This window comes from Lactuca serriola, chromosome 9, assembly GCF_051521515.1.
Source record: "Lactuca serriola cultivar US96UC23 chromosome 9, Lser_US96UC23_V15, whole genome shotgun sequence".
Classification (NCBI taxonomy): Eukaryota; Viridiplantae; Streptophyta; class Magnoliopsida; order Asterales; family Asteraceae; genus Lactuca; species Lactuca serriola.
In genome coordinates this window covers 216,197,556-216,269,210 of record NC_136416.1, presented here as the reverse complement: position 1 = coordinate 216,269,210, position 71,655 = coordinate 216,197,556, and the positions used below count along the sequence as shown (strand labels likewise).

Sequence of the window (71,655 nt, the reverse complement as noted above, 5' to 3'; positions counted from 1 at the left end):
TTTTGACAATTCACATGGATAAGAACACATACACCATTAAATCTAAGTGTCATAAGGTTTCTCTCCGATTCATGAAAATGATGGTGAGGAAACACTTTCACTAAGTAGATTTTAGCTAGATAGCAATTGTGATATTTGCATTCTCAAAGTCGTTAGTGGAGCGTGTGTGGTTTACCGGCACACTAACCTGGACTTGTGAGAAGTGGGAAAAAGGTCTAACCATTATGATTACGACATCCCTCTTCATAATTGTTTAGACACACAAGTGTGCTATCTAAGGGAAGGTGTATGATTTTGATAAAGTTTTATCAAAACAATCTAGTATCAGAAATCTGAACTTTGGTAAGAAAGTCAGCTGATTTCTGAGTACATGTCAAAGCTAGTGGGAGCATAAGTGTTATGTTAATAATCATCATGTTAGTGGGAGCATGATAATTATGATAAGTATTGCAAGTTAGCAATGTTAATTATAGAAAACAAAAGTTTCAATTAGGAAAGAGTTGTTTTGCTATAATTAAGGGAGAGGAAATTATACTTCATCTCAAATCTATAAGCTTAGATCGTGAGGTTTTAATCATTTAGTCAAGGATATATATGAATTTCATGTTGGAATGGCTCAACATAAGGAAATTTTGTATATGAGTCCATTATTTGCGTTCTAAAATTCGATTATGATTACGACATCCCTTTTCATAATCTAAATTATGAGAACTTGGCAAATTGAAATGGAAATGTTATAGCAAAAGACAAGTTTAGTCTTTATGTGAGACATCATGAATCGATTCCCATATGCTTCGGATATAGGATCGATTACATGTGCTATATTCATCCTTTCTAAAATTTTCCAAATGCCTGGGGCATTAAGAAGGGAAAAGGTTTAGAACTGGATATGACTAAAAGGATTAAACAATTGTCGAGGACAATCTAAGGTTTACTAAAGATTGGGTGCTCAAGGACAGTTGGAAGTATAGTGATAATTTTGGAAGGACCATATTGACATAATCTGTAAGGAGGCAACTCCTGTTCAGAAGTGATACTCAAAATGGAATATGAAAATGTTTCAAAGTTAGAAATTATTCAATCTGTGTAAGATTAGGAAACTTAATGCAAGAAGGATGTTTCCAAGGAGCTGATCTCCTTTGGAATACTCTGTAATGATTGTTGTCAAGTGTTTCTGACTTTGTGCATAATCATTACAAGAGGATCAATGCATATAAGTTTAGAATCCAACAGATTTCAGTAAATGACATGAATTTGGAATTCTTGTATTTGCAGTAAGGATTTGGGAGTGTGAAAAGAGAATCATTGAAGTTATGTTCAATGGATCTAGTTCACAAAGTAAAGATCATAGACAAACATAGTATGCATACTTGGTGTATGGCATGACTAGTGTTTAGAAAACATAGTGTACATGCTTGGAGCATGGGACAACTATTGTTTTAAATTCAAGAATAAAGTTGATAGCTGAAATAGTATACAATGAATAATGTGTAATCATATGGTGATAAATAAAAGGTGTTTTATTTATGTTCATAGGTTTTGATACCATATTGGATTCAATTATTATTGTTTTTTACTTTGCATGTTTTGACTTCCCGAATAAACTGGGTTATTCTTCCGGAATGACTAAGTTATTCAAAATATGTTGGAAGTTGATATGAATTAAGACTGTCATGGGTTGGCTTGTAGAGGTCTAAGGTGTTGGACAAAGGGCTACAACACTCATGAGTGCTCATAACTTCTGAGTATTGGATTCAACCCGCGCTCATTGGAATCACTTCATGGATTTTATCACGAGTGATCATGAGACGATAATATATTATATTCTTCAAACCTAGAGATATGAGTTGTTACTATGAGTTGGTTGTACATTGATTGCACGAAAACGCATTTGGTAACTCGGTGCTATAAAACGTGTCTTTGTGTATGATTCAACAAGTAGTAGAACAAGCCATATGAGTCGAAGTTTATCCATTCCTTTTACCTTCGGGATAAAAGCGATATTTGTGGGCCCCTCGATGATTTGATGATGACAAATGGAAGTGCTCGGCCGGGCCAGGACTGATTTGATTTGTTCAATTAGTCAGTCGTCATAAATCAGAAATCAGGAAACAACAAATGGACAGAGAGAATGATTATAATCCATGTCTCAGTCCATATGATATCTAGAATGGAGGAATATATGATCCCTTATCTAATGGACAAGTCACTGACAAAGGTCAGAGTTCATCTACAATGTCAGAGTTCGACAGAAGCTTTTGAGAGCTACGATTGCCAGTTGGTTCCTGAAGTCATACGCAATAATAGTTTTAGACTTATCCAAGTGGGAGACTGTTGGATTAATGTCTAAGTCCATAACTATAATTGGTAAGACTTGACCTGACCCGGCATGGTCCATTTGGGTTGCATGGCATCATGCACTTGGATAGACTATAATGAGAGAAATAAGACACTTATGGTTATTAATATATTATAAGTCCCAGTATATTAATAATAAGAATAATAAGATTATTTAATTAGTATTGATCAAGAATTAATCTAGGATTAATTAAGTGATCAAAAGAAGACTAATTAAATATATGGGTTGATTGTGTAAATCATCCATACTTGTATAGTGGGCTAATGCTCCATGGATAATCAAGTTGGGCTAAAACCTATAGGATGGTCCATGGATGCACCATGGTGTATTTGAACCCATGGATCCAAGGAAATGGAAAGTCATGACAATTAGGGTTTACCCTAATTGTAACACTATATAAAGATCTTGTTCTTGACAAAATCGGCCACTAGTGTGAAAAAATAAGGGCTAGCCGATTTCATGAGTTGTGGATTTCTCTCAAGTTATTCCAAGTGTATTTGGTGTTGTGTGAACCATTTGAGGTGTCACACTTGGGGCACTAGGCACTCAAGCTTCATGAAGACTTTCTACATCAAAGAGGTATGTATTCTATCTTGTTATATTGATAGTTTTATATGCTAGATTAGGATAATACCTTGGATGTTCTTATTTGCATGTATAATAGAGAAAACATAGATCCAAGGTATTTAGGGTTGCATGTACACTTAGGAGTGTTAGAATGATCAAAACCCAACACAAGGAATGTTGGTATGCTTGATGTCTTCGTGATTCTTGCATGTGTCTGTATTGTATATTTCCGAATTACGGTCTGATGTCGGGCGAGGCCCGAGGAATGTTTATATTTATGTTTCCGGACTACGGTTCGATGCTGGGTGGTACCCGATGAATGTATGCATGTTAGTTATACTTGTTGTCTTCGTGATACTTGTATGTGCATGGTAGGGAGGTGAGTGTGGGCGGTGCCTCATATCTCATCACTAGCTGAGTGTGGACGGGGTTCCATATCTCATCATTAGCAGAGTAGGGGTGAGGCCCATGATAGGCGAGGCCTTAGGAATGGAACATATAGTACTATGTATGATGCTTTATGTGCTAGCATGATTATATGATATTGTTTGTACATGTATAGCGGGCGGGGCCCAATGACAGGCGGGGCCTAGGAGAAATAGATTTGTATACCGAGCGGGGCTCGATGCCAGGCGGGGCTTGATGTCGGACACTGTCCGATGTCGGCCGGAGCCCGATGAAGGGGCGGGGGCCCATTATATGTGATTATATGTATGGTATATGGTAGTATGGGGAACTCACTAAGCTTCGTGCTTACGGTTTATAGTTTTGGTTTCAGGTACTTCCAGTTGCAAAGAGAAGAGCTCGGGATGACGGCATTGGACACACCATGATGTTTAGCCTGGGATGTTTACTTTGATGTTTTGATATGATACTCTGATTTGATGTTTGGAATACTATGACTTATGTTTTTGATGGAATGATTTTAATAATTATGGTTTATTTAATGGTTTAAAAATGAAAATTTTGGTCATGATTTATGGGATGTTACATTATATTCCAAAAAAGTTCTTCGAATTTTGTAAGCAAATCATAGCATTCCATATATTTCTTGGCCAATTTGTTATATTCCATAAATGTTATTCGCATTTTGTAAGCAAATCATAACATTCTATATATTTCTTGATATGTAGAGTGTATTTCTATGGGTATTTACGCTAAAAACATGTTAACAATAAGATTGAACATACGGACATAAAATCTAAGTAGATTAATATATAAAATTAACTGGTTTCATGGAATTCATTATTGAAAATAAAGAAAAGCTTCAAATGTTAGGTCACATTTTTTTTGGATTTTACAAAAGGGGAAATGACACAAATGCCCTACAAAGTTTCTAGGGTTGGTCGATTCAGTCTCTAAAGTTTTTTTCGGGCTTTATGGGTCCCTAAACTAGGATACAACCTGCTCTTTTAGTCACTGCCAACCTGTAATAGCCGGTTCAACATGCGACAATAACCATTAGACCAAAAAAAACTCACATTCTGCCCCTATAAAGCCAAAAAAATAAATTTGGGGATCAAATGCTTGTGCCACAAGATCGAAGTGATTTAGGAGAAGAAGAAACCTGAAAATGAGAAAATGAGGAGAAAACCTCGGTTTCAGAAATAAAATGAGCTGTTGGAGTAGGAATTTTGAAAGATCCTGACATAAACAGACATCTTTCTTCATCTAATTAAGTGAAATTTAGTAGTTTGTTTCTTTGATCTTGTGGTATAAGCATTTGATCCCTGAACGTATTTTTTTTTGGCTTTATAGGGGCACAATGTGAGTTTTTTTTGGTATAAATGGTCATTGTTGCATGGTGAACCGGCTATTACAGGTTGACAAGGACTACAAGAGCAGGTCGTATCCTAGTTTAGGGACCCATAAAGCCAGACAAAAACTTTAGGGACTGAATCGACCAATCCTAGAAACTTTATAGGACATTTGTCTCATTTCCCTTTTACAAAATCACGATATAGAATGTGGGTCCCATATATATAAGACCGGACTAGGGATGTTAACAGGACCAAACGGGATCAGAAATAACCTCCCCCGCCCCACCCCCGAATTCAACTGTTGCCCCCGCCCCCGAATACCTCCATCGCCCTCGGTCCCGCCCCCGTTTCCCTGTTTCATGGCTTAAAATTGACATTTATGCTAAAAATGCTATATTTTAGACTAAAAAAACTATTTTTCATAACTTTAAAAAACTTAAAATCTAGTTTTTTAGCAATTAAAAAACTTCAAATCCAACATTACAAAAACAACAAATCTAACAATACAAAATCGACAAATCCAACAAAATTACAAATATAAAATACAACAAATCCAACATTACAAATATCCACTTCACTACATAATCTATATCTATCAATTGTCTTGTGTTCTTCATTGTTTGACATCTGAAGATATGAATCTGAAAAATTGTTCACATAAAAAAAAATTAACCTTACTAAAGATTCTAATAAATCAAAAGCAAAATATAAACAAAATTGCATTTGCATCTGTCATCTGCTGCCATAAGGCCAAGGTACTTTCACATTTTTTCCTGCAATCTCGTTGTAACATTATTGATAACACTAAATGTAAATACATCAAATTTATTAAATTTGATTTCAGATTGATACACCAATGTTAGCTTCGGTCTTCAGAATGGACAAGACCTAGAATGTTAAGTCATTCTACAGTACATAAGCTTGAAGATGGTTTATTTCCTATGAGATTTAACAAAGAAGCAACATATAAAAACTTAAAAGTTGGATCAAACATTATTAGAATGGAGAGCAGTGAAAGAGATTTATTAAACCGGTTAACAATTGAATTACACAAATTAGATAGTGATATTCTTGTTGGCTACAACATATCTGGATCTGAACTCAATGTGCTTTTCAACAGAGTCAAAGTTTTTTCATTATTAACAAACGACTTAATAAATTTAATGTGAAAATTTGTATTACCATTGGCATTTAAGATGAAATCTATACTACAGGATAATCAAAAATAAGAGATGACCAATCTAATATTTCTTTAAAAAGCATAACCAATCTGATTTCAAACAAAAACTGAGTGCTTATCGTCGGAGGTTGGAAGAATGGTTGACAAGCGCTGGTGGAAGAAGGTTGGTCGGCGGCGACTGACGGAAGGGGGGAGATGGTGTAGACGGACGACGGCAGACGAAATTGAGTTGTACTCTTTGGTCGTCATTCCGTTCGTGGTCTTGTATCTTAGACTATTCTCAATTTGTCATAGTTCGATTGCTAGAGGCTAGAGAGGAGGTGTGATTTGTGAAGTTATTGAAGTGTGAATCTGTGACCGTGAAGACGAAGTCAAATAACCAATGTTTTAAAAACCGGTTTGAATCGGTCGGTCGAACCGGTTGGACCAGGAATCGGGGAAGAGAATGGTTCAACTATCACCGGTTTTATGTCTATTTCTGAACTGGACCGACCGGTTTTTACAAAAATCCAGTTGAACCAGTTCAATTAAACCGGTTGAACCGATTAAAATGAATAAAAACACATGGATTGAAACCTTTTGCATAATAAATTTTTGTAGTTTTTTTTTCACATTTATTAAAATTCTTTTGAATAAAAACACATCATAAATGTTATGAATTTTTTTGATATGTTTATATTCATCTAGGATTTTTTTAATGCATGTGGATTGATGTAAAACTAATGGTTATGAGTTATTTTAATGTACTCAGATTGATCTACAACTTGTTTTTATGTGTATTTTAATGTTTGAACTTGTGTACATCAAATTCTTGATTTGTGTATGTATGTATGTGTATGAAAATACAAAAAAGATGAAAATTATAGAAACCGGTTTACTCAGCGGTCGAACTGGTTAAACCGGTTGAACCAGAAACCGGTAACCATACCGGTTCAACTAAAAACCGGGTTTTAAAACATTGCAAATAATGACGGGATGAAATTGGGAGTTGGCAGCCATTTCGGATTACGGGAAGTGGAGTGAAGTTGCAAAACCCTAAAAGTTATATATATATATATATATATATATATATATATATATATATATATGGTTATTTTGTTTTTAATAAATATTGTGTGCCAAAATGCAAAGATCTGGACCATTGGATGAAATATAATCAAAGGTCATGATCTGAGGGTCTATGATAGTAGAATATGATAACATGTACCATATAATCATACAAATTTGAGCATAAGGACATTTTAGTCAATTAACCTATATTAAAAAAAAGATATTTTCGTATTTTTAGGATAATTAATTCCTTTATTTTTAAAAATCTTAATATTTTAAATTAATTTAAAATTAAAAATCCGATTTTATTTTGTCAGAATGATAGAATTTTAACCATAAACTAATAAATATATTTTTCAATTTTATTCGGTCAAAATGACAGAATGTCAACTATAAACTAGTAAATACATTCTGAAAGAATACACAAAATCGATTCTTAAACTAATAATATACCAAATAATTACATTGTATGATTGTGATTCATTGAATAATAACAAACATTCTAAAAAAATAACAAGTATAATTCTTAAAAAATAACAACATTATTAAACAATAAGTGTGGTCATTCTTCAAGCCTTTCCCATCAGGTCTTCAAGCCATTTCTATTTCCAAGTAATTTGTAGTGATACACTTGTGTTTGCATTCTGATATGAAAAAAATATAAAGAATAAAATTCGAGTTCATTCTTAGAGAACAATCATTGTAAAAGAATAAAATTAAAGCTTCGCTGCCTTTTTTGGTTGTCTAGGTCTGATCAATTTGTAGGATTACATGTAAAGAATATTTTCCTTCTTCATTCTGGAAGAATAGTAGCCTTCTTCAAACTAAAGCCCTCTTTATTCTAAAAGAATACTGCCCTCATTCTGAAAGAATTTTCAAGTTAACACTCATTTGGTAAAGAAAACAAGTTATATTACTGTAGGTGAAAATAAAAAATTTTAAAGTTTGAAACCATTTAAAGCTAAAGTTTGTAAACCTTTAAGTATTACTCAATTAATTAAAATATTAAAAAAAAGAGCATGGAAGGGATTTGCTGCCATATCAGCCAAGTCGATGATGATATTCACATGCAAACAAACAATAAATCATCACAAATGAAGGAATGTGAATGGAATGGAATGGAGTCAGTCATTACCTTGAGAGGGTGCAGTAACATTCTTAAAGAATTTATATTATCAAGAATATACCCAACGAACAAAACATTGATGGAATGAAAATCAAACGTGGATGGAAAACAATACCCATTCAAAACATACTTACATTCTAGACCATTTTCTCCAAAATCATGGAACCGGTATATGATCCTATATGCTCATCCTTAATAAGAAAATTAGCCAAATGCAATCTAACATATAGAATCTTTGCGAGCTCCCAGAATTTTCACTAATTTACTACCAAATTTATCAATCAAATCAAGACTGAAGAGACCCTACCTTGTGTTTCGATGCAACATTTCTGATTTGTGAGGGAATCAAGACTGAAGAGACGTGTATACTATACTTGCACGCATTCACAAATTGGTTTGGTGTCAGGCGCCATGGATATGCAACAAACTTTGTGGCGATCACAATGTTATCACGAACTTGTGTCTGTCCTGAACATCCAGTCAACCAACAACTTAGCAAATATATATGCATCACCAATGTTACACTGAAATAACAAGAAATCGTAGACTCCCAAAAATAATTAATTACATGTCAATTTTGACCAAATTAAGGCACACTATACAGAGTTTTACCTTCAAATTCACCTATGAACCTTCCAATAAGCTTCTCGCTCTGCCCATTTAGTTTACCAGTACCATAAGAATCAGCGGTTTCAAAGAGGTTAATACTATTATCGACAGCTAGGTTAAAAATTTGTTGAAGCTCAGTGTCCATGGATTCTTGGTACCCCTAAAGTAACTGATTGCCCCATGCCCAGGTTCCAAACCCCATGGGGGATACACTCATTGGCCCCAATTTCACCTATTAAAACCGAATCAAATACAACCATCGGAGTTAAGGTTATGAACGGAAATTGAGTTACCTTTTGCCATGGCCAGAGAAAGCAAGGTATTTTGAGAATCTTGATAGGCGAAGCAATCGGAGAAGTAAATAACATAGAGGGTGTTCTCGTTGACATTGATATGGCCATTAGAGTTAAGGTCCGCAAACGACTAAAAGAAACAAAGTTATTTCTAATAAAATAAAAAAATAGAGAAGGACAAAAAAAATTACAGCTGTGGATAAAAGAAACATGCTTACATTCGTGACCATTTTCTTCCTTATTGCCGATGTTCCCTGTAGAACTCGGGAGGGTTCCATCGATTGAAATCAGAGAAAGATGCATATGAGAGAAGATTGAAGATGGAATGTGAAATATGGGAAGGTGCGAGTCTAGAGATTTGAGGCGGTCGACGCCTAAATAGTCAAAGAAAAAGAAATCAAAACTTAATTTTCTTAATTGCAATATTTCAATTAAATGATTTCCTTAATTAAAAGTACAAAAAGTCCAAAATACCCTTTAATGATTTATTTGATTATTTATTATTTCTTGAATTCTCATTGGTGCATTTAAGCACACAATAGTTGCTAGAAACATTTGAACCTAGCTCTCTCTCTCTCTCTCTCTCTCTCTCTCTCTCTATATATATATATATATATATATATATATATATATATATATATATATATATATAAGTCTTTTTTATAAAACATTTGGGATTGCTTTTTAAACATAAAAGTCTTTTTTATAAAAGAATTTTTTTTAAAAATGATGTTTAAAATGTGTTTGACTTGCTTTTTATGACTTTTAAGTGATAAAAACTAAAAGTTACAAAAAAATAGGAATTTCTATCTTTTTTCTTCAGCCAACTTTTCCTTTTTGACTAAAAGTTATTTTAAAAGATCTTTTCAATTTATCAAACAACTTTTAGCAATTTTTAACTTTTTGAAAAAATTAAAAGTAAAAAAGATGATTAAAAATGAATCCCAAACATCCTTTTATATTAAATATATATTTATATACAAACAGGCTCCCGCAAGATTACGGGACGAAAATAACTACTCCCGACTCTGATCTCGAAAATGAAACGGGAATTAAGCTTGCCTCCGCTCCCGCCCCGATTTTTCTTAAATCGGACCTTACTAATGAGTTTGACCAGATTTCAGCTACTCCGAAATGGCCAGAGTTGGTTAGTTTCAGGAAAAAAAAAAAAAAGATAATTTTCTTTAAATAAATGAAAATGTGATTAATTTAGTTAATATCCCCAAATTAAAATGTCGGCCGTTCCTACTCATTTTATTTCCCAAACCTCTCTCTCCTCTCAAAGAAGAACAGGACAATAGTTTATCGTTATCAGAAGACTTTGTTCTATTCGCACAGGTCAACGGCTAACGAATGAAGTATGTGGCTGTGAATCTAATCGAAGCTCTTTTGTGCTAAATATTTGAACTGAAGAAATCCAGCAATCGAGTGCTTGTAACTCCAAAGTTACTCAGGACTTCAAGGTAATCTAAGTAAACTCAAACTTCAACTTCACCGATATACGAGCAGTAACTACACATCTTAAACTCTTCATCTACTTCGTTGATTGTAGTAGTTGTAATTGCAATTTTTAAAGGAATTTTTCTGTTTGGTGCCGATGACAGTGTGAATACTTGAATATTTGATCGAATTTTCTCGATTGCAATCCATCGTAAGTATATGCTATGCGAAAAGTGATGGTAAATTACATAAAAATTCAACCGCAATCATCAATTTGGGCTGTAAAACATGGCTTGAACTATTTCCTGTGGATTTAATTGATAGTAGGTGACACGTACAAGTACAAATTGTGTGCATTTCAATCAAAACTGAAAGCATTCAGCAGAACATTAATGATATGTTGAACATTGGCTATACCTATTTTTTTGTATTACCTTGTGTATGTTTTTACCCAGTTGGCTTTCTGACACATTAACAGGACAATGCCAAATAATTGGGTGATTCTAACGTAACCATGTTGTTTGATCATAATGTCAGATTGACATAATTTTGTGAGTTTAAGCATTAAAGTTAACACAGCTGTGTGACCTCTTTTGTATTCACTGTTGACTTGATACAGCCAAGTCAAATATGACATGGATCAGTTATTTGACTAGCATTTTGGCAGTTAATTTGGAGGGAAACTTGAACATAGGCGTAAAAAAAGAAAATCTGGTCATTTTTACACACATACATCTTTGACATGGCCAAGTCAAAGATGTACATGCTAAACGGAAAAATATAGCAGGCACAAATTTTCAGCTGCCAGTATCAAATTTGACCTAGTTGGTAAAAATTTGTGTAATGATTCCCGACTATTTGCTATTTACATATTGCTTTTTATATGAAAAAATGCATGTTGGTCATGTACATATTATAATGCCTCATTATTAAGAATTTGACGATACTATATAAGTAGTTTTTCTTACCATTGTACAAGTATCTCATGCATGATTTGAGCAAGAACTTGTAAAAACTTGTGCAATGACAATTGTTCGTTTACTCTTTCTCCTATACAATTGTGTGATATAAACTAAATGACATATAGTGTCTTTGCATATATAAATTTGTTCTTTAAATCAAAATATGATTAGTTGATGCTTGATAGACACCTGAGAAGAAACCTGTGTGGTAATTACCCCCAAAATATGGGATTCATGTGATGAGACAAATCAAAGATATACCATACCATCTACTTGTTATACTCTTACTGATAGATGTTATGTGTTTAAAGCTCCATATTTCCTACTATAATATACTTTCACACTCACTAGCTTTTTTCTTTTTTGTTTTCTAGGGTTTACTTCTACTTATGGCTGAAGCAATAGCAGCTGGTGCTGGTGTGGCAGCAGCAATTATCCAAGGTAAGACAGCATTATGGGAGCCACTTAAGCAAACAATTGCATTATCAAAAGATATGGACGAAATATATGGAGCTTTGGATGATGCAATGCAAACCCTCATTGCGAAAAGGGATGATCATGAGGACATGGTTCAAAGGCACAAGACAACAATGACACCATCCAATGCTTACACCAACTGGATTCACAGAGTAAATTTGGTTGCAAAAGAAGTGAACGATTTAAAAGCCAAATATACAAAAGAAAGGAAAAGGTCATCATGGTTTTCTATTGGTTCACGTTCTAGCTTCACTAAGAAGATGAGGAAGACTGCCTCACGGGTCTTTGCTCTTATGGAAGAAGATACACATTTGGTAGATGTTTTGGTTGACAAAAAACCTGCATGTGTTGTGGAGATGATAACTTCAAAAATTACAAATATTCCAACTCTCCAACAGCCATTAGAACAAACATTGGGTTGGTTATGTGACAAAAGGGTTAGAGGCATTAGAATCCATGGACTTATTGGGAGTGGGAAAACAACGATAATGGAGAATTTGAATAACCATGTCAAGGTTGCTGAAATGTTTGATATAGTAATCTGGGTAACAGTATCAAGAGAAGGAAGCATCGAGAACAGAGGCATCGACCAAATTCAGCAAGTTATTATCCAAAGATTGAAACTAAATATCGGGGTTATCACTACCATTGACCTAATTGCTTCTAGAATAAGAGAAGAGTTGACAAACATCAAGTACTTGCTACTTCTTGATGATGTTAAGGAAGATCTGAGCCTAGATAAGATTGGAGTTCCTATAAGCGAGAATGGTAGCAAAATAGTATTTACAACTAGGTTACGACATGTTTGCTCCTCAATTGCAACGAGACAAACCAATGTTGCAACATTAAACAGAAAGGAAGCATTGGATATGTTCAAAAGTGTATTGGATCGACCACATCTTGCAGAAAACTCCAACATTAAACGTCTAATGCCTCTTATAGTCAATTGGTGTGGTTATCATCCACTCATGATAAAGGTAGCAGCAGGTGTGTTTAGAGTGAAGGAGACCGAAGAGAGTTGGCATGATGGTTTAATAAACTTGAGAAAATGGCCAGAAAAAGGAGATGATACCATGCAAGAAATATACAAGTTATTGGCATGTTTTTTTGATTCCTTGAAAGTTGTCCAAAAGAAATGCTTCTTTTATAGTGCATTGTATCCGGAAGATAGTGACATTCAAAAGGATTGCCTACTAGACAATTGGGCAGCAGACGAACTTCTCGGCACAGTTGATGATGTGGAAGGAACACGTGTTAGTGGACGTGACATACTGGATTATCTTAAGACGCTCTCATTGGTTGAAGAAAATACTCAACAGTGTATTAGGATGCACAAATTGATTCGCCTAGCCGCATTATATAATTTGTCAACTAACGAAGACCAAGAAAATCTAGTAAAATTTGGTGAAGCATTGAAGAAGCCCTTGGATGTGGAATGTTGGAAAAACAAGAGATGGATCTCACTCGTTGACAGTAAAATGAATGCATTACCCGACGAACCAGATTGTCCAAAGCTTTCGACGCTATTTTTGCAGAAAAATCCTAATTTGGAAGTCATTCCACGAGCATTCTTTAATCATATGCAAGGTCTTCGTGTCCTTGACTTATATGATACAAGAATTTCATCATTACCAAGCTCTGTTTTGAACCTAGTCACCTTGAAAGTTCTCTATCTGCAAAAATGTGTGGCCTTAGTTGAGCTTCCTCATGATATTGGAAATCTTCAAAAACTCGAAGTGCTCGATACCCGTGGCAGCGGATTAGCAAACATACCACCTCAAGTTGAGAGATTGATCTGTCTAAGGCGTTTGTTGGTATCTTTCACTAGCTCATCAAGTAGCTCTCCTATTCAAGAAGCAACTGAAGACATCAAAGTAATCTCCAAGATTCCTAAGCTTAAAGAATTGGTAATTGATGTTGAGGAAGGGCTAGAGAAACTTTTATATGGTTTGATTGTCAATGTTGTTACGTTAACAAATCTTTCACTTCTTCAATTTTGTTCTCCTAACAAGGTGGTAGATCTCATCAAAGCTATAGGCGGTTGTTGGAAGATCAACTTTCCTAATGAAAAACTTCTTCAAAAGTACATCGACAAGGTAGAAAGCTCTAAACTCGAAAACTGCCAAATTTTTATAGGTTGTGATATCTCATCGCCTCCTCACATTATGAAGTTCATGCCATATTTCAAGTTCAATGGAGAAGTTAGCAATAACACAATCTCACAAGTACTTGGTAATGATGTTGCAATTGAATTGGTGAATCATAATGAACTTGAGCACTTATCCAACTTCACTCCTGCAAACATGAACAAAATCCGTAGTTGTGTTATCAAAGGTTGCAACAAGATGAGGACCATAGTGGATGGTAACACGGGAGGTAGCTTGATATTAAACAATTTGGAACAATTACACATGATCAATTTGCCATTTTTGAAGAACATCTCAGAAGGTCCAATGCAAGGTCTAAATAACTTGAAAACTTTGATTTTATGTAACTGTCCCATGTTGACATGGGTATGTACATATGGTGTAATTCTACAACTTCCCGAGATTCGTCATCTAGAAGTCAAAGGGTGCTCCGAGATGAAAGAAATATTCAGTGGGCCTGTAAATGTTGTTTCTCCAGTGCTTCCAAATCTAAAGAAACTAATACTTGTTGATATGCCTCAACTTACAAGCATACTGGTAAGTAACTCATTTGAGTGGCCTTCTTTAGAGAGACTTAAGATCCTTGGGTGTCCCGAATTGAAAAGATTACCTTTTCGGAAAGATGGTGCTGCAAAGCTGAAATCCATCGAAACAGAGAAAAGTTGGTGGGAAGCTTTAGAAAATGACAAGGATGTTAAAGAACAATTTCAACGCTATTGCACCTTGAGGTAAGAGGCGATTTATCCTTAATAAAATCTTTAGAGTACTAGTTGTATTTTACTGAAAAGTTAGATGATTATATAATCTATCATAGCAAAAAGAGATGCATTTGTGAACTTGAGCAACAAACATATATAGCAAACATGGGCTGTCAATTGTATTTATTTTAAGGGGTTTTGACAATAAAAAAGAATTTTCTTTCAAGATATATCTCAGATCATATAGTTTATTTCAACTCATGTTAATTAATTATCTTTGTAAAAACAGGGAAAAGTAATATTCCTTTTGGCATTGTAATATTGTTGGCCATTCTAATTATTTAGCAACTATACACCTTGTAAATGTTAATTGCCTCTCTACTTATTGAGCTACTATGTGTGATGTTCCGATCCTACATGCCCATTTTCCTAAACATTTATCCCTAATGAGCCCCAAAAGCAACATTATTTTAACAAGGAAAATTGGGTAATTTATGGCAGTTTATTTTTTGGTCAGAAGTATCAGGCAAAACATAATGTGCCAATACAACAACTGAAACTTGTTTTAAGTCAATAGTATAAGCACCAAACAAAAAATTGGGTAAAAATAAGAAAAATCTGTTAGAATATGTAGACAGAATGGTCTGAGTTGGCGTAACTATTGCTTTATGTTTTAACAGCTGAAGAGATCAAGAAAATGCAAATGACAATTTATGTCTGATGATGTGGCAACAACTCTAGTGACTGCAGCGCATTGGAATAATTGTATCACATGTTACCTTTACCATTACAATGGGATTCTAGGTTATGTTGTTGTAACACATATTAATATGTATTTGCTTTCATAAAATCCGTTACCACACGCCTACATATGTTGTTACTTGTTACATGTTTGTTCGATTTTATTTCTACATTGGTGGAAGGTTTTTGCTTAGTTATCATGTAAACCATGTATAGATTTTATCTGAGAAGTTTCTTGTTTTTATCTGAGAAATATGATACATCTATGTGTCCATTGTGTAAACTATAAGGAGGTTTTCCTTCAGTCTCAGCTTTATCGAATTTGTTTTACATGAAGTTTTATTGATTGTTACATGATTCTTGAGTTAGTAGTTCGTAAGTTTTGGCGATTGTGGTAGATATTTCTGTAGCTAAGAAGCTGGTTTTGTTAAAGTCCGAGTCTGGATAATAATTCTGCTCAGGGGAACATCTTTTGTATCACATATGTTCATGTATAGCAGTCAACTGTGGCATTACCCTATCAATATATAGTAGCCAGATAGTGTATCATGCTATAAGGAAGAAATATGATAAAAGTGCATATGGTCAACGTATAAAACACTACTACGCAGTCTTTATTTTCCATTACACATCCCAAAGTATTAAATGTTCCACTCTCTTATCTGAACAATGTAAACAAGGGACATCACATATTCCATACAAAAGGCATAATACAAACACTACATTATCCATACAAAAGACATACTTATTAGAAGCAATACAACAATACATAAAACCTTTCCTGAAAACACTGGATCCACCAAGAAGACCATCAAAACCAGAACTACTAAACATCTAAAATTCACTAGCTTTGTCTTTCATTTGGTCCAACTCCAATTTCGTAGTGTCTAATTTTTGTAAATATGATGGAATTCTCATTGTAAATGTTTGAAAGTTATAAACATCACCTGTAATATATATATATTTTATAGTTTCACTTACCTAACATGCATTCACACTGTCTATATATCACACAATGCTTTCAAAGACTACAAACAAACTATAATCAAGTAACCAACAATATACAAATTCTTCACACAATGCTTTCAAAGACTACAAACAAACTATAGTCAAGTAACCAAAAATATAGAAATTCTTCTTGAAAAATACATCATATACTACGAAACAAAAGTCTGTACAACTTATAAAAAAGCTATCACATTTTCTAAGAATTGGGTGTAAAATATATAAATAGTTTCACTACTAAAAAAAGATATACAAAAGTGTGGATTTGCTTCGCCTTCAACGCTTTCCAAGTGTCTACTATGAAGTTATAAACTTTGCCCTCTCCCTTAACACTAGATCACCAGGAATAAAATACTTTCATTCTAGCAAGTTTCGGCATATGTAAATCACACCCAAACATACACCTTTTAACACACACTTTGTTTTTAGATTCACATGGGGGTGTGTCCACTTGCACTGTTTCTGCTTCCTTAGTAAGCCCCCCAATACCTAACACACATTAAAAGAAATCATACTATTATTTCAACATATTAGAATCCCTTATACCCCGTTGGGTAGTGGTGAATTGATATGCTTTCAGGTTTCAGATGATAAAAAATGATAATGTTTATGAGATCAACTGATTTTAAGATATCAAGATAGGAAACTTCACCTGTGGTAAAAAAGAAAAACGCTAATGATCACTTAAATGAGGGAGAATGTTGACAGCATCAGCTAGTTCATCCATAATGTCACCATTTGTTCCAAGCGGGATGAAAACTCTAGCCAGATAATCAGGCCGACCACCGGTCCAGTCCGGTTGGCACCATTTCAATGCATCCCACCATTCATTCTCTCCTTTAATTTCCTTGATATCATTATCAAATGCTTTCATGTAGGATAGTTTCTCAAGGTTTGGGCAATCATAAACGACCAGACTTTCTAATCTTGGGGCAATACTTATACCACCAGAGATGCTCAACAATTCTGGGAGGTGGATAAGTGATATCTTTTTCAAGCTTGGAAGATAACGAGTTGATGTAGAGTTGTAGGACCCCAAACTAATAAGGCTATTGATCATACTACAGTCTTCAACGATAAGACACTCTAAGCAAGTGAGACCTTCAAGCAACCCCTGCGTAAAAATGGTCCTCAACTCAGGGCATGAATGCATCGCCAAGGTTTTTAGATTGAACAGACACCGACTATGAATTGGACCATCCAAGATGCAACCAAGACTCTTCATGTAATGAACTGACAGATGTTGTAATGATCCAAGAAATGATCTATAGAAAAAATCTTCTACATGGCGTCCATTGACAATCTGCAGCATCTCATTGCATTCCGATAACATGCAAAATTTCAGCTTCTCCATCTCTGCGAGTCCAAAGGCAGACAAGGACTGGACAGTCCAGTGGCGATCTAAGAAAAGAGCATTAGCATGTTTTAGCACACTGGAAATCACTTTTGTGTCCCCCTCACCATTTGTATATGTCAGGCACTTTGGCAGTTTTGCAAAGGTCTTATGAAGGTCATGTGGGACACGCGATATGAGACGTTGTTTAAGGTGACCAACAACGAAACCAAAATTTGACAAATGTTGGTAAAGAGGGACCCCTCTCCAGTTCAGTGTCCCCATAAACATCTCCAGCAGTTCTATTGTAGGTAAATACAATCTCAAAGATTCCAAGTTCCAAAATTTAGGCAAAATTTTGATGATAAGTTTGACCGCATCTTCCCACCATTCACCATAAAAATCCATACAAATGCTTAGTTCTTTTAACCGTATGAGTTTTGAGAACACTGTTACAGGAACTATTTGCATAATTTCGTTGCTTGCTTTGGGCTTATCTGGAAAGTTGTACAGAGAAAACTTCAAGCACTCCAACTTGGTTAGCGATCCAAATTGCTCTGGTAAGCATACAAGCTGTGTTCCTTCTGAATCAAATACCTTGAGATTCTTAAGGGCTCCAATTTCAGGTGGTAGTTCCATCAAAAGGTCACAGTCTCTTATGAATAACTTTCCAAGAGTTGTTAACTTGGAAATGGAAGATGGCAAACATTTTATGCTCGTGCTTGACAAATCTAGAACTTGGATGCTAGGCATGTTATCAAAGAATGTAATGGGAATATCAATGAGATCTTGATTGAAGTGTAAAAACAAATTTACAAGAATTGGGCAGTTGGGGTTATCTGGAAGCTCGGATATTATGTTATTACTTAAGTGGATTTCCCTTGCATCCCACTCTTCAACGTTTGGCATTCTGATTGATTCTGAACCATCTTGCTTAAGATAAAGTCGATATGCACGAGGTACAAATTCAGCAACTAAAACAACTCGAGTCTCATCTCTCATTCTAACACAATTATTCCCGACTTGTTCTAGAAGGAAGGAACGTATGAGGTCTTCAAAGACATTTTCTCCTTCCTGTTCAGTTTTTACCAACCCATCTCTAATCCAACTCCTTATCAATAAAAATTTATCAAACTCTGTTCCTATGTAGCGTGTTGCAAATTGTATAATGCACCTTTGAGACAAGCTTTCCATGCGAGACCAAATGAATCTTAACACCCTCACCATGACATCACTTGTGATACCCAACTGTGATGATGATGAAGGCTCTTTTTGTGAGGCTAATTCCTGTAATGCAAATTCCCAAACACCAACTTGAACCACACCTCTCAAAGCCCTTGCAAGTAAAATGATGGAGAGTAAATGGCCATGACACTTTTCGATTAAGCGTGTTGCCATTTCTTGAATCCTAGTGTACTTGCTCACTGTTTCTAGGTCAACATTTGCAGAGAATAATATCCAAGGTAGAAGATGATCCTCAACTCTGATCTCTATATCCACCGGGCAATAAGCATTTTCTGATCCACTTGTCATCACTATCTGCACAGTTTCAAACCATTTGGACAGATTGAACTCAGGGTCATGCAAATCGATATAAGTGTCACTGCAATCTATGAACAACAAACAGTTCAGGTACTTTTCCACAACAATTGTTTCATTGTCAGTTTCTGAGCTTCTTTTCCTCCACAGATATATTTCTTCTTCTATATCGTTCACAAGCTCTTTGATGTTATGACGTTTTACATGTACACACAAGACCATATCAAACGCGCTTCTTAACTCTGGCATATCCTTCAATGTTTCTGCTACTTCCTGAGAACCACTTCCCGAAATACCAAGCTTCTTGACTTTCAAATCCTTGATACAACTTACAGCTCTGTGGGCAGCCGAAGCAACTACACTAGCATGGACTTCTGGTATACCTGACCAAAAACTTGCAATAGAAACTTGCCCAGAGTTGACTCCTGTTGCTAGATTTTCAATTCCTACAGACCCGAAACTGTTGTCTTCTGGTAAATAGGCCACCATATCAAAATGAGCATCATCTAAATGTTCTTCAATGTCTTGAAGAAGTGTTTGAATCTCTATCAGGTAGCTTCCATCCGTGGGAGAGTCCAGTAACTTTCTTATGTACTCATTTAATGAGGAAAACTTGTCTAAAAGAGACCTAAAGTTGACCTCTGCTTCTTTTTTCATATGGTAAAACCAGATGAGGTGTAAAAAGTCCTTCATCCTCATCAAAGCATCAGCTCGTTGTATATACTCCAATTGCATCAATTCATACAAGGATTTTGTTTGGTCTTCATCAATGACTTCATGGTTTGGCTCACTAGTTGGATCAAACTCGTCACTAGAGTACCTGATGCTTTGCTGTGAACTTATTTCAAGGCGCTCATATGAATTTTTAGATATAACATCCACATCCTTTTCTGGCATGTCACCATAATCACCCTCATGCTGGTCGGATTTGGGAGACAAAACCTCAATGTCCTTTTTAAAGTAGCTTCTCCCTGAAAATTAAAGCAATATTATCATCTTTTTGCAAAAAGAACTATACCAAAAAACAGTTACATGGCCAACATACTAAACATCAACATGGAATCACCCAGAGAAAAAAGAATAGGGTGATATACGTTTTTGTGTATGTATGTATGTATGTATGTACACACAAACACACACACACACACAAGCACTTGAGGTAAGTCAAATGATACATAGTGCTTAAGCAAGCCCATAGAATGTACATGTAATTATCATCATTCTTTTACTTTTCTTCTTTTTACTTGAATAAACCAAAATATGACAAATTTTTAATAGAATCGTCTCTTTTTGGCCAAATATAGAAAGAAATAATTTAATATCTCAGTATCACTAACTTCTCTTGTATGTATTTATCTCACAAAGTCACCTTCATATTAGTTAATTTGATTCCTTAGAAAGCAATGCACCAACTTAAGAGGAAGGACGCTGTTGAATACAATTTCTATGCAGTTTTTATAACAAGAATTCTGGTGACAATAACAGAAGTGGTAATAAAGAATTACTTTATTCCAAATGGAGAACAACAGGGGACTGAACAGGTGGAGAAGAAGAAATTGGAGAATTAAAAGGGCCAAAGAATGATGTATGAGGAATACAAGTATGTATGAAGAAGAGGACAAATGATGATTAAAGAGTACTCTCTGAATGAGAGCTAATTAAGAGAGGACAGGACTAAAAGGATTTCAGTCCATTTAGTGATTATCTTATGAAAATACTTGTGTTAATGTTGTATCCTCTGTCTCCTAGAAATCCTCCGAGCAGACACTTGGTCAAGATTTATACACTTATACATGAAAGTATGTATAGAAATATGATGCGACAGTACAGTAGCAGTATGTATTCATATACAAGGAGACAATATAGAAAAAGTATGGCCTTACCAGATTTCTCTCTGTAGGAAAAGAAATGCTTCTGGAAGCCCGAATCAGTTCTCTCATGTATTGCCATTATAGACTCAAGACCAAAGAGAACCTCAGCCATTGTAATACGTGGCTCTTGATGTTCACGCAAACAGCATTTCACTATTCTTGCATAATCATTTAAGCATTTAAGCGAAATCTGCCCCTTCAAATCTGGATCAATGATCTGCTCTACTTTCCCTGTTCTTATACAGTGTTGAGCCCATCTCACCAATCCCCGTTGTTCCTCATCAAGATTCCAATCGATTGCACGCCTCCTGCATAGTACTTCCAATAAAACCACTCCAAAGGAATACACATCAGACTTCTTGCTTAGTCTGCCTGTTGTATAAAATTCTGGATCGATATACCCAAATGTGCCTGCAACTTGTGTACTAACATGGTTAGACCAGTTATCAGTGGGGATTATTTTAGACAATCCAAAGTCTGTGAGTTTGGCTGCCCATTGGTTATCTAACAATATGTCAGCGCTCTTCACATTGTTGTATATGACCTCTTTCCCACTACTCCCATTGTGGAGGTAGTGTAATGCACGTGCAGCATCAATACATATGTTGAGCCTTTGTGACCAAGATAACGGAGTACGATGCTTGTGTAGGTGCTCTCCAAGGCTTCCATTGGACATATACTCGTAAACAAGAATCATCTCTTTACGATCAGTACAAGATCCAATTAAAGACACGATGTTAGGGTGTCGCAACATAGGAAGCAAATCAACTTCAGCCTGAAACTCAGTGGCACCTTGATGAGAAACAGGGTTCCACCGCTTGAGAGCCACGATGATTCCTGTTCCACTCTTGATTGTGCCTTTGTACACATTCCCGAATCCACCTTTCCCTATCACCAAGCTTTTGTTGAAGTCTTGAGTGGCGGATCGAATTTGAGAAATTGTAAATTGATGGAAACGTTTTCCCTTTGGGGACGATGATCCGGTCTCCTTACTAGATGTAGGTACAGGTGGCAAATTGGATGGTTTGGATATGTTACCAACATCTCCCTTATGCCGGAGGGATTTTGCAGACAAAAGCCTTGTGACCTTGCTAAAGTAGCTTTCCCCTGAAAAGGTGTTTACAAAGAAAAGTATACTAAAGATCAACAAGGAATTACCGAGGAATGTCAAGAATAGAGTGATACATGGATAAAGAACATACATAATTTTATATATACACATATGGAGGCACTAGTTAGTGTGGTAAGTCGGAAGAAAAATACCCACCCCAACTAAGACTAGAAGCGAAAGTACTTTAAGTAGATAAATGCTGGTAGGCAATAACACAGAAAGTTGAACTCAAGGACCATGATGCCTATTCAAGGTTTGATATGGGTGATTGAGTGATTCCCTAACATACAAGTAGTAATGGATGCATTATTATATATATAACCAATGTTTTTTCATCCATTACTCCTGGTGTTTTTCTTTTGTCTTATGAAAAAAATTGTATTAATGTTATATCTATCCATCCTCTTCATACTAAACATCGTCCCATTGGACACTTAATTGGTTAACATTATATACATATGAAAGTCAGCTTCACTTGCTTTTTTTAACAATCATATATTACAAGGATTTTAAGGACATAGCGTTACTAAGGTACTTATAATTTGACTTATTTTTCATCTTGTGTGCATTTCATAATAACATACTAGATTTATGAAAAAAAAATACATATATTTGCACAAATAGATGTTGGATTATAAATTTATTCACAAGCAGAAAAATATAATTGAGTTTTGGCTTTACCAGAGTTCCGTCCGTAGGATAAGAATTGCTTATCCAACCTCCAACCAGATACATTTATACCCTTTTGGGGAATAGAATTATGATCAGTTCTCTCTTGTAATGCCAATATAGACTCAAGACCAGAAACAACCTCATCCATTGTAACACGTTGCTCTTGACTATTACGCAAACACCCTTCCACTATTTTCACATAATCATTCAAGCATGTACTTGAAATCTGCCCCTTCAACTCTGGATCAATGATCTGCTTTAGTTTCCCTCTTCTCACACAGTCTTGAGCCCATCTCACCAGTAGTCGCTGTTTCTTATCAAGATTATCGATTGCATGCCTCCCACATAGCACTTCCAATAAAACCACTCCAAATGAATACACATCAGACTTCTTACTTAGTCTGCCAGTTGCCATATATTCTGGATCTATATACGCAAATGTGCCTAAAATTTCAGTACTAATATGGGTAGAGGAGTTATCAATAGGGATTATTTTAGACAATCCAAAGTCTGCGATTTTTGCTACCCACTGGTTATCTAACAAAATATCAGCGCTCTTCACATTGTTGTATATGATCTCTTGCCCACTACTCCCATTGTGGAGGTAGTGTAATGCACGTGCAACATCAATACATATCTGAAGCCTTTGCGACCAAGATAATTGAGTATTGTGCTTGTGTAGGTGCTCTTCAAGGCTTCCATTGGACATATATTCGTAAACAAGGATCATCTCTTTGTCATAAGTACAATATCCAAGCAAACACACTATGTTAGGGTGTCGCACCATAGTAAGTAAATCAACTTCAGCCCGAAATTCTCGGACACCTTGAGAAGAATCGACGTTCCACCGTTTAATAGCCACTATGATTTTTGTTCCATTATCGATTATGCCTTTGTACACGTTCCCGAATCCACCTTTCCCTGTTAGCAAGCTTTCGTTGAAGTCTTGGGTGGCAGATCGAATCTGAGCAATTGTAAATCGATGGCAAATTAGTTGTCCCTTTGGGGACGAGGATCTAGTCTCCTTACTAGATGTAGATGTAGGTGGAGGTGGCAAATTGGACGCTCTGGATGACCAGTCGATACTAGATGTAGATACAGGTTTTAAATTGGACGGTCTGGATGTGTAAAGGGAACCATCCTCAAGGTGTAGCTGTGACGACATTTGTGTTCTCTCTTATTAGCAATTGACGCGAACCCAAATGACTTCAAACCTTAATATAGTAGAAAAGAACCACCTGCTCAAGAAGAAGTCGTTGTATCAAATCTTGTTGGAGTTTCAATAGCAAGGACTGCTGAACTGTCGCCGGAATTCCCTCGGCCAACGGAGTTGGTGCGGTTAGGTTTCAGAAAATTCTTCGGTTGTCGATACTTGATTATACTTCTGTCCCTACCATCACCTTTTAGCAAAAATTTTCCTCCTTCAATTACTCTGTGTTTCTTTGAGGATAACAACTTTATCTTCAGTGCGAGAGAGGCGTTGACCAACGGCGCACAAATATTCCACCTTCTTGTACATTCCACGAATGGAATAAGTTTTCTAACCGTGCTATTTTATACTTTTTTATACCCATATTTGGTGGATTATTATTATTATTATTATTATTATTATTATTATTATTATTATCTTAAATATTACTATAAGAGAAACCTTATGACATCATCTTAAATAATCTAGACCATTGATTGTATTTTAATCTTATTTTTTCATCATTAGATCAAATTGCTGACATCATCTTCCCCATATGGAATGTATTTAATTCCAATAAATGTTTTCCAATCATGAATCAATAACTTACATTCGTTGAAATGGAATGTATTTAATTCCAATAAAAGCTTTCCATATTTTACATCTTGAATTTTCAGTTATGAAGATTTTAATATGGTCAATTTTAAAAACATATTACTAACAAATCATTTCAATTAAGGCCTTAATATCAACCATTAATATAAATCCGTTTACATTAATAAACCATTAATATAAAATCTTTTTTTATTAAGAAATCATTAATACCGAAAAATTATATTCAAATTATCACTTACATATACGATTCATCATTGAATCCGCGACTCACATTTATTTTCAGTTGTTTCTTTTCTTCAAACTTTCTCCTACAACATCGTTAATGTTGCTTATAACTTCTATCATCATTCTCTACTATAAACATTCACTCTTGTGCGCTAGAAGGTCAGTACCTTCTTTCGCTTTTTATATTTTTTTCGATTATTTTTTGTTCCTATATCAAATGTATGTATTCATATATTTCGATTTTCTTTATCACAAATTACATGAAATCAGTTAACTATTTTTCTGAAACTTTTCAAATAAACATGAAAAGATATTAGGTACCTTTAACAAAACAAAAATTAACTATCTTTGGAACTGACATTAATTACGAAAATATTACTTTTATATATTAGAGATGATTATGAATTTTTTTTTTAAAATTTTTATGTCATAAGAATTCGGTTAATTTTGGCATGATTTTAAAATATCATTGAAATTATTATGTTTTTGTATATCATATCAACCTACTTTTTTTATCTTTGTATAGTAACAATAAAATTTATTAATTTACACAACAAATATAGATATTTCAAATTTTGTAATATTATTATACCTTACAAAATACAACTCCCTCCAAAATAAATTTTCGCCAGTAATTTCATCCATAATTTCAACAAATTTAAATTTGTATTTTCTTTATATAATTTTTTTTAATGATCCTGGTTTTTTTTTCTCCAAAAGTATATCAAACACTTACGTCTTAGATAATGTTGCCCTATTATAATTATTATTTTCCAAAAGTATATCCGTTTAATGAGGAATTTGATATAATAAAGGAAGTGAATGTTAATTAAAATGAGATATATATTTCATAATTATTACATGAGTTTATTAAAAAAATTAATATCAAGGTGTAAACATTAAACATTTTTAAAGTGAAATTTCAGAATACATACAAACGATGATGTTGTACAATGAAATATAAAATTGAATATACCGAAAAAAAAACACTATTAAAGCAGTCAATCTTGAAAATAACATAGTTATGAAAAATTATAAAGTAAGTTAAAAATTATAAGATATTAGGAGATTTGTAAAAAGTACATTTAGTAAAAGCGTTACGGTTATTAGAAAAAATAAGACCGTTAAGATTAGTGAAAATACAATATATAAATTAAATTATCACAATAGTAATGAAATATCATTATTTGATATTTCATATAATTGATAGATATATCAAATTACATTGATGATATACTAAAATTATTCAAAGTTGCGCCAAAACTAATGCAAAGTTCTTACGAACACTAAATAAATAAGAACAAACATAAAAGCTAACATTTATATTTATAATCAATTTAAAATAAACCAATCATGATTTAGAAAAGAATCTTCATTGATGATATACTAAAATTAAATCTATATAACATTTAACATTTTATAAATTATATTACATAACTTTATTTGAATAAATGAAATAGTTGTCAATATTTAATGCAATAGAAAAAACGGTATATTGGTTGTCAATATATGTTTAAATTAGGTAACATTATTATGCAAGGAACGTCTAATTAAAATGCTTATAAATATATAAATATAATAACTATATGAAACGAGGAAAGTCGTTCAACTAATAAAATAAAAAAATGATGTCTACAAAGAGATCATTCAATGATTATATATATTTATCGTTTTTAATGTATTTTCTACACATTTCAATAATACCAATAACCATATATTTTTTTATACTCATTATACAATATCTATAAACGATTATATGTTTTTTTATACGTTTCTCGCGTTTAACGCGGGCTATAATCTAGTTATTATTATTAGACAAAATTGCAAAAATGGTCTATATGTTATGATTTTTTTCGAGGTTTAGGGAAAGGGAGCTGATAATTCCACAACATCTTTTTATATATCCACGGATTTTTAAAGTAAATTGACAGTTGTGCCCTTCGTCATCTATCTTTAGAAAGCAATTAATTTATTAAAGGCATACGCTCATTTTTGATAAACCATTACACCAAATGAACTCATTCCTCATCTCACTGTGTTGGAGATCCCCTTGAACCACAGTCTCCAATAGAATCCTATCACCTGCGACCATCATTTTCACCTAAATTAATGCATTTCTAGTAATAAGCTATACTGTTCCAATTCCCCATTTTAGATCGTTTGTACAAAAAAGGAAGATAGCTATTAAGAGGGGAAGAGAGACTTGCACCAGCGGACTGGAGTCGATAAGGACAAACCGATTGTTGTCAACATCTGGAATTGTGATCATAAGCAAGCATAGAGCCATACCTACGAGGTTAATACAGGTGCAAAATGTGAACAACGCCGCTTTCTCTCTTCTTGGAACCATCGTGCCTTCGAACCTGTTGCAAATTGCATCAAATCAAAAATACAATAAAGAGTCATTGAAGTATCAGGTCCCAATGTATGGCAGATAAACGTAACGATCGTTCTCAGCTGAAACCACTGTCCTTAGCCCATCTTCCTCACTCACTTAGGTCTCACTTCTAACTTCAGTTTCAATCTCAAAATCCACAAAAAATATAAAACCAAAATCAAACTTAATGTTCATAAATATAAACAATCAAAGCATCAGAAGTCCGTACCTCATTCTAGTAAATTACGAAGGGGGACTGATTTCTAAACAGTAAACTTCAAATATCCACAAAATTCGCCATTTAAAACTCGATTTCTACTACTCTACATTTACTATTACATATACATACAATTCCACAGAAAACTTAGTTTAATTGCAGATAGATATACAATAGCCTAAGATGAGCTGACGAATAAACCCAAGGAGGTGTAACAGGTAGCCCTAGAACAGCCGACGACGGCATCTACAAACACAAACAGAGGGTCGTAAGCGGTGATTGTTGCAGCCTTATGAAGCGATTTACTATTTGAAGATCCTATACTCTGGTGATTTTTAATTTAGGTGGAACATTGAGAGAAGGGAAAGGCCATATAAATGAGGGGAAAAATAGTCAATATGGTTTAAAATGCGTGGATGAATAAAAAAGAGTCGTGGCAATATCACCTCCCTTAGTGAAAACCTCGTTTCTTTTGGTTTTATGGTCCTTTTGAGGTAGTTTGCAGGGCCGGACCAAGCCCAGGGCAGCAACTCTTTATGGGGCATCAATTTTTCGTGGTTTATTATTGGTATTGTAATATTTGGGCCAAAATTCATCTAGGTTTAGTTCATCAGGGAAGCGTTAGTGCGGATACCTAATTATGCGCTAACTGGAAAATCGATTTATCAAGCATCTCAAGCGTTTGGCTTCTTAATTAATGAAGATGATGAAGACGAGGCATCTGCTTCTGTTGAAAGATGATCCGTGATTAAATTTAAAAATCTTGATCTAGCATAAAGTAAACTCAGGGTTTTTTTCTCTCATCCTGAGTAAGTCGCTTCCCCTAATTTCTTTCTTTCTGAAGTTTTGAACGAGCCTCAAATGTACTAAATTTCTTATCGTTCTTCAAGTGGTGATTGAGTTAATCGGCCCTCCTAAAGTCCTAATCCAGTAAGCCTTTTCTATTGTTTGAAATTTCTTGCATAACCAACGTGAAGTTGTAAAAATTAGATAGTGATTGTTGATTAAAATTTTTGTAATTTTTGTTTTATGATATAGCTTACTGTTGAAGTGAAGTTGTTGATCAAAGTTGTAGTTTTATCGATCCAGACTTAAACTGAAGTTGATCAAGTTGTAGTTTTATCGATCTAGACCTACTATAAGATTCATTAGTTTTCGAGGTAACTTTTTTCCTTCAATTTCTTGTGACTTTTATAAGGTTTTCTGTAATAAGATTTTCTTAAGTTCATGATGTAATTATTTTTTTAATCTTTTATTACTCTAATGTATGCTAAATTCTGGTATGTAAATTCCAAATTTGAAATGTTGATATGTAAATCCGATTTTCAAATTCTGATATGTGAGTTCTAATTTTAAATAACTGGTGTGTTTTTGATTTCTGATTTATCTGAGGTATATGAAAACCTGATGTATGTCAAAATCTGATATGTTATTTTAATTTCTAAAATTCTGATGTATCTGATTTCTGAAAAGCTGATATGGAAATTTTGATATCTGAATTCTGATATTGAAAAGCGGATGTGTTTTTTGTATAATATGATGTAGTTTTTCTAAATAATCTAATTAGTTATTTTAACTTATGAAAACGTGACGTATCAGATTTATGAGATTTTGATGTTAATTTAATTAATGAAAATATGAAATGTTAATTATGAAATTTTGATATTATTTTTTGTTTTTGTATAGGGTGTGGTTATGGATAGCCAACTTCAGGTTGTATCCTTTTTGCTTTTATTGTATCTTTTTGACTTTCAATCTTTTTTTTTCTTTAGTATAAATATGATTCTTAGTAAACTAGTATTGGGTGCTGAAAGTAGAAATCAAAAAAAGAGAGAACAACATCTTACTAATAAGTTACAAGGCTCTTTAAATAGGAATTTTGTTAGAGGTGATGAACTTGATAACTATTTATTGAGTTACAAACTATTGCGGGAAATATTGTTGGATGAAGCCTAAAAAGGTGAACTTCTTTAGACAACTATTCAAATTATGGAGTTTGCAAAGGAAATGAACATGTTTCTCACAAAGTTGCATATAATATTTTGTTGTTGGTACACAGTTTGCTTCCACAAAAAGAAGTTTTTGTGAAATTGAAGTTATTAAAATTATATCTTCGAAGGATCATCACTCATGAATGATTATACAGATTCATATTTTTTAGTATAAAAAGTCAATTTTTACTAAGTCTTGATTATCATAAAATAAGATATTGTATAAAGGCATTGTTTTAGATCAATTTTTGTATGTTTTTGTTTGTATAACCTTGATATAGTTTGACTATGAGATTTATTTCGGTTTTGTTGTATAACTTTTTTTATATATAAGGGCATTAATTTAGTATCACGCCCCGGGCATTGAAAATCAATGGACCGGCCCTGGTAGTTTGTTTGTGGTTTTGGTTCATCGGTAAACTGAAATGAATTTAATGCCCTTTTGATATAGTTTTTATGTTTTTTCTATTTAATTTAAATGAAAATAAATAAATAAGTTGGGCCTCTCTCTCTCTCTCTCTCTCTCGGATTTGAAGAGAAAACCCAGATTGATTTCTTCAACTTCACCTCTCCTTCATTTGTTCAATTGTTCTAAAACTTGCAACTCCTTCATCTGTTCTAAAACCTGTAACTCTACAACATTACAATGGGTGATACAAGGATGCACATCATTATCAGAGCTTGATCTTTTATATAAAACAAAAAAATTAAGCCCTCGATCGAGCCTAATTTAAAAAAAATGACTTTAATTCCTACCAATTAGGGGAATCGGATCCATCTTGCTGGATGAGTTCAAAGTTCAAACTTATATGTTAATCATATCCTCTTTCTACATGAACATCTGATCCAGGACGACAACAAGTGCCATGGCAACAGTTGAATCGATCTCAGGTTGCAGTACAAACAAACGGAATACATCTCCGCCAAAAACGACTCCTCACACGGCTTCCTTCGGCATAATCTCATCCACGCGCCGTCGTTTCTCATCATAAACACCGCAAAACCTCTGCGAGTACAATCCTTCAATCTCTTACATCACCTTCTTTGTCATGGATCCTAGAGCAAGAGCACTCACGTGTGTAAGGGTTTCATGTCGAGGAAGTTAACTTGTTTCGTCACCGCTTTAATTCAACCATCACCGATTCATCTCCATCCCATCGACATCAAGGTTAGTGTTGGATTTTTGTGTCTAATTTGTGTACTTGATCTAGATTGCTATTGGTTTTGATTTTTTGATTTTGAATTCTGAGTGGGATGCCAATCAGGGAAGTGAGATGGTAGGTTCGAAGGTCTACTATGGCTAACCTGGATCGCTTGAGTTTCAATTTTGGGTCGTTTTCGTATCATTTCGTGTTCATCTTCTTTAGTGTGTGTCTCACACAATCGGTAAAGGAAATAAAGAAAATAGGGTGAAGGGTATACAATCCAAATGCAAGAATCGATTATTTAAGAAGTGTAAATCGGATCTTTGATGGTGGAATCAATGTTTTCAAGAAAGAAATTGCATCTCTAATGCTGGAATCGATTATGAAGAAGGGTTGGATCGCAAGTGGGTATGCATAGGAGAGAGAGGTCCAACTTTATTATTATTTCCTTTTTTTTATTTAAATTAAATAGAAAAAACATAATATATATATATATATATATATATATATATATATATATATATATATATATATATATATATATATATATATATATATATATATATATATATATCAGAAAGGCATTAAAGTTATTTCAGTTTACCGAGGGACCAAAACCACAAACAAACTACCTCAAAAGGACCATGAAGCCAATAGAAACGAGGTTTGGACTAAACCTCGAAAAAAATGCGTATTACAGATACCATTTTTGCAGTTTTGTCTTATTATTATTATTATTATTATTAGACAAAATTGCAAAAAAATGCGTATTACAGATACCATTTTTGCAGTTTTGTCTTATTATTATTATTATTATTATTAGACAAAATTGAAAAAAATGCGTATTACAGATACCATTTTTGCAGTTTTGTCTTATTATTATTATTATTAGACAAAATTGCAAAAAAATGCGTATTACAGATACCATTTTTGCAGTTTTGTCTTATTATTATTATTATTATTATTATTAGACAAAATTGAAAAAAATGCGTATTACAGATACCATTTTTGCAGTTTTGTCTTATTATTATTATTATTATTATTAGACAAAATTGCAAAAAAATGCGTATTACAGATACCATTTTTGCACTTTTTTTTGGATTGGTGATTCTTTTGACTTATAAAACCATTACTCCTATTGTAGCGACTGATAAGATTTTTTTGTTGACAAAAAATACCTTTAAATAATGTAAACTTAAGGGAAGATTTGATTAAGCATAATTAGTTGTACATGATATAATCACAAGGACTTAACACATGCGTGCATCACTTCCAACCATTCCAAGGAACTATATGTAATTAATTAACCATGGCACGACACATGTCTCGTTAAATTCAAATGTAATCTAATCATCCAACCTTTCATATAAATGTTGTTTTGGATTACTGTAATTTAGTTACAACTTACAATATATGTAAAGATATGTATCTGAGTAGATTAAATTCAATCACTAGTCATTTTATATATGAGAAATTGACTGGAATATTTGATAAAATGAAAAAAAAAAAAAAAAAAAAAAAAAAAAAACATTTGAGGGCAAATTTGGAAAATGACGTTGGTAAGAAAAGACCTTATTTGTAATTTCTCAGTTTTCCCTTGTTTTGACTTTTTAGTTATGTCCATAGGTGACAGCTTTTGTAAATGAAAATTTTAAAAATAAGCAAGTAACATACAACCCATATTAGGTTAAATCAAACATGAGCAGAGTTTAATTTCCAAGTAATAAATAATAATCAAATACAAGATCTTCAACTAACAGTTCTGAACTACTCCATATAATTTACCTCCACATATACAAACAACAAACTCAGATAATCAAGACATAAAACTAAAAGTAAATTTGAAAAATTACGAGTTAAAAAAATAATGAACTCCACATTACGGAAGATTAAGCAAAGTTATGAACTTATATATCAATTAATCAACTTCAGTTGAAATTGAAAAGGTATTCTAAATCTCTAGCAATGAAATGATCTTGAATCACTAATGTGATAAGATAAAAATAATGTGCATCAAAATCATATCGATAGTATAACTATAAGTCTTGAAGGTGTGTTGCATGAATCAACCAAATTGATGCATTATGTTTACGATGTCAAAATACATGCATACCTTAATCGGTAAGAAATAACAACTATTTGATGGCTTTGGGTAGAACTTGGGATGAAATCGATGGATATAGCTCTTGTTGGTCTCCTTGTGCGGACTTGCTGCTGCTGATGCATCGTGTAAGTATTATCATCCTGGGAAGTACAATGGAAGAAAAAGGAAATGGGGCTCTTAGTATGATCATCATAATAACCAAAACATCAAATTCCAAAAAGAGTAAATAATTGAGAGATTATATGAATCACTAACCCTTGGGGAAAATATATCATTCCAATCTTATTTGTGAAACTTGATCTTTAAAGCTATCGTCTATTTTGACCCTTATTATAAAAAGGGTGAAAAACGAGTATGTGGGGCGTACCTGAGGTGTACGCTCAGCGTACTCGTCAACGTGTAAGTGACGCGGAGACCACCGAGTACGTTGGGTGTACTGGGCCCAGAGTGAAAACCCTAATTTAGGGTGAGTCCCCTATATAAAGGATATGATGGCCTCATTTCTGGCCACCATTCTCAGTCAACAAACCCTAAGTGTGCCCTAACCCTCGTTTAGAGCTTGTGTGTGTGTTTATGAGCCTTTAAGAGTTCTTGTGTGTTCTTGAAGAGAAGAGGAAGCCTTGAATAAGAAGAAGGAGTTGGAGTCCAAGCTTCTAGATCCGAGCGTATCTGAGTTGGGAGCCCCTTATTGGGGTATAAAGCTTCAAACTTTACCTCTCTTTTGTTATGAGCATCTTAATGGAGTATATTAGGGTTTTGTCCCAAAAAGGTGGAGACTTGATGAGATCTTGAACTCCAGAGACTAGGACCAACCCCTTTTGGGCATTTGAGTGGTGTAATGTCATAAAAATCTATTATTGGTTGTTGGAATCACTCCATGCATGATTTGTGAGTTCCTTGAGACAAAAGAGTGTATATTTTGAGTGTTGGTGACCATTTCAGCCATGCAAGGGCTTCAAGTCATTGACTTTATGGGTTAGGAACTATTAGAGAGTCTGGATCTATGGGATGAACCAAGGTCTTAACTGTTTAAGACCAAATGAGTGAGAAAGAGGAAACTGGATGGTACGATGGGCGTAAATCCAGTACGTGCGGCGTAAGGGTCGTGCATCCTTGATGCCTGCATGACAGCCGAGTACGCGCAGCGTACTCCCTGCTATTGACTTTTGTTGACTTTTAGGGTTTGGTTAAATTGTGGACTATTAAGCCTATGGAGGGGTAAAATAGTCTTTTACCCTTCAGTGAGTTTGTAGAAGGGTTAGTCTAGCTTCTTGAGGACCATTATTAATTAGGGATGATTATTATATGTGTTAGGCGGAGGCTAGACCGGTGGTTAGAGTTCGAGATTCCCGAGCACGAGATTTTCACTTGCTAGTTACGAGGTGGGTCTTCTCACTATACTTACCTTGAGTGGTATCTTATGCATGACCAGTGGGTCCTATGTGTTTGTGCTATGTATTGAGTTATCCTGCTATTTGTTTTATGCATATTGTGTATTATATTGAGTTGCTGAGTTGTGGGACCGGAGGGTCCCACTGAGACACATTGCTCGGGGGGTCTTATTGAGTTATAGCCTCGAGTGGCTGACGAGCAGTGTGTGGTATTTTGGGGAACTCACTAAGCTTTATGTTTATCGTGTTATGCGTTTCAGGTAGTTCCGAGGATCGCGGGAAGGCACCGACATGATTGTACACACTGGCGAGAGATTGTTTTTATGATTCTGGGATTGTGATTTACATTGTGAACAATTGAGACATATGTGATTTGAGAATTATAAAATGGGTTTTATTGTGTTTTGAAAATGAAAATTTTGTTTGGAAATTTACGTCGTTACATCATCTGTGTGAAACATATATTAAAGTGAATAATAAGACCAAAAGAGTTTATTAGAAATCAATATGATTGCAAAGGGCTTTTAGGAGCAAAAACTGGCATTTTTTGGACATTAATAGAGAATGCATGAATGACATGTTTTTGTTAAAGGCAATAGTACCTCAAAAAAATTGGCCCTGGGAAAATGCATTATCTTTAATTCCTTAAGAAGAGGCTTAACTAGGTAGCGCTTATCGGATACCATTATCTTCAAAAGAAATTGATCAAAATTAGTCAAAATTTGTTTATTAAAATTAGTTAACCTGAGGCTGTAGCTCGAAGTTCGGTCATTATAAGGATTACGACATTTGATAAGGTGGGATCTAGGCCCATTTGGTGTGGGTGATGTATTAGAAGTGATCCGGGCGTTCGGTTCGTGTTTTGGAGCCTAGGGTATTTTGGTAAAGTGGCAGTTCGGGATTTTGCGGAAAATGAATTTTTGTTCGGAAAGTTTTAAGAAAGGTATGAGTTAATAGAAGTGTAGGGCTTCTCGTTACCTTTTCGTGGATATAAGAATCGTCGAAATCGGGCTTAGAACGAAGAAGTTATGGTCTTCGGAAGTTTAGTGGTTTTCAGGCTTAGCCGAGTACACGGGGTGTACTAGTGAAAAAGTTAGTACGCGGGGCGTACCTTGGAGTAAGCTGGGCGTACTGACCAAGATGGTCGCGAATGTTCTTTGGAGTACGCTGGGCGTACCAGAATTACGATGGGCGTACTCAAGTCAGATCAGAACCCTATTTTAGGGTCTTGGACCCTATTTAAGCTCCTTATCTCATAACCTAACCCTAATATCTTCAGCCTCCACCCTCTAAAACCCTAGAAATCGTCATATATCATTCATGGTGACATTTTGAGCTTATGGAGTCCATTTTGGGGATGTTTGGCCCATTTTCAAGAAGATTGAGCTTGTTGCAAAGATGGGAATCAAGGATGAGCTTATAGATCTGGCTTTTGGGACTCATTCTCAACTTGATGAAGGCATAAAGCTTTTAACTTGATCATTCATCTCTTAGATCTACCATTTGTGAGTTTTTGGTTCATTTTGGTCCCAAGTATGAGATCTAGTGGTCTTGATTTCATTCCAGGAGCTTTGAGTTACCCCTCTTAGTGTTTCTGAGGTTCAAGGTCCATAAAGTTGGCACATTTAGAGTTTAAGACCATCTATGTTGGAGTTTGAGCCATTTCCATGAAAGAAGAATGTTATTTGGTCTTATTGGGGGCATGCAAAGTCACCAAGTCTGTGACTTTATGGGTTTGGGCATTATGTGGGACTCAGATCTGTGGTTTGGACTTATGACTTAAAGCATTAAGTGATTAAGGGCAAAAGTGAGGCTAAAGGGCAGTACGCACAGCATACAATCCATTAAGCGAGTACATGCAGCGTACTGCTGAGTACGCCCTGCGTACTCAGCCAGGTTAGGTTTCGGACTTTGGGCTTCGGGTTTGGGCCATCTGTTTAGGTCCTAGATTCTTGGGCCCTAATGGACCATCAGAGTGTTTGTGTTCTTAACTGAATGAAGGATTGAATCTTAGGTTAAGGCCCAATAAGGAGCATGGGCCCAATTTGGAAAATTGGGCCATTCATGGGCCTTTATGGATCTTATGATTTTGGACTGCGTGTTTTGGGTCCTATTGGGCCATCAGGTTTTGGAGTTGATATTTATTTGTGGAGGCCCATTATGGTTTTGAGCCCAAATTGGAAAATTAGGCCATAGATTGGGTCTTAGGGAATTTTTGATAAATGGGCCTTGTAGACTATTGGGTTTGGGCCCAATTTGGAAATTGGGCCATTAAAGGACTTATGGACATTATAGTGTCAGACTTTTGTTTTGGGATTGGGCCTTAGTTTTGGATCATACTGGGCCAGGGGTAGAATGGTTATTTTACCCCATGCATGGATTAAGGATTATGGTGTGGGACCCAGTTGCTAAGTGGGTATATTTGTTAGTATTGATAGCTCGGGAAGTCGGCAGGGCAGCAGATAAGGATGACATTCGGGAAGCTTCTGCTTTCGAGGTGAGTCTTCTCATCATACCTATGGGTCTAAGGCACCAAGGCCAGCCCATTATGTGATTGTGGTATATGTGTTAGTCATTCTATGATTGATATGCTATGTGATTGTGTGTTATTGGATGTAAGACCATGTGGGGTAGCCCATGGCATTCCTAGGTAAAGACCATGTGGGGTGCCCCATGGCATTGGATGTAAGACCATGTGGGGTAGCCCATGACATTCCTAGGTAAAGATCATGTGGGGTAGCCCATGGCATCCTTACAGGTTTTATGTATGCATGGCTTGTGTGATATACGTAGCTTTTATAGCTAATATGATATGTGTTACATGGATTGTGTGTGGGGTATGCTATGGGGGACTCACTAAGCTTTGTGCTTACAGTTTACAGTTTTGGTTTCAAGTATCAACGGTTTGGAAAAGAAGGGCTCAGATTGATCGCAATGCACACACCTATGATTTCCATAATGAATGATTTTGTGATGAACTCTAATAAATGTTTTACTTAATGATGATTTGAAATGTTTGAAATAAATGGTATCAATCTTTTAGCTATATTAAAAATGAAATTTTTACCCTCGATTTTTGGGTCGTTACATAACTATTTCATTATCTTGAAAAGAAATTGCTCAAAATTAAGGTAAAATGATGGAAAAAAACACAACATGAAGAACATGAGGAGAATCAAATAAAATGAACGGATAAAATCCAATTTTAAAATACCTCTCGTCCATCGCAAGTTGTCGAGTGTAACGCCCGTAGCTCAGGGCTAGTCAATTTAGAGACGATAAATGTCAAAAATGACTTTTTGATAAAAGATTATTTAGGATGAATAATCTTAACTAAGTTGTAGTATATGTTACAAGGATTCCGTACATATATAGAACGCCGAAATCCGAGTTATGACGAAGAAGTTATGACATGTCGAAGTTTCGCGAAAGAACCGGCATGACACTGAATGACATAAAAAGTGAATTTGCGTTGGAGCGATTTTTAGCCTTATTGATCTAAACTAAAGTCTTAGTGTTCGTTAAACCGAGAGCGTGCATAAAAAGAACGCTCAAATCTGACTTCGCATGAAGAAGTTATGATTTTCCAAAGTTTCAGCATAGCGGTATGCAGCCCGAATACTCGATTTGAGATCGAGTGATTTCTAGCCGAAACAATCTAAACGAGAGTCGAAGATCTTGTTAATAGTAGTGCAACGGTAAAAAGACAAACGAAAACGACGTTCAGATGAAGGAGTTATGAATTTCGAACAGAGTTTTCCTGTCCCGACCTACTAAAAATGATATATTAACAATATATTAAAACCAAATTCAAAATTAGCCGACAAAGTCTAAACGAGAGTTGTAGAGCATAATCTCACCTACGCGCCGATATAAAGAACGTCGAAAACGGAGTTCGTATGCGAAAGTTATGAATTTCTGAAGTTCGGGAAGCGAAACCCCAAGACTATCAGAGACCACGATGTGAAATCAGTGGTAACGACGTGGCATGTCTTCTGACTAGGGTGGCAAAATTGTACCATGGAAAACCAACCAACATGTTACCAACCGAACCAAGAAACTTGGTAGCCAAGATATTTGGTAGCCAACATGTTTGGTTGGTAGTACCGTACCAACTGATCAATGTTGGTACGGTAATGGTACAAAAATTGGAATACCATGGTAATACTGTACCAACCAATTCATTTGATATATATATATATATATATATATATATATATATATATATATATATTTCAACTGTTATTTGTATTTAGTGTTTACTGTTTTAATAACATTATATTAGTCATTTGGCCGTGTTGGTCAATAGTTATTACCACGTTAAAGCGCAATATTAAAACGTTACTTTAGCGTTACTTCAGTAGAATTCTTTTGTAAACTAAAAGAACTATATAACTAATTTCTATATTACACATCAAAATTCCGATGTCTTTGCTTATTTTTAAATATTATAATAGAAAATTAAAAGAAGTTGGTATATACCATTACCAATTTGTACCAACCAAACTTGTTGGTAGCCAAATAAATTGGTACCAAATATACTTGGTACGGTACCAGTAGGAATTTTTTATACCAATTATAGTTGGTACGGTACACGGTTTACAGAAAAATGAATTGGTACCGTACCAATTCCACCCCTACTTCTGACGCCTCCTAGAGTCTACCAGACCGAACTTGCGATGACGCATGCAGTGACGATCAAGCCCATGACGTGAAAGTACTGTTCACGACATGGAAAATGAGAAATTTGCCCTATAAATAGAAATCAAGGGCCAGCCGATTATGGTTGCTGCATCTCTTCTATCCCACTCCCGATATACTCACTAAGCCTTATTTTAACCTCCTGAAGCCCCGGTATCAACCCCGAGACCTGTAGCAAGTCTCGAAGCCCGAAGATCCGGAGAAGAAAAGAGTTTCTGTAACGACCCAATTTTCCTAACCAAAAATTTTTGTTTAAAAACGTTACTTTAGAAATATTAATAACCAAAAACATCGTTTGATCAACCATAACATAAAGTGAACCATGTCTGAAAATCAAAACATACAACTAATCAGAATATCAGAGTATCAGTCCCAATGAAGCTTGTAAATGCGGAAACCGGAGAGTGTATGTGTGTGTGACATGCTGCTACCGCGCCGACTCCTTTCCCCTCGCTGAGGAGGTACCTGAAACCAAAACTGAAAACTGTAAGCACGAAGCTTAGTGAGTTCCCCCATAATACCCCATACCATGCATACATATAACAACCAATGTTCCGCTAGGAGTTACGGGCCCTGCCCACACTCGGGAAGATACGGGCTCTGCCCACACTTCGCTAGCCGGGAGATACGGGCCTCGCCCATACTTGTGAAGATACGGGCCTTGCCCACACTTCGCTACCTGGGAGATACGGGCCTGGCCCACACTCCAACCTCGGAGAGATACGGGCCCTGCCCACACTCAACCGCTAACACATATCACACAAGTATCATGCAGACAACAAGTATAAGCAACTCTATCATATTAACACATATACCATACTTGACTGAACCCAGAGATACGGGCTCGGCCCACACTCTAGTACTAGCATTTAGTCTACGCGGGTCGGCCTTGGTGCCTTAGACCCGTTCCTACTGGAAAGGAAACTCACCTCGAAATAGCTGCTGGTCTGTGTGGGAATTGATCACCTACTACTGCTGCTGCTGCTTCGGAAACCCTCCGGCTGCAATTCCCACAATATACTCAATCAAACACTGCTCGCTGACCTTTGGGTAAAATGACCATTTTACCCCTGACCTTGCCCTAAGCCAAAGCCAGATTCAACTTTCAGTTGACCCGACTCGCCGAGTTGGCTTTCCAACTCGCCGAGTCCCTACCCAAACGACTGCCCTGAATCCCGATCCTACCCGTCGAGTTAGGCGACGACTCGACGGGTTCACCTTCTTAACCAATATTCAAGTCCTTCATCCTACTCGCCGAGTTGTATGAACAACTCGCCGAGTTCATCTTCATCCGATGAACACTTACGCTAAGACTCGCCGAGTTGTATGAACAACTCGTCGAGTCCATCTTCATCCGAAGAACACTCATGCAGCGACCCGCCGAGTTGTATGAACAACTCGTCGAGTCTGTTCTTGATCTAAGGAGATTGCCTAGAACTCGCCGAGTCAGGGCATTGACTCGCCGAGTACCTCCATAGATGAGTTAGGCTTCCGACTCACTGAGTCACACCCCGTGACTCACTGCTCACTCGACACTACGAAAAGGGGACAAACTCGGAGACTCGCGAATAGACTCGCCGAGTCATATGAACGACTCGCCAAGTCGTTGCCATGCACCTACTGAATACACGGATTTGCTCGATTCCAATCCATGCCATTCATAGATCCGGACTTCTAGGACACTAATCACACGTAAAGTTTCCAACTTTACGTGTGGATATTCACCAATATGGATTTTAGGGCTCAAAATGTCTCAAAAGGGGTAGATCTAGGGCTAACAAGCAACATGGGCTATAAAGCTAACAGATCTGAGCTCCTGGAGTTCGATCTTGCCTAGATCCAGAGGCCAAACATCTTATTACGACATATAATGCACATACAAGCTTGGGGAAATGACCAAGAAGGACCCAAATGAAGTATTAAGCATAAAATCATGGGGAAAACGGGTCATACCTCAAAGGAACTGCTGGAAGAACACAAATAATGCCTGGATGGCTTCCCTTCTTCTGGATCTACTTCCTTCCTCCTTCCAAACCTTCAAAAACACACACACTAACTTCAAACTCTCAAAGAATAGCTTAGAACGAGAGATATAGGGCTTTAAGGGTCAATGGGGGCTGGCTTGGGGCTGATAAGTCCTTTAAATAGGGTGCAAACCCCTAAAACTTAGGGTTTCATCCAACAGCTATGACTCGCCGAGTCCAAGATATGGACTCGCCGAGTCACCAACTTAAACGTGTCCCAGGTCCCGCATCCACTCGGTGAGTCGGACCTATGACTTGCCGAGTCCAAGGCTAAAAGAAAGGAAATACTCAAATAACATTTACATACCAGGAACCGGGTGCTACAGTTTCCGAGCCGAAGCTCTGCCCGCGAGAAGTCCGGTGTGTGAAGATATCCCGGTTTCATCGAAGAATACTACCATTGCAAGCCGTAGTGTTGTCCGATCATCTTCTGATCAAGTGAGTGTATAGTTACGTTCTTCTAACACATAAGTATAAAGTATTTGCTATGAAATACGTGTTATGTGTTTATATATTGTTGTTTATTTGAGATGTTGGTGGAATGGATGAACTATATAGGTTTTAATGAGTTAAACTGTATATGTATTTTGTAACTACAAATATGTTGGGTAGGACATGGATAGCTGAGATCCGTGAGTATGGATTAGACCAAGAGGTTAGTTTTACATCCGGGATTATGGATCAGGTAAAGAGATAAAACTTGTTATTAGTCCAGGAGTATGGATTCAGACTAAGTTAATTGTCCCTAGTCTGGGAGTATGGATTGGGCACAGTTATTGATCCGGGAGTATGAATCAGATCATGATTAAGGTATAGTTAATTGTCCCTATTCCGGGAGTATGGATTGGGTATAATTATTGATCTGGGAGTATGAATCAGATCAGGAGGTTAGTTTTAGATCCGTGAGTATGGATCAGGAGAAAAGGTTAGTTTTAGATCCGTGAGTATGGATCAGGTGAAGAGGATAGCTTTAGATCCGTGAGTAGGGATCAGGTAAAGAGGAAAACTTTAGATACGAGAGTTTAGATCGTGTCGTTTTGAGGATCGATGGGGGTGGAATAACAGTTGCCTTTATATGGTGAAATTGTACAAGTTTGAATGTTCTATATATATAAATATATGATATAACATTGTGGGATGAACACTCTATATGCTCACCAAGCTCCCAAGTCTGACCCACTCAATTTTCTTTGTATCACAGGTATCAATACGAAGACATATTTCACTGAGAGATTAAAGGAGATGTAAATCACTAGTGTAAATAAATGTATGTTTTGTTAATGCTTATGTGTCTGTATCGGAACATGACATCCCGAGATTTTGTTATATAATGAAAATACATTTCTTTAAGAAATGCTTTGATAAATTCTTATCATATTTTGTTTTGGGAATAAATTCCGCAACCGTTTTCTTTGAAAGATTACTCTGGTTTTTAAAAACAAAGAATAAACAAATCGGTCTTTTCTGGCCGTGAAATTAGGGATGTCACATCGAGAACATGGGATGACCTTCGTCGGTGATGATGGTGGCAACCAATTTGATCGGCAAGGATGAAGTTGGTGAGTATGATAAAGATCGATTGTGGTTTATCATCTATTCCCTGGTGAGAATCAAATCTAGAAAAAATAGAAGAAGATGAACTGGAACAGATGATAATGGAGCGTGGAAACTTTAGATCGAAGAAGGAATGTGTCATCTCGGCTAGGGTTTTCCAAATATGAGAGTTCAAGGTTGAGTGATATATTCATAATGGGATGCGACACACGAGTTTAGTGATTTACCGAGATTTAAGGGATACGAAGTTATCAAACTGAAATACTGATTTTAATGAACGCATTGATATGAGAAGGAATTTGGAGAGGGATTTACTGACTGATGTTGTAACATAAGGAGGAGAAGGGTATATTGGGTATTTCATTTTGAAAGTCTAAGATGTTGAGGAGATGCCACGTCATATTAAAGGTACTCTTTTATAAGAGGAGAGATCATATATCTCATAAAGATTACCCGAAATACGTTGTGTACAATTCGATAATTTTCTTTTATGGTTGTAAGAAAAGTAAGTTGGGGGTAAATAAGGTAATGTGCTTTAAGTTTTTAATAGGTAAACGGTGTTTTTACTTTTTTTTTTATTTCTTGTAGTGGGAATTTTAAACATAAAACTCTAACTTTTTTTTTGTGGTTTTTGTTTCAAATCTTGTGTTGTAACATATCTGTCATTACTTTTTATTATTTCTTGCGGTGGAAATTTTAAACATAAAACTCTAACTTTTTGTGTGGTTTTTGTTTCAAATCTTGTGCTGTAAACTTATCTGTCAAGAAGACGCGACCAGGGGCGGATGTAGCATATTGGAAGGGTATGTAAATGCATACCCTTAAATAATTATCAGGATTACTCTTTCTTCATTAAAAAAAATTATATATTTATACATTTATTATAAATGCATGCCCTTGTCAAATTAAATGCATACCAAAACTATAATTTCAACCTAAGATTCTTTTTCCTTATATTTGACCGCAATGATTTTTTTTTATTTTTTTATTTAGTAAATACATGTCATTATTAAAAACAAATCCAAACGAAAAAAATAAAATAAAATCGTTAGAAATTCTAATAAAGTTGGGTTTATCAACAAATCATAAAAGCTACAAAATATTTGAACCAAGAAAAATACAAACTCTATATCTATCACAAATCACAATTTTTATAAAACCAACTAAAAGATAAGAAAATAAATCCGAAAAATCAAAGCCAAATAAACCCTAACCGTTGGACACACTTTCGCCTCTCTTGTCACCGTAGAGTTTGACAAAAGAAAGTGAGAAACTTCGAATTTGTTCGTCTTGATATCTTGCTAACATCGTCTTCAGGTAAGTTTTTGTTTTACTCTTGTAATCGCCTTCGGTGGTTCATAGTTTCATGTTGGATTTTGTGAGCTTTAAATCAATTTCTCTTCTTCACTTTTGTGTGTTTCTTTATCAATATTTGCTAACTGTTAAAGATATAGTGAATTTACTTTCTTGATTGTCGCATCATATAGCTGTCATTATTATTATATTGATAAATAAAGACTAAAAAGTACATATGTATTCGTAATTGATGGTGGAGTCAATGGCAATTTATATTTTCTATTTAAAAAGGCATGTGGCATGTCACTAGGTGATTATGTCAAACCAATTTCCTTATAGGCATATTGTAGCACAGGAAACACTATACATATATTTAACAATGTTATATAAAATTAAATTAAGATGATAAAGTAAACTATGGTTTATCAGTTTATGTGTTTAGCTTTTTTATTTATACTTTTATTTTATCTTTAAGATTTTTTATTTATAGTTTTATTTTATCTTTTAATTAGGTTTAATTACTACTAGAAATGTATATGTAAATCCTACTAACTAATGCCTTTGTTGTTTCACTTTTAGATAATTAATTTTGTTAACCTTTTAGGTTAAATATATTCTTACGATAACAATGAATGATGATGAAAACGAGTCATCAAAACGCAAGAAGAAACATGGGACGTTAGATTGGTTTGTTAATGCTCAAAAGAAAACAAAGACTCAAGATGATTCTTCGTCGACGCCCGATAATATCACACATGGTAGCACCAAATTTCCATCTAGGGAAAGAGAAAGTCAATTTGATGTAAATACATTTCCACATGATCCAGGCTTGAGAAAGAATATCCTTGATTATCATCCCAACGACCAAGATGCAGTGAGGAAAGAATATATACAAAGAGGTCCTTGCCAACCACGTGGTCATCAATTTCTTCAAACAGATTTTGGAGGCTATATGCGTCGCTTTATTCCCACTTGGTTTGATAAACATAAATGGCTTGAATATATTATTGAAAAAGAGGCGGATTTTTGTTTTCTATGCTACTTATTTAGTGACAATGATGAATTTAATGGAAAAGGTGGAGATGCTTTTGTTACGGATGGCTTTAAAAGTTGGAATATGCCAAATAGGTTTGATAGACATGTGGGAGCTGTTAATAGTATCCATAATCGAGCTAGAGAAAAATTTGAGATGCTTACCAAACCCAAAAAGTCGATACAAAGTGCTTTTGAGCAACAATCTACAAAAGCCTAAAAAGAATACCACACTCGTTTGCTTGCTTCGCTACATTGTATAAGGTATCTTCTACATCAAGGATTGCCAACCCGGGGTCATGATGAAAGTCAAGAATCAAGTAATAAAGGAAACTTTCTCGAACTTCTTGAATGGTTAGCAAAACATAATGAGGAAGTTGATAAAGTTGTATTGAAAAATGCTCCAAAGAACTTACAAGTAACCTCCCCTTCCATTCAAAAAGATATCATACATGCTTGTGCAAAGAAACAACTAAACACATTATTAGAGAAGTTGGTGAAGATTACTTTGCAATATTAGTGGATGAATCTGCTGATGTAACTCATAATGAGCAAATGTCTTTGTGCTTGCGGTATGTAGATAAGAAAGGAGACATAGTTGAAAGGTTTCTCGATGTTGTACATGTCGTTGATACCACAACTTTATCTCTTAAAAAGGCAATTTATTCTTTGCTTAAGGAGTATTCATTAAGTCCATCTAAAATTCGAGGTCAAGGATATGACGGAGCTAGCAATATGAAGGGTGAAAGTAATGGCCTTAAAACCCTAATCTTAAAAGAAACCACATCTGCATACTATGTCTATTGTTTTGCTCACCAACTTCAACTAACACTAGTTGCAGTTTCAAAAAAGAGCATAAATTGTGGTTTGCTCTTTGAGATACTTACAAACTTACTGAATGTCATTGGAGTTTCTTGTAAGAGAAAAGAAATGTTGCGAGAAGCTCAAGCTCAAAAGGTTTCACAAGCACTTGATGACAGTAAACTTGAAAGTGGCAAAGGATTGAATCAAGAGTTAAGTTTGGGAAGGCCGGGTGATACTCGTTGGGGATCCCACTATAAACTGATTGTGAATGTTATTTCCTTATATCCTATGATATGCAAGGTTCTTGATAAGATTGGAGATGTATCTTCAAGTTCGGATGACCGGCTAAAAGCGGATGTTGTTGGTTATTCACTTGAGTCTTTTGATTTTATATTCATGATACATTTGATGAAGACTATTTTTGGTGTGGCAAATGATTTGAACAACGCTTTACAAAGAAAAGATCAAGACATAGTTAATGCTATGGTGTTGGTGACATTGACCAAACAACGACTACAACAAGTAAGAGATAATGGGTGGGAACCTCTCTTAAGTTCAGTCATATCCTTTTATGAAAAAAATTGCATCAAAGCTCCTAATATGGAAGATGTATATGTCCCGACAGGTAGAAAAAAACGTGGCAAACTACACACCACAAATCTTCATCATTTTCGAGTTGAAGTATTTGTTGCGATCATTGATTTGCAACTTCAAGAGTTGAAGAACCGATTTGACGAGGTTAGTATGGATTTACTTGTTAATATGGCTAGTTTAAGCCCTGTTGATGATTTTAAATCTTTTGATAAAGAAAAAGTTATTGCACTTGCAAAACTTTATCCTAGTGAGTTTTCAAGTGTTGAATTAGTTCGTCTTGGTGATTAGTTTGATAACTACATCTACGATATGAAAAAAGGCGACAGATTTCAAGGATTGAAGGATCTTAAAGAACTCTCTAAGGAGATGGTGAGATCTAATAAAGATAAAGTTTTTGATCATGTCTATTTACTTATTAAGTTGGTGTTGATCCTCCCGGTGGCGACAGCTAGTGTAGAAAGAGCATTTTCGGCAATGACTTTTGTGAAGAATAAGTTACGCAAAAGTATGGGTGATCAATTATTAAATGATTGTTTAGTAACTTATATAGAGAAAGATGTGTTTTCAAAAGTTAGTGATGAAGTTATTGTTACTCACTACCAAAATATAAGCAATCGACGACAACATTTGTAAATTTTAGTTTTGATATTAAATGTTTTTTTTTTAATTATTAATCAAATTTTATTATGTGCGTACCCTTTTTTTTCTAGATCCGCCACTGTACGCGACTTACAAAATTTTGAAGAAGTATAGAAATGTTTTAGAGATCATTCAACATCTTGTTTAGATAGGCATTGTTGGTAAATAGAAAGACCCAATAATGGCAATTTCTACCGAGTGATACACCTTGCACATTCTCATTATGAATGATATGAATAACTTTTTAATTACAACATTGTACTTTAAAAAAATATACATCAAATTTAGTAAAGCTCAAAAAAGAAACAGATTAATCTGAATTGATATTGACCAAAATTTACCAATTGTCTATTACGCCCTTGATACATAACTTAGCCCCAAGAAGTAAGTTTTATAAATTGTATGCTATATTCCTTTTCAAGGGGAAACTTCACGGTAACCAAGTAAAAAGTCAAGCATGATGGTTCTAGCAAGTATAGGCATATGCAACTCACACCAAAACTTACACCTTTTAATATACACTTTGTTTTTAAAATTCACATGGGCGTGAGTCCACTTGCACTTTTCCCGCTTCCTTAATACCTAACACACATTAAATCAGGATTCAGGTGATAAAGAATGATACAGTTTATGAGATCAACTGATTTAAGATATCAAGATAGAAAACTTCACCTGTGTTAAAAAAAAGGCTAATCACTTAAATGCGGGAGAATGTTGACAGCATCAGCTAGTTCATCCATAATGTCACCATTTGTTCCAAGTGGGATGAAAACATTAGCCAGATAGTTAGGTGGACCACCAGTCCACTCCGGTTCACACCATTTCAATGCATCCCACCATTCATTCTCTCCTTTAATTTCCTTGATATCATTATCAAATGCTTTCATGTAGGATAGTTTCTCAAGTTTTGGGCAATCATAAACGACCAGACTTACCAATTGTGGGGCAACACTTATACCACGAGAGATGCTAACCAATTCAGGGAGGTGTAGAAGTGATATCTTTTTCAAGCTTGGAAGATAACGAGTTGATGTAGAGTTGTAGGATCCCAAACTAACAAGGCTATTGATCATAGTACAGTCTTCAATGATAAGACACTCTAAGCAAGTGAGACTTTCAAGCAACCCCTGTGTAAAAATGGTCCTCAACTCAGGGCATGAATGCATCGCCAAGGTTTTTAGATTGGACAGACACTGACTATGAATTGGACCATTCCAGATGCAAAGGAGACTCTTCATGTAATGAATTGAGAGATGTTGTAATGATCCAAGAACTGGTCTTACAAAAAAATCTTCTAAATGGCGTCCATTGACAATCTGCAGCATCTCATTGCATTCCGACAACAGGCAGAATTTCAGCTTCTCCATCTCCACCAGTCCTAAGGCAGACAAGGACTGGAGAGTCCAGTGGCGGTCCAAGAAAAGAGCAGCAGCATCTGTAAGCGCCATGGAAATAGCTTCTAGGTCCTCCTCGCCATTTGTATATGTGAAGCACTTGGGAAGTTTTACAAAGGTCTTATGAAGGTCAAGTGGGACACGGGATATCAAACGTTGTTGAATGTGACCAACAATGAAACCAAAATTCGACAAATGTTGGTAAATTGGGACCTTTCGCCAGCTCTTTGTCTCCATAAATATGCTCAGAAGTTCTGTGGTTGGGAAATACAATGTCAGAGATTTCAATTTCCGAAATTTAGGCAAAATGTTGATGATAAGTTTGACCTCATCTTCCCACCGTTCACCATACAAATCCACACAAATGCTTAGTTCCTTTAGCCGTAGGAGCTTTGATAAAACTGCTGCAAGAATTATTTGCATACTTTGGTTGCTTTGTTTGTACAAAGAAAACTTCAAGCATTCTAACTTGGTTAGCGACCCAAATTGCTCTGGTAAGCATACAAGTTGTGTTCCTTCTGAATCAAATACCTTGAGATTCTTAAGGGCTCCAATTTCAGGTGGTAGTTCCATCAGAAGGTCACAGTCTCTTATGAATAATTTTCCAAGAGTTGTCAACTTAGAAATGGAAGATGGCAAACAGTTTATGCTCGTGCTGGACAAATCTAGAACTTGGAGGCTCGGCATGTTATCGAAGAATGTGACAGGAATATCAGTCAGATCTTGATTGAAGTGCAAGAACAAATTCACAAGAAGGGGGCAGTTGGGGTTATTTGGAAGCTCGGATATTATGTTATTACTTAAATGGATTTCCCAGGCATCCGACTCTTCAATGTTTGGCATTTTGTTTGGTTCTGAACCATCTTGTTTAGGATAATGTCCATATCCACGAGGTAGAGACTCTACAAAGTAAGTAACTAAAATAACTCGAATCTCATTTCTCATTCTAACACAATTTCCCCCAACTTGCTCTATAAGGAAAGACCGTATAACATCTTCAAAGACATCTTCTGCTTCTTGTTCACCTTTTACCAGGCCATCTTTAGTCCAACTGTTTATCAAAGAAGACTTTTTTAATATGGATCCTATGTAGTGTGATGCGAATTGTACGATGCACCTCTGAGACAAGGATTCCATGCGAGACCAAATGAATCTCAATACCCTCACCATGACATCATTTGTGACACCCATCTGTGATGCTGAAGATGAAGGCGGCTTCTCTAGTGAGGATGATGATGAAGAAGGCTTCTCGAGTGAGGATAATTCGCTTAATGCAAGTACCCATACACCAACATCAACCACGCCTCTCAAAGCCCTTGCAAGTAAAATGATGGCAAGTAAATGGCCATTGCACTTTTCGATTAATTGTGCTGCCATTTGTTGAATTTCAGAGTACTTGCCCACTGTTTCTAGGTCAACATTTGTAGAGAATAATATCCAGGGTAGAAGATGATCCTCAACTCTGATCTCTATATCCACTGGGCAATAAGCATTTTCTGATCCACTTGTAATCACTATCTGCACTGTTCCAAACCATTTGGAAAGATTGAACTCAGGGTCATGCAAATCGATATAAGTGTCACTGCAATCTACGAATAACAAGCAGTTTGGGAACTTATTGATCAGAACGTTTATTTTACTGCCAGTTTCCAAACTTCTTTTCCTCCACAAATGCATCTCTTCTTCTATGTCATTCATAAGCTCTTCGATGCTATCATGTTTTACATGTACACACAACACCATATCAAAGGCTCTTCTTAACTCTGGCATATCCTTTAATATTTCGGCTATTTCAAGAGCACCACTTCCTGCAGTTCCAAGCTTCTTGACTTTCAAATCAGTTATACAACTTATAGCTCGTTGAGTGGCTGAAGCAATTGCACTTGCATGGACTTCTGGTATACCTGACCAAAAACTTGCTAAAGGAACTTGCAAGCCTTCTGGTAAATAGGCCACCATATCAAAAGCAGCATCATCTAAATCTTCTTCGATGTCTTGAAGAAGTTTTTGAATCTCCATCAGGTAGCGTTCATCCCTTGAAGAATCTTGTAACTTTCTAATGTACTTATTAAATGAGGAAAACTTGTCTAAAAGAGACCCAAAGTTGACCTCCGCTTCTTTTTTCATAGGGTAAAACCAGATGAGGTGTAAAAAGTCAATCATCCTCATCAATCCACCAGCTCGTTGTATATACTCCAACTGCATCAATTCATACAAGGACTTCATGGTTTCTTCTTCAGATGGCAACTCTTGAACAATGACTTCATCGTCTGGCTCACTAGCTTGATCAGAATCCTCATCAGAGAACCGGATACTTCTCATTGGAGTCATTTCATATGGTTTCCATATAACATTAAAATCCTTTTCCGGCTCTCTGCCGTCTCTAAAGTAGCTTCCCCCTGAAAAGCAAAATTAGTGTCTTTTAACAAAGGAAGGTGTAAGTCAGTGTCTTATGAAAAAACTTTTACTAATTAATGTGTTCTTCATATTCTGTGAATTTCATTCATAGTAACAAACTAAATTTACCAAGAAATGAACGTATAAACACAAATTGATGCACCAACAGTAAATTATAAATTCAAGAACAAGCAGACAATACAGAAGAAGTATGGCTTTACCTGAGTTCTCTCCGGATGAAAAAAAATATTTCTGCAACCTCCAATCAGATGTAGTTATACCCATTTGGGGAATTGAATTATGATCAGTTCTCTCATGTAATGCCATTATAGACTCAAGACCAAAAAGAACCTGAGCCATTGTAATACGTGGCTCTTGACGATCACGCAAACAGCATTCCACTATTCTTACATAATCATTTAAGCATTTAAGTGAAATCCGACCCCTCAACTCTGGATCAATGATCTGCTCTAGTTTCCCTAGTCTCAAACAGTCTTGAGCCCATCTCACCAATTCTACTTGTTCCTGAACAAGACTTAAATCGATTGCACGCCTCCTGCATAGCACTTCCAATAGAAGCACTCCAAAGGAATACACATCAGTCTTCTTACTTAGTCTGCCAGTTGCCACATATTCTGGATCTAAATACCCAACTGTGCCTACAACGGCAGTACTAATTACATCGGTAGGGTAGTCATCAAAAGGGATTGTTTTAGACAATCCAAAGTCTGCAATTTTTGCTACCCACTGGTTATCTAACAAAATATCTGCGCTCTTCACATTGTTGTATATGACCTCTTGCCCACTACTCCCATTGTGGAGGTATACTAATGCACGTGCAACCTCAAGACATATTTTGAGCCTTTGTGACCAAGATAAAGGAGTGATCCGCTTGTTTAGATGGTCTCCAAGGCTTCCATTGGACATATATTCGTAAACAAGGATCATCTCTTTGGCATCGGTACAATATCCAATCAAACACACTATGTTAGGGTGTTGCAACAAAGGAAGTAAATACACTTCAGTCTTAAACTCTTGGACGCCTTGGGATGAAGTGGACTTCCACCTCTTAACAGCCACAGTAGTTGTTGTTGTTATTCCATTCTTGATTGTGCCTTTGTACACGTTCCCGAATCCACCTTTCCCTATGACCAAGCTTTCATTGAAGTCTTGAGTGGCGGATTGAATTTGAGCAATTGTAAATTGATGGAAACGTTCTCCCTTTGGGGACGATGATGTAGATACAGGTGGCAAATTGGACAGTTTGGATATGTTACCTTCATCTCCCTTATGCAGGAGGGATTTGGCAGACAAAAGCCTTGTGACCTTGCTAAAGTAGCTTCCCCCTGAAATGAAAAGCAATATCAGCATCTTTTTGCAAAGAAAAATATACTCATTAAAGATCATACATAGATAAATACATACATACATACATATGTTTATATATACACACATAGAGGCATTAGTTAGTGAGGTAACTCAGATGATATATACTGCTTAAACAAGCCCCTAGCTAAAGTTCCCATGTTACTATTATTCTTTATTTTTCTTCTTTTTACGATAAAATGATCAAATTCTAATAGTCATCTCTTGTATGTATATTTAGTCTTCACACTTGTATAGGATTGATTACATTAGTTTATCTCTATCTCTATATTATAGTTATCACTTTAGGTGTATATATAAATATATGTTTAGTCTTCATTTGTATTGGGAAACCTAAATTCAACCCAATATAAATTACATTTTCTCTCCTTTATAAGAGGGAAATAATTCTAAAACCATTAGTTTATCTCTATCTCTTGTATTCATTTATCTCATAAGGTCAACTTCAAATTGTGTATTTTGATTTCTGATAGAACAATGCAACAGTTTTTATTATCTACACCTCCTCGGCTCGATCAAAACAACCCTGCTCAATGAACAAAATCTCCAAAGAGAATTAAGCATACACAGTTCTGACAAAATCGAACCCTCTATGCATAATTCAACCAAAGCAGTGTCTCAGTCGAAGAATCAAGATGTAATTCAGAAGTAGGGTTATATAATAGACTAAATGCAGTAGCATATAGTGGTTTAAGGTTGGGAGAGAGAGTGCATACGAAGAGCTAAGCAGTGTGGCCACAATACCATGAAAGTCAGCTTCACTTGTTTTTTAGGCGAAGTATACATCATGTAACTAAATACTTATAATTTTGACTTGTTTTTCATCTTCTGTACATTTCATAGTAACATACTAGATTTACCAAAAAAAAAAAAAAATACATATATTTGCACAAATAGATGGTGGATTATAAATTTATTCACAAGCAGAAAAATATAATTGAGTTTTGGCTTTACCAGAGTTTCTTCGTCCATGGGAGAATTGCTTATCCAACCTCCAATCAGATGTGGTTATACCCATTTGGGGAATAGATTTATGATCACTTCTCTCTTGTAATGCCAATACAGACTCAAGACCAGAAACAACCTCATCCATTGTAACACGTTGATTTTGACTTTCACGCAAACACTCTTCCACTATTTTCACATAATCATTCAAGCACGTATGTAAAATGTGCCCCTTCAACTCTGGATCTATGATCTGCTTTAGTTTCCCTCTTCTCACACAGTCTTGAGCCCATCTCACCAGTCCTTGCTGTTCCTTTTTAAGACCTGTATCAACTACACGCCTCCTGCATAACACTTCCAATAAAACCACTCCAAAGGAATACACATCAGACTTCTTGCTTAGTCTGCCTGTTGCCATATATTCTGGATCAATATCCCCAAGCGTGCCTGAAAAGGCAGAAACAGCAGTACTAACATGGGTAGAGCAGTCATCGAAAGAGATTATTTTAGACAATCCAAAGTCTGTGATTTTGGCTCCCCACTGGCTATCTAACAAAATATCTGAGCTTGTAAGATTGCCGTGTATGACCTCTTGCCCACTACCACTGTGGAGGTAGTGTAATGCACGTGCAACATCAATACATATCTGAAGCCTTTGCGACCAAGATAATTGAGTATTGTGCTTGTGTAGGTGCTCTTCAAGGCTTCCATTGGACATATATTCGTAAACAAGGATCATCTCTTTGTCATCAGTACAATATCCAATCAAACACACTATGTTAGGGTGTCGCAACATAGAAACTAATTGAACTTCAGCCTGAAACTCTTGGGCGCCTTGATTAAAAGCGTGGTTCCACTGCTTAACAGCCACAATACTGGTTGTTGTTCCATTCTTGATTGTGCCTTTGTACAACTTCCCGAATCCACCTGTCCCTATGAGCAAGCTTTCTTTGAAATTTTGGGTGGCGGATCGAATCTCATCAATCGTAAATTGACGGCAAAGTTGTCCCTTTGGGGACGATGATCCGGTCTCCTTACTCGATGCAGGTGGAGGTGGCAAATTGGACGGTTTGGATGACCATGAGGAACTGTAAAGGGAATCATCGCTTCTCCACATTTGTGTTCTTCGCTCTTAGCGCACCAATGACTTCAAAAAGTATTCTAGATCAGAAAACCCACCTGCTCAAGCAAAACTCCCTGTATCAAATCTTGTTGCAGTTTCAATAGCCGGAACTGCTGAACTGCCTCCGGAATTCCCTTGGCCCAACGGAGTCGGTGTGCTTGTATCAACCGTATTATACTTCTCTCCCTACCATCACTTTTCTGCAAAAAAATTCCTCCTTCAATTACTCTGTGTTTCTTGCGACTTATCTTCAGGGCGAGAATGGCGTTGACCAACGGCGCACAAATAATCCACCTACTTGTACCGTCCACGAATGCAATATAGTTTTTAACCGTGCTAATTTATACCTTTTTATACCAATACGGGTGGAATATCACGAACTAATTAAATTCGGGAAAATGATTGTATAATGTAGTAGACTATTATTGTTATATATAATTTGTTTTTTTTTAATTTTAATTATGGTTTATCAATAAATTTGTATTTGTTGTTTAATAAATACTATTTTGATCACCAAATTATCGGTGGTTATGTATTCAAAAAAATATCATTAAATTCATATTTGTTGTTAAATAAACACGGTTTATCATTAAACCAACTTTTATACACATTTAGTCATTTTTTCGGTCCTTTTCTCTTGACCAACATAATTCGAAGAATAAGGAAAACACAAATTTACATTTAGCAACTTCATCTTTTTCGGTCATCATCAATTTTCTAAAATGTCCAAAATATACTATTGTTACCAACTATTGTAGGTTTAATCGATCATGGTGAATTTGTCGACCAAACATAACTTTTCTAGTGAATATTATGAATTTTCCAGTCAAGATTTGTGTGTGTTTTGAAAACCATTTCACCTTCTAAATCTAACACATCAAAACCCATCAAATTTATAAAAATCTACAAAGAATATGAACAACTTAGAAAATTGTGTAAATTTCATAACATGCAAAAAGATTCTCAGACATTTGTTCGATTTTGAAATATCTCAACAACTCAAAAAACCGGGAAAATGTGTTTGTGTTTGTGTTCGTGGGCTAAAGAACTCAATAACTAAACAACTCAGAATGTGCTCATGTTCAAAAAAATATAACAACTCAAAAAAAAAGTTAAAAATTTGAACACAATGGATTTTCAGATATGTGTACAGGATCTTGGTGTAACATTCCAAAATTCAAAGAAATTTAAAATTTTCAAAATCAACCATTAATCAACATTGTTTACAAAAAGAGTCATCGTTTCAAAAGCATTATTTCAAATCAGAGTTTTCTCAAGACCCAGTGACATAAATCAAGAAGTTGTGTACGATCACGCTTTTGCTTTCCCACGATCATCAGTAGTACCAGAAACGATAAACTAAAAATTGTAAGTCAAAGCTTAGTGAGTTTCCCCAAAGTACCTGTAACGCCCCGATTTTCAGGTATTAATTTTATGGCTTTTATTTTCTTAATTTCAAGGTCTACTCGACGAGTTGGATGCTCTAACTCGTCTAGTAGAAGCGGGTTGGGCCACGTGTTTCAGTGACCTACTCGCCGAGTCCAAGATAGGACTCGACGAGTAGGAGCTGGAGGATGAAACCCTAATTTCTGGGGTTTTGCACCCTATTTAAAGGATCATTAGCCTCTTTTAGCCCCTTACAATCCCTTGAGAGTCCAGAAAACCCTAATATGTGTCTGTGCTCCATTGTTGTGTGTTTTAAGCTTTGGAAGGTGGATCTTAGTGAGAAGAGCTTGAAGATCAAGTAGCTAGCAGCAAGGAACTTGGGTGGATCTGAAATCTACCTCAGTTAGCATCCTTTAAAGGTATCAAGTCGTTACCTTGACCTCATTTCCTTCTAGATCTCATTTGGTTAAAGATTAGGGCTTTTCTAGCATATTAGGAAGCTATTCTTGGGTATGAACCAAAATCTAAAGTTGCAACTTCAGATCTGAACTCTCTTTGGTCTCGAAGTCCATAAAGCTTCCAGCTTTAGCAAGTATGAATCTCTCCTTAGGTGTAAAACACCGTTTCAAGCTTGGATTTGAGATTATGGGTCTCTAGAGCCTTGCATGCACGTAAAGTTTGCAGCTTTACGTGATAAACATGCCTTAGGAAACTAGATCTGTAATATGGAACCTTAAAATGGCTTAAAAAGCACCTGTATGGATAAAGGGTTGAAGGGACTCGGCGAGTTGTATGGTCAACTCGGCAACTCCGATGAAGATTGTCGTGCAAGGACTTCTGTATGGACTCGGCGGGTTAACTAGGGTTTTTTCGATATTGGACACGCATGAACTCAGCGAGTTATAGGGAAACTCGATGAGTCAGTGGGGGGATTTCACGACTACTCGATTTCTGGAAGGACTCGACGAGTCGGTGACTGCACTCGACAAGTCGGGTCAACATGGACTATTGACCTTGACCATTGACTTTGACTTTAACCAAGGGTTGACTAATTGACTTCTGGGGTATTTTGGGAATTTATGAACATGGTTCTATGGTGAATATAGGTGGTGGGGGGGAACTGTAATGTTCGTAATTTGGTATTTGTCATTTTAGCCCTCTTAATGCTTAATTTATTTCATGTTGGTCCATATCTAGTATGCTTAGCATATTAGCTCTCTGAATGATTGCGAGTTCACCCACATACACTGGGCGTATGTGGGAGTACGTTGGGCGTACGAAAGGATTGGGCAAACCCTAAATTTTAGGGTTTGCACCCTATTTAAACAAATTAAACCACCTTTGTATATTTTATTGATCAGCCTCCATCACCCTATATCCTAAAAACAAAACCCTAAGTGCCTCTTGTGAGTTTTGAGCTTGAAAGTGAGATTTGGTGGTGTTTTAGTGAAAGAAGAAGAAGAACTCTTGGTGGTTGCTTGAAAGTAGCTTGGGCTTGTAGATCCATGTTCATCATCATCTTTGCAAGCCGTTTGAGGTATAAAGTTCTCTACTTGATGGTTCATTATGCTAGATCTAGTTTTGGGACCTTATTTATGCATTTTTGGGTCTTTTGAGCTAAAGTTGAGCTTTTGATCTACTCCAGAAGCCATGAATGTTAGATCTTAGCTCCATGGAGGTCCCTTGTTCATAAAAATGAGAACTTTATGAAAGATATTGGTCCATGCAAGTGCTAAGAGCCTTATTAAGCTTATTTTTTAGTGTTAGGTCCCATTAAGTCATGCATGGGTATAAAGTTGCCAACTTTACGTATTAAGTCACCTTTTAGGATCAGATCTGAGAGTTTGGCTAAAGGTCTCAACTGATTAAGTGCTTAATGGAGTGGATTGGTGATCTGGGGAGTATGTTAGACGTATCCAGCTGGTACGCTGCGTGTATTGTCCCTGAAAGTAGTACGCTAAGCGTATGAGCTTAGTACGCCCCGCGTACTCAGCAGATTGACTTTCAGTTTGACTTCCTCAGGTTTGGGCTTTTAGCTTTTGGGCCTTGTTGGACCATTGGACTTTTAACTTTGGGTCATGGATAGACTATATACTTTCTCGGGATTAGGTCCATAATGATTTTTGGGCCCAATTTGGAAGTTGGGCCTTATTGGGCCTTGTGATGCCATTTAAGGAATTTGGGCCTTTTGAGTAGTTGGGTTAGGCCTTAGTTTTGGGCCAAGTAAGGACAAGGGTAAAATGGTCTTTTACCCTAGAAATTGGTCAAGTAGCTTAGATTCAGCAGCTAGAGGTGAGTTTCCTCACTGTGTTTAGCGGGTTAAAGGCACCATTGTTGGCTCATGATTTGTTATGTTTAGGATGCTAGTTGTTTGCGCGACTCTTGCATGTGATATGTGTTATATGTTTACCAAGTGCGGCCCGATAACTATCATGTATGCTATTTATCTTTGTAATTATTGCATGTGTTATATGATTATATGTTTATATGTTTATATGTATACCGGGCGGGGCCTGATGACTGACATATTTGTTTACTGAGCGGGGCTCGATGCTGGGCGGGGGGCCTATTATATGTTTGATATGTATGGTATGTGGTATGTTGGAAAACTCACTAAGCTTTGTGCTTACGGTTTTCAATTTATGTTCCATGTACTTGTGGTTCGAAGGGGAAAAGTCCAGAATGATTGCAGCACACATACCACATCGTTCCACATGTTTATATTATGCTGATGAACTTGGATGTTATCGATACACTTTGATTCACCATGGTTTTTATGATATTGTTTGGATAATGGTTTTAATTAATTTAAAAATCGAATTTTTTAGTTTTAATTTTTGGGACGTTACAAATACCAAGAATAAAATAAACCTGCAAATATTAAATCCTAATTCCACTTATACGATTATACCATATATGTGATTCGAACCCGTGACCTCTCACAAATGAATCCCTGACTTCTCACAAATGAAAAAATAAATCCCTGAATTCTCACAAATGAAAATCTAATCCAAAATACTCTAAACCCCTAAATTAATAAACATAGCATTTGGGCCTAGTTACAGGCTTTTCCTCATTGATAAAAAAAACGAAGAAAAAACCCAAAACAAATAGTTATACGCATTAAAGAAATTATCTTAATGGATATAGATATAACTAAAGAATTCATATGTTAATGTTATGTATCAGTAAACATTATTGACAATTCTTTCTTGCCATTAATCATCACTTCAACCACATCCTTGATTATAATACTAGGACAAAAGAGACAGAGACCCTATTTGAGAATGGTTGACCAGTTAAGAATTCCACATTTCTTGGATCACCAATCACCAAGCATCCTTTCTTTCTCCCTCGCTAAAAATCTGCGGTGCTTGGAGAGAGAGAGAGAGACACTTCATATATATCAACCATCTATCCATCCAACCTTTTCGTTCCACCTTCACAATCTAATTTGGTAGAACGGATTCCCAGAATCATCACAAACTTAGTGAGTGAGGGCGGTTTCCGGCAACTAGGAGACCGCTCCACCACCATAAGTTTGCTCGCCTTTTATGTAACCCCGGCCTGAATTCTGGTTTCCAAGGTTTACGGTGAGATCTCTAAACCCTTCAACTTCCTACATATGTAAATCTATCTTCTTCTTCTTCTTCCATCTTTGAAGTTGTTCCAGATTCATATTTTGGGTTGTATAAAATCTGTTAATTAAAGAAACTTACACTACTATCAATCTTCAAAGCCGAGAAGAGGCAAAACTGATACCAAAAAAGAAAATGTCGGGAAACGGGGATGATGAGTTGTCTCCATCTCTTTTGCCATGCGAATGGGTTCGTGGCAAAATGATCGGATCAGGCTCATTCGGGGTTGTTCATTTGGCCATCAACAAATCAAGCGGCTCACTTTTCGTGGTGAAGTCATCCGAATCTCAAGAGGGGGATCAGTCTCTTGAGAACGAAGCTAGCGTTCTCAAGAGCCTGGATTCCCCTCACATTGTACAATGCCTTGGAAAAGACGTTTCCTTCGGCGAAAACGGTCACACAAAAACAAATCTTTTCATTGAATACATGGCAGCCGGAAGTCTCGGTGATGTCGCCGAGAAACTCGGTGGAAAATTAGACGAGGGAGTCATCCGTGTCTACACCCGGGAAATCCTCAAAGGATTGAAGTATCTCCACGATAGTGGAATCGTCCACGGTGATGTTAAATGCCAAAATGTGCTTTTGGGTCCGTGTGGGACCGTAAAGTTAGCTGATTTCGGTTGTGCCCGACGGCTACTGTCGGGCACAGGCACCACTGGAGCCATCAATCGGAAGTTCCTCTGTGGAACTCCGTTGTGGATGGCTCCAGAAGTTCTTAGGAACGAAGGGCTAGATTTCTCAGCAGATATCTGGTCTTTAGGGTGCACCGTTATTGAAATGGCAACGGGGCGGACCCCATGGGGTGAACTCGGGGTGTCGAATCAAATGGCGGCAATTTTGAAGATTGCTTCGAGCAACGAATTGCCTTCATTTCCTCGGGATTTTTCGAAATCCGGTTTGGATTTTCTCAACAAGTGTTTGGTGAGGAAGGCAGAAAGGAGATCTACCGTTGATGAGCTTCTAAATCATCCATTCATCAAGGGCGAAATGGTAATTAAAAAACATGAAATGTATTCGCCGTTGAGTGTTTTGGATATGGGTGATGACGGTTATGGTTCGGATGAGTCTGAGGAGATGAAAGTTATGAGTAAAATACCATTTTCAGTTCGCCGTTATGAGAAGAGAAAGTCGACACAAAGGCAATGTACAGAAAATGAGATGGTGTCACAGGAAAATTGGGTCACAGTTAGGACCTAAAAAGAAAGAATGTTTTAAAAAGAGTTGATGGATGAACGAATGAATGTATGATTGTATAGGATTTTAGGGATGATGTTTTTGTTTGAAAAAGAAAATGTACAGCCAAAAAATAGTTTTTACTAAAACCAGCCCCAAAGTGTTGAATTAGTTTTATTTGTTTAAAATAAAATAAAATAAAAATATTGAATATGAATCGTATCTGTATGCAGGACAGGCTTTGAGATTTTAGAGATCATGTACAGCTTAAAAGTTTTAGGCACCAAAAATAATAAATCCTAAAAAAAATAAAATAAAAAGGATCCATTTGCTATCTAAGTCCACTTCTACATACATTTATTGTGTAAACATGACATTATAATGTTATCCAAGCGCCCTATAGGCCTATATCATCCAACTTCCTTAAACCTTCACTAGAATGTTACTTAACATTAACAAATTGTGTTTTAACATAAATGAAGCGCACTGTTAGAAGGCCAAATACGAAGATAAAATGCAAAATTTCATTATTTTTGCAATCACCAAACAAAAAGGACCAAAATGTACATACTACTCGTCTCATTCTCAACTCGTTGACTCAAGTTTATATGTTTCTTTTAGGATACAATTTTACAAATTTAGAGTCTACGAAAAAACATTACTGGACTGTGAATTGGGCCACAAAATAGTCCTCATATATATAGCATAATTTTTTCATCTTTCTTGATTTTTACATTATTTTCAAGGTGAAAACTCAAAAAAAAAAAAGCTTATAAAAAATCTATTTTCACACCATTTAAGCCTCTTTCTTGTGGAAATTTTCTTTGAAATTTTTACCACAAAATTAAAAGGTTTTTTTTTTCAGGTATCAGATAATAAGAAATTATGAATTTCGTTGATCAGATTTGAGAAATTATAAAGTTCGATATAAAACCTGTAATTTTGCAGATGATATATGCATATTAAATTTTGCATTTGTTTTTTCTTAAAACGACGTTACTTGGAGTCATGTCCATTTCGACATCTGCAAAATTAGTTGTTTTAGTGTTCAGACTTATTTTTTACAACTTTTTGGAAAATAGTAATGTGATTAGACATGTCTTTTTTGTCTTTATCATTATTATTATAGCGGATGTTAACATGGAGCAATATGTTCTGTAGGAATCATTATTTGCATCAAATATAACTATATTTTAGTCATTGACTATATTATGTATTAAAGCACCCACACCAATAACATTCATAGTGAATTTCAAACGGGTGACACACATCATTTTGTGTCCTATCATTTCTAACCTCATATTTCCATTAGCCTTCGCAGATGTTGCATTCTTACCAATTTATATTAAACCCAACATGCCATTGCCATTTGCCACCAAACAAAAGATATAAATCTTGTTTCCCAAAGTATTTGTTCTAATTCGACACAAAAACTACAATAAGTGCCTCATAAAAGGGAAACCTGAAACCTAGGAACATGCATGTATGTCCATGAAGCCATGTCCAACATGACATGAAGTTATTTGCAACAAAAGTCAGTATGTGATGTAGTTAAGTCCCATTGAAAATAAAAGGAATGAAATCTTATCATTCAAGAAGTTGATTGCTTCAAATAAGCAATAAGATCAGCTCGATCTTGTGGTTTCTTCAATCCAGGGAAAACCATCTTTGTTCCAGGGATATACTGCACAACATGAGTTTCACAATTTATAAGAAAAAAGAAAAAAGAAAATGTGATGTGAATTAGGACCTTTCAAGTTTCAAATGATATATGTAGTCTTGTACCTTCTTAGGGTTTAGTAAGTAGTCATAGAGTGTATTCTCTCCCCAGGTCACAGCCATATTCTTGTTGGCAGCAGAATAAGAATACCCTGCTGTGGTGCCAGATTGCCTTCCAAAAAGACCATTCAGATTTGGCCCTGAAGTTCATATGAAGCCATATGAGCATGCTAAAAAAAAAAACTTGAGATAGACAAAGAAATCTTTTACCAAATGCAAAAACTACAAGACAGATGCAATACAACAACATTTTTATGATTCAATTCCACTTGATTGGTAGTAAATTGGACACAAATGGAAGATTCCATCAAAGGAAGGAAATGATCATTCCATTCAATAGTAGATGGAATTCAAATCCGTTCCGCCACTTGGTTTATTGAAAGACAAAAATACTGTTTTTGTGAATGTTTTCCATAGAAGCATTCATCTGCTCTTAGATGCTTATACGTGAGAATGACAAAGATTATGAGAATGATTACAAACAAGTGGTCCTGATTAAAGAAGTCCTACACCTAACCATGTGATCCTAAAGCAGATGAGCTCAATAAACATCAAATCACTACATACAATTAATCGCCAAGAACCCAGAGAGCACACAATTGAACAATATAGCATTCTTTTACCAGGATGTGGCATATGAAAGAGTCAAAAGTATAAAGATCACGACATCAAAAGCATTGCATACGTCGAATCACAGTAAAACGAGAAATCTTCGATAATATAGCAGCGGAAATTATACTAATTCAAATTACAAATAGAGGAAAAGGCAAGTAATAAGCTATTTGGGATTTAGACAATAATGTAAAAACCTTGCTTGTGACCGGCTCCTTTTTCGACGGTGTGGCACTGAGCGCACTTGGTTTTGAATATCTTCTCTCCGACTTTAGCATCGCCTCCTGGTGCTTGCTCGAATGACGCCATTTTCCGGCGAAATAAACGCCGCCAATAAGAATCTTAAAGAGTTAGGGTTTCGACTTTTACAGAGACGACACCGCCTTTCGAGAACTTTCTTCTTTCTTTTACAGGTGTTTTATGGCGTTTACATAAAGGATCGTGGCTTTATTGACGCGGCACACGCCATGAGACATTTATGCCCTCACTTCAAATTTCATCTGACGCTTTTACCCTCATTTGACAAGAAATCTTGTATTTTAGATTAAATTTTTTTGAAAGAGGTATTTTAGATTAAATTACAGATTAAGACCTTGAACTATTGCTTAATCTCGAGGTTCTAGCATATTTAGATGTTTGATATTTTGTTGACGGATTCTGTCAAACACTTTTTGAATGACTATATCCGATCTGTATGTTTGATACATGAGAAAAATGGGTCTGACCTAATTATTGATTTTGCTCCGAAGAAAAAAAAAGAGGTTGACCGAATAGGTGAATGAGATAATGACAATCATGCCCTAATAAAAAAAACACGCCTCCTTCCAATTTCAGCACCTTCAACACTTGTCCCCATTTTACCTAGGCGACGTTGTTTTTTTCGTTTTCCTTGTCCTAGACGTCTTCTTCTTCTTCTTCTTGCCCCGATTTCCAGCAGCACTCTTCCATTCTCCACCTACCATATTTCTTAAGATAATGGTGTTGAACTAACACATGTCACACACTGTAATTATAAAAAGTCTTTGTTGTATTTTTTTTATTTGTGATGTGAATAACAGTTGCATTATGTAATCATTATTTGCAAGAAGTTACTATATTTCTAATTGACATGGTCTTGTTATAGATTCATTTTAATAAGTAATCAACATGTCAATAATATTACTTAATAGTTACAGGTGTGTTTATATAGAAAAGATGAATTTGTATCGTTTGAGTTACAAACAGAACAGAAAGGTAAAATTATCATTTTCATCGTTCCGAACAACCAGTCAGATGTAAATTTAGTCAGAGTTCAAACTCAATCATGTCTGTAAATCAATCAGTTCATTCATCAATTATCAAACAAGTCAATATTTGGTCTATTAGATGTTAGAAAATTAAGTTTCATTTTTATATGATCTAGTCTTTTTACCCAACACAACTTATAGTAAGAGGTTAACTAACATGCTTGCTAAAAAAAATCGCATCCAAGAAGTTATTAAATGATACAATTCCTAATTAGAAATTATGTATGATATATAAAAGTATAACCCGATTGCTTTTGACAAACCGTTATAAATGATTTACCATATAACAAAGGTTTATTTCCGCAAAAATCAAAGGATGTGATTCTTTACTAAAAAAACCCGATACTTGATAAGTGATTAAATTTCATCGTTCTAAGTTTGCAAAATATAATTGAGTCATATATATCAACAAACAAGCAACCAACACCGAATGATTTTTAACCACAAAAAGTGAACTTTACGATTTGGCATCGACATATATGGATATAGATGTTTGTTTATAGAGGAAAAAAAATATAGATTTCCGTATATTAACATTTTTCAATAAAAACAAGCAATTGAAAACAATGGTTATGGTGCTCTAATTTTTTATTTTTTTAAATATGGTTAGTTTTTTAACCAAAAAAAAAAAGGAGATTTTTGACCATTATTTCGCGGTCATCATGATCGCGATAGAAATTTTATTAAAAAATGGATGTATTTTTTTTGACACGAATTAAAATTAAATGGGCAAACTAAAATATAGTATTGTTATGTTATTAGCCCTATATTTTATGGGTATCACAAAATTCGTTTAAAAATGCTCCGATCAAAATCAATTTCAAATCCCTAAAATTTTGGAAAGCTTGACAAAATTCATGCAAGGATTTTACACCAAATTTATAACTTATATTGACAACTCAACATGCATCTCCAAATTGTTGGTTGCAAATAACATAAGGCCAAATATTTATAAGTATGAGATTTTTTAACATGTCATATTTAACTTGAAAAATATTTTATATAATTAATACATTTCACATTTAATTTTGATAATATTTCTTATAATTTAATGTTTCTTATTTGTGCCTTTAAGACACATATTAAAAAACCCCTATAAATATTTTAGGAGAAATTAAATTGCTTGTTATTTTTTATTCCTACAAATATGCCTACCTAATAAAATTATGACAAGTGTCATCATTCTGTATTTTTTTAACTAAATCGTTAAAACTATATTAGGAATATGTCAAATAAAATTAAATTGAATGGTGATTTGTCATATTTTTAATGGATAAAAATAATTGTAGGTATAAAAAATAAGAGGTAATTTAATTTCTCATATTTTAGTCACCATTTTTTATTTAAAAGATCCATATCTTTCTTGATAGATTCAATTACAATGTGTTAAATTGCGTAACAACCAACTCTAGTTTTATGTTTGGAAAAGAGTTGTGGAACAAAAGAAAGCAATCTTCGACTTCCAAAAGGGAAGCAACACGATCAACAATAACAAAGAAAATGCATAAACTGGATGAAATTTTACAAGGATTTTATAAAAGTAACAGCAGAATATCATTGAGATACACATATCATAATTTCCACCAAAAAAAACAAGGTGGATCTCCCAGCCAATCCAACATATCTCAAAATCCCAAACACAAAAAAGAAAAAACAAAAAAGAAAATTAAAAAACAGCAATACTTATTAAGTCTAACCCCTTTACAAACTATCCACCATTCCCACAAAATTTAAACCCTTTTTTTTTCCCACTCAACCTCCCGAAGGAGGCAACATAGGCCACCCCAATAACCTTGGTGACCCCACGGGACTCGACCGCTGACTAGGCGAAAACAAACTTAATTCCACAAACGCCCCTGAACCCCCTTCCTCTCCTCTCTCATTCATCCGAAACGAAATCGACCCTTGTTTTCCCGAATCTGCCCCTCCACTAACAGGACTTTGGTTAGCAATCAACGAAAGGGTATCATTATATTCTTCAATAATCCTTCTCCTATCTTCTATATCTTGCAAATTCTTCAATTCCAATGAGTCCGCAATCGGATAATAAACAAGCACACAAACCGCCACCTCAGCACAACATAAAATCGACAAAAAAGCCAAGAACGCGAGAATCTCAAACAAAGTGTCCCCCGGTTTTGACAAAACCGATAAACCTAGTAACACAACGCGCAAAGGAAAGAAACTTGACACTGTGATTATCAATATGAACACACGCTTTCTCAACCCTTTGCTTATCACTAAGTTTAAGATTTTCCTTCCTAGATAAAACAAGTACATGTTTAACAAAGTTGCGAAAAGACCAAGAAGGGTAGTGCTCGTTAACGGGTAGTAGCAACGCGAGGAGGGCGGGGATGTAATTTTGAAAAAGTAACCGCGGTCACCCGTCTCATAATGATGCCCGAATATGACAACGAGCGTTTGAAGGGCAAGAATCGGGAAACAAAATAAGAGAATGTAAATTGTTGTTTTGAAGTTCCAATTTTGGCTCAAGGGACCGGATTCGGTTTTTTGTAAGGATGCGCGAAGGAGAAAAACTAGGGTTAGGAAGAGACACGGTTCGGAGAATCCTAGGTTTGATACTATGTAACATTTGCAGATAATGTCTTGCCATTTTAGGTTAAGGGTGTTGAGTAAACGCCCTTCTTGGCGGATGAAATCAAGGCGGAGGATTTCACCGAGGCCCCACCAGATTGTGAAGAAGATGAAGATGATACGGATGACCCACGGACCAGAGAAATATTTGAGACGATTATACCCTTGGGTGCGAATGTGGGAACGGAAGTAAAAGGAGTAGAGGATGCAAAGTGTACCAATGAGTGATGAGATGGTGACTAGTGATATTGTGACCACACCAAGTGCATCAGCAACTAATTTTGTCAGGGGCATCACCCAAAACACGGATTCCACGCATGCTCTCTGACAGCATGGATGCGTAGAATTTTTTTGGGAATTTGTGTTGGAAACGATTTGATTCGTTCTTGATGAAGGACCAATAGTTGGGTGACACGTGTTGGTTACAATTCTTGGATCTTTTTCTCCCTTTCGATGCCAACCATTCACTCGCGTGATTATGTAATTGTAATGTGCCAGCTAAGCTGCCTGCAATGACAGATATGGAAGATTAATATCAGTATTCAGTAACTGAAGATAACATAATTCATAAGTAGAAAGAAAGTTTATATCCTTCTGTAATCGATAAACAGTTAACAAAGGTATGTAGTCTATTCTTGGAATTGATGCATGTCTATAATGAATAATCCTATTAGCAAACTCTACAAATCCAATGAATTGAGTGATTTATGTTGAGAAGAACCCTAAATAGTTTTCAAGACACACAAAAGTCAAACAAGTTTCCACATAGTAAATAATATTCTTAATGAGAAAGATGAGTTGAAAACCAGAAAAGCTCCTGAAGGTGACTAACACTTGGAAGAAATTTGTTTGGATTCAGGCGACTAAAGGAAACCTTCGATTTGAAGGTAGTTTCTACGAGTTTCTTTATAATTGTTGTTTAAAGTAAAAGAATGTTCATAGAAAGTTCAGCTTTTCTATCAATGATCTATCTGTAACCTACTAAACCCCAGGCTTCCAACCACCAACGCTAGTGTATAATAAAGTTTTCCTGGAAAAGAACAACGGAATAAGGACAAAACTCGAAGAACAGAAAATTCAAGTATTTATTAACAAAACGCGATAACTTGCATTAATTCAACCGTTTCCTCCAGATTAATAAGTACAAACGAATTTAGCATTCATAAATTCAACCACACGGGAGAATAAGCATACATTAATCTGGATTTCTTCGTTCATTATACGCAAAATTATATCTCAAACAACATCCTTAACAATTAGCAATTCCAAAAATCAAATTTCACCAGAAATTATATGGAAAAAACTGATGAAAAGGAAGTAAACGAAAATATACAGAGAAATAACAAAGAATAATTGCTTAAACGCCTAATTCGGCTAGAAATTGAGACTTTGTTGCATAAATTATGCTATGAAACCCTAAGAAACAATAAACGAGGCAGTTAATCAATATAAATTGAACAAGTACGAAGGTGAAATCAGAAATTGAGAGATAAAAGCAGATTAATCGTGAACAACCTTACGATGCAAAGTACAACTCCAGATCGCTTGAGCTGAAACCAGATTGAAAATCAAAATCGCGAATGAAAACCCTAGAGAGAGAGAGAGATAGACAGCCTGAGAGAAAGAGGGCGAAAGAGAACGTAAGGTAAGGGGAGGACCAAGGCAAATAGAGAGAGAGGGAGGGGGGCTTTGTTGATGACAGCCTGTCTCCAGCAAATACACCATTCAAAGAAAAAAATCTAAAAATAGGAAGAAAGTATTATTTAATAACTTATGGAAATATAATAATTTCAATAACAAAAAAATATATACCGACCTATTATTATATAAATTTTTCACATCTATCATCTAAATAATGTTTTAAACCATGTAAATCATTATTAAGAGAAGTTTTATATAATATTAAATATATATCAAGTCAATAAGTTGCAATTATATGATTAATAACTTATGTATGTAACTAAATAAACTTTTATTGATTTGTAAAGTTATCTTTTACTTTGTAATTGGTTTTCTAACAATTGGTGTAACAAAGTATATCATTACCACTTTATATATACACATAAATAAAGTATAAAAGAAATGTATAACAACTTGAATCAATAATTCAATACCGCATTAATTAATAAATAAATAACCCTATCATTACACAACTTGATAAAAATGTAACTATTTTATATAAATAAGTTATTGACCTTTATTAAACACAAAGCATAACAATCATAAAGCTTAATATAGACATCAATTATTATGTGTTTTCATTTCGTATTGCAGCCAAATTTGTACAAATTTAGCAATCAATAATTAAGACATACTTCTAATGGCAAGCAAAATTGAAGTTTTGTTATCAAAGAATTTATTCTCAAGTATCACGTTGTTAAGTTTGCCCTAGCTAATATCCCAACTCTTTATTGTTCACATCTTGCACTTGTGTGAATATATATTGTTTGGGTTTTTGGTTAAACGTACATAAACTAAAACAACAATGAAAGATCAAAGGCATACTAACCTTAAAGTCGTTAACAGTCGGCTTTGACTTGCCTTTTTTTCGATCTTTGATGGGGTGTGTTGTGTGTTTTTTCTACAACATGATTTAATTTTTGTTTCATCTCAATTGGAATGGAATTTTTGAGCTACGAATAATGGGATTGACAATAGAGGGAAAGGAATCGATCATGGTTATGGTTATAGTAAGCATAAACGCACATATAGGATGTCGATAAAATTGATGACTATGTTGATGTATATCACTAATTGCCCTCCAATGTTGGAATCACAAGATCTCATGAAGATGTGTGAACAACATGGAACAGTACGGATGTTTATATAACACGTAAATTATTAAAGATTAGGAAAAAGTCCACTTTTGTTAAGTTTTTTAGGTTGCAAGATGGGCTTGAACTAAAAAGGATAATTAGTGTTGTATGGATCGACAATTACCATATTTACGCCTCAGTTGCGAGATTTGTACGAAATGATAGCCATCAGCCAAATGTGAAATCATGATCCAATTAACATACGGCTAAGGCAAGGAAAGATGAAGGTGTTGTTCGTCAAGAGGCATGTATGTATTATGTTGGTACACTGAAAGTAATAGGAATTGGTATTAATGGTGGGCATAAGCAAGTGATGGAAAAACACAATGGGATCTTAGAGTTTGACATGTTGGTGGTACCTGACTCGACATGTGCTACCTTAGGTAAGGTTAGAGACCCATTTTTATAAATAATTTATACACGGTATGCAAGAGTGAAGGGTTCTACAAACCAAGTATATAAGTGGATTAAGACTTTGGATTGAATATAAAACTCATAGTGCATGCATCAAGTTTAAGTAAAATGAAGTGTTTGAGGGTGATTTTAAGGAATTCATACCTCTATTAAATAACTTCATTATAAGAGACTATATTGTGTAGTTGGAGATCGTAGGCCTTTTGCTTTGTGCATGGACGTCAATGATATTTAAAAGAGTGGTGAGTACATATAGCAAAGTGATGTTTTCAAAAGAATATCAAGAGGATTCCATCTTCTCGAGAAGAATGTGAATAAAGACTTATATATCATATCTAATTATGGAAAACATATCAATGCTCATGGAATGTATACAATGTGGTGTAAGTGTCCGGGAGATCTCAAAGTAGGTTACATCTATTAAAAAAGACGAGACTAAGTGGACCACTTATGGTAATGAGTTTGAAGGGGATGATGAAGCATTGAATAATGAATATGTAAGTAAAATTTCCCTGCAGTCTGATGATGTTGAGGTTGTATTTGAAGGAGCTGTGTACGAAATTAGTTCCTAGTAGGTTAATACCACCGAAGCGGCTGCTGAAATGGGCCATGACAAGGCTAATTCAAGCGAGATTTTACCTGATCTAATCCAAGTCATTGTACAGGAATGTGTTGATCATAATAGGAAAAATGATGTTGATAGGTCTAATGATCAACCACTTAATAATGAAGAGTACAAAACAAAAAAAATGCATCATAGACTTATTATTTTGAAGATTGATTATGTTGATTATGATCCAACTCCTTTCAGGTTCTACGATTCCTCAATTGAGTTGGAAGTTTTTGATGATATTTTTCGTAATTCTTGGGAGTATAAGGGTATCGAAGGTAAGAAGAACTCCAAACTTTTTCATGGAATTGTTAAAAGTAACGATGCCAATTGATGATAAAAAGGGTTAATATTGATAGAGTATGGGTTACTGGTCCGTCTCGGGTGAAGAATGAGGTCCATGATTTTTATAAACAAAAGTTTTCAAATTTTGAGGGATCAAATTGCATAATAGAAGCTCTTTATTTAAGTGTCTTGACAAGCAAACAGTCTTTCGACGGTCTTTAAAAGTTCTTGAAGCTTTCCAGAACAGGGGCGGTGTTAGGAGTAGGAGTAGTAACAACCGATTTACCTTTGAGACCACTTTCGATAGTCTTCAAAAGTTCTTGAAGCTTGCTGAGTGTGACCTCATCCTTGTTCATATGATAGGTCATTCGGAACTAATCATAACAAGTAGGTAAGAAGTGCAGTATGATGTCAATAGCCAACTCCTCTGGGAAGTTAACATTCAACTTCAGCAAATGGTACACAAAATTTTGCATTTTCTACATGTGGCCCATGAGGGGTTCACCATCCTTCATTCGGGTTGTTATCATGGAAGAGATGATTTCATACCTCTCTTGACAAGCACTCTGATGGTATATGTCCATCAAGTCCATGTGCATCTCAAAAGGGTAAAAGTCCTCATATGACTTCTGGACTTCATCTGTCATTATGGCCAACATGATACATGCCACCTTGGTGTCATCTCTCTCATGAGTCATGAAGTCAACGATCTCCTGTGGGGTAGCAGTAGACTCATCGATCTCCTTCAGCTCCTTTTCGAGGACATATTCCTTGTCCTCGTAACACGTGACCATCATGATGTTCCTGATCCAATAATTAAATTTGGAACCATCAAAGATGACTCTCCCACAAAGATTCATGAGAGAGAAGGAGTTTTTTAGGTTTGAGCCAGAAGTAGCGTTGTTGGAAGACATCTGAAAAAGAAGAAAGACAAGTTTATATTAGATATAGAATCCTAAATTAGACACCCAAATGTAA

The 71,655-nt window shown here is 35.5% G+C and overlaps 8 protein-coding genes and 2 long non-coding RNA genes across 10 annotated transcripts; 5 read left to right on the top strand and 5 right to left on the bottom strand.

Moving 5' to 3' along the window:
• Positions 1-10,200: 10,200 nt before the first annotated feature.
• LOC145072533 (disease resistance protein RPS2-like) lies at positions 10,201-15,761 on the top strand. The gene is made up of 3 exons (XM_079018979.1): positions 10,201-10,407; positions 11,721-14,698; positions 15,349-15,761. Exons 2-3 carry the CDS (start codon positions 11,736-11,738, stop codon positions 15,350-15,352), a joined length of 2,967 nt encoding a protein of 988 aa, XP_078875105.1. The 5' UTR covers positions 10,201-10,407; positions 11,721-11,735; the 3' UTR covers positions 15,353-15,761.
• Positions 15,762-16,523: 762 nt separating this feature from the next.
• On the bottom strand, positions 16,524-24,472 carry LOC145072145 (uncharacterized). The gene is made up of 4 exons (XM_079018530.1): positions 22,950-24,472; positions 21,170-22,264; positions 17,067-20,257; positions 16,524-16,903 (listed from the first exon to the last, which is right to left on the bottom strand). The coding sequence occupies exons 1-3, from the start codon at positions 24,103-24,105 to the stop codon at positions 17,088-17,090; spliced, it is 5,421 nt and encodes a 1,806-aa protein (XP_078874656.1). The 5' UTR covers positions 24,106-24,472; the 3' UTR covers positions 16,524-16,903; positions 17,067-17,087.
• A 2,378-nt stretch (positions 24,473-26,850) lies between these two features.
• LOC145074403 (uncharacterized) lies at positions 26,851-27,665 on the bottom strand. The gene is made up of 2 exons (XR_013691833.1): positions 27,576-27,665; positions 26,851-27,493 (listed from the first exon to the last, which is right to left on the bottom strand). It is a non-coding gene; the product is annotated as an uncharacterized LOC145074403 (long non-coding RNA).
• A 249-nt stretch (positions 27,666-27,914) lies between these two features.
• On the top strand, positions 27,915-31,055 carry LOC145074402 (uncharacterized). Its single transcript, XR_013691832.1, has 4 exons — positions 27,915-28,493; positions 28,602-28,723; positions 29,250-30,722; positions 30,820-31,055. It is a non-coding gene; the product is annotated as an uncharacterized LOC145074402 (long non-coding RNA).
• Positions 31,056-44,397: 13,342 nt separating this feature from the next.
• LOC145076560 (uncharacterized) lies at positions 44,398-45,021 on the top strand. Its single transcript, XM_079022391.1, has one exon. It carries the CDS (start codon positions 44,398-44,400, stop codon positions 45,019-45,021), a length of 624 nt encoding a protein of 207 aa, XP_078878517.1.
• A 335-nt stretch (positions 45,022-45,356) lies between these two features.
• Positions 45,357-46,487, top strand: LOC145076559 (uncharacterized). Its single transcript, XM_079022390.1, has one exon. The coding sequence runs from the start codon at positions 45,357-45,359 to the stop codon at positions 46,485-46,487; it is 1,131 nt and encodes a 376-aa protein (XP_078878516.1).
• A 572-nt stretch (positions 46,488-47,059) lies between these two features.
• LOC145072039 (uncharacterized) lies at positions 47,060-54,385 on the bottom strand. Its single transcript, XM_079018404.1, has 4 exons — positions 52,970-54,385; positions 50,851-51,975; positions 47,511-50,631; positions 47,060-47,420 (listed from the first exon to the last, which is right to left on the bottom strand). The coding sequence occupies exons 1-3, from the start codon at positions 54,075-54,077 to the stop codon at positions 47,528-47,530; spliced, it is 5,337 nt and encodes a 1,778-aa protein (XP_078874530.1). The 5' UTR covers positions 54,078-54,385; the 3' UTR covers positions 47,060-47,420; positions 47,511-47,527.
• Positions 54,386-58,779: 4,394 nt separating this feature from the next.
• LOC145076853 (mitogen-activated protein kinase kinase kinase 17-like) lies at positions 58,780-60,511 on the top strand. The gene has a single exon (XM_079022659.1). It carries the CDS (start codon positions 59,243-59,245, stop codon positions 60,302-60,304), a length of 1,062 nt encoding a protein of 353 aa, XP_078878785.1. The 5' UTR covers positions 58,780-59,242; the 3' UTR covers positions 60,305-60,511.
• A 1,108-nt stretch (positions 60,512-61,619) lies between these two features.
• Positions 61,620-63,097, bottom strand: LOC145074987 (cytochrome c). The gene is made up of 3 exons (XM_079021294.1): positions 62,869-63,097; positions 62,066-62,199; positions 61,620-61,964 (listed from the first exon to the last, which is right to left on the bottom strand). The coding sequence occupies exons 1-3, from the start codon at positions 62,978-62,980 to the stop codon at positions 61,872-61,874; spliced, it is 339 nt and encodes a 112-aa protein (XP_078877420.1). The 5' UTR covers positions 62,981-63,097; the 3' UTR covers positions 61,620-61,871.
• Positions 63,098-65,467: 2,370 nt separating this feature from the next.
• LOC145072854 (uncharacterized) lies at positions 65,468-68,238 on the bottom strand. Its single transcript, XM_079019335.1, has 2 exons — positions 68,068-68,238; positions 65,468-67,059 (listed from the first exon to the last, which is right to left on the bottom strand). Exon 2 carries the CDS (start codon positions 66,844-66,846, stop codon positions 65,710-65,712), a length of 1,137 nt encoding a protein of 378 aa, XP_078875461.1. The 5' UTR covers positions 66,847-67,059; positions 68,068-68,238; the 3' UTR covers positions 65,468-65,709.
• Positions 68,239-71,655: the final 3,417 nt, after the last annotated feature.

What these genes read in the sequence shown, in the direction of transcription:
- LOC145072533 (XM_079018979.1), top strand. Translation starts at nt 11,736, where the DNA reads ATGGCTGAAGCAATAGCAGCTGGTGCTGGTGTGGCAGCAGCAATTATC.
- LOC145072145 (XM_079018530.1), bottom strand. Translation starts at nt 24,105, where the DNA reads ATGTCGTCACAGCTACACCTTGAGGATGGTTCCCTTTACACATCCAGA. An exon ending in ATCCTACGGACGGAACTCTG is followed by an intron (nt 22,265 to 22,949) that starts GTAAAGCCAAAA and finishes ACACCTTTTCAG; the next exon opens with GGGAAAGCTACTTTAGCAAG. An exon ending in TTCCTACAGAGAGAAATCTG is followed by an intron (nt 20,258 to 21,169) that starts GTAAGGCCATAC and finishes TTTAATTTTCAG; the next exon opens with GGAGAAGCTACTTTAAAAAG.
- LOC145076560 (XM_079022391.1), top strand. Translation starts at nt 44,398, where the DNA reads ATGAATGATGATGAAAACGAGTCATCAAAACGCAAGAAGAAACATGGG.
- LOC145076559 (XM_079022390.1), top strand. Translation starts at nt 45,357, where the DNA reads ATGTCTTTGTGCTTGCGGTATGTAGATAAGAAAGGAGACATAGTTGAA.
- LOC145072039 (XM_079018404.1), bottom strand. Translation starts at nt 54,077, where the DNA reads ATGTGGAGAAGCGATGATTCCCTTTACAGTTCCTCATGGTCATCCAAA. An exon ending in CCATGGACGAAGAAACTCTG is followed by an intron (nt 51,976 to 52,969) that starts GTAAAGCCAAAA and finishes TTTTCATTTCAG; the next exon opens with GGGGAAGCTACTTTAGCAAG. An exon ending in TTCATCCGGAGAGAACTCAG is followed by an intron (nt 50,632 to 50,850) that starts GTAAAGCCATAC and finishes TTTGCTTTTCAG; the next exon opens with GGGGAAGCTACTTTAGAGAC.
- LOC145076853 (XM_079022659.1), top strand. Translation starts at nt 59,243, where the DNA reads ATGTCGGGAAACGGGGATGATGAGTTGTCTCCATCTCTTTTGCCATGC.
- LOC145074987 (XM_079021294.1), bottom strand. Translation starts at nt 62,980, where the DNA reads ATGGCGTCATTCGAGCAAGCACCAGGAGGCGATGCTAAAGTCGGAGAG. An exon ending in AGGAGCCGGTCACAAGCAAG is followed by an intron (nt 62,200 to 62,868) that starts GTTTTTACATTA and finishes TATGAACTTCAG; the next exon opens with GGCCAAATCTGAATGGTCTT. An exon ending in ACTTACTAAACCCTAAGAAG is followed by an intron (nt 61,965 to 62,065) that starts GTACAAGACTAC and finishes CATGTTGTGCAG; the next exon opens with TATATCCCTGGAACAAAGAT.
- LOC145072854 (XM_079019335.1), bottom strand. Translation starts at nt 66,846, where the DNA reads ATGCCCCTGACAAAATTAGTTGCTGATGCACTTGGTGTGGTCACAATA.